Raw genomic sequence first — 72089 nt, forward strand, 5'->3', positions numbered from 1 at the left:
TTAAAATGTGGATCAAAATGCTCTTAACAGGTGGTCAGACTGTGAAATGGGAAAAAATAATTAAAATATCTGCTTAGACCTTTTAGTGGTAATCCGATTTTTTCTGCATTTCGCCTGAAATGATTAACATTAAATTACCAAGATATTATCAGAAAGTATTTGGCCTGATATGAATGTATTTATGAAAAAAAGACATGAATAATTTAAATAATGAAACCTTTTTTCAATAACAAGTTATTAAAGAAAAAAGGAAAGCATATTTCATGAAAACCTTTTCCTGAAAATACTTTTAAACTGCACCATATTATCGATGGAGAGGGTGTACTTAAGTCAGAGTCTTATTTGAAGTGTATGGGACTATATAAAAATGAAATATTAGTAATTAACTAATTTCAGACACTCCCATAGAATGGAAAGTTAGATTAAGAAACCATACTAGAATTGAAGATCTAAAAATTGAATTTATTTCAGACAAAAAAGTTTTCCAATTTGAATCGGTTTCTTCTAAACAATTGTCCAGGGGTGTATGAAAAAGATGACCGAGGTTCCAGTACCTTTTCATAATTTAGAAATAACATAAAAAAATGTCCGTATAGGAAATTTAAAAGACATTTTAGATATCATCCCAGAATTAGTACATTAGATAACAAAATTAAGAGAATTTCAATTTGAGTTACTACTAGTATATAACATTATTTACGTGAACCACCATTTATCCAGATTTCATTTTGGAACAAGTAATAAATGCTCACTCTGGTGTAAAAGATAAAGAAACCTATAAACCTATATTTTTCGAATGTGAAAAAGTGAAAATGTTGTGGAATCAAGGTAGTAATCTGTTTAATCTCCTAATTCTTGATAACTTAAGTTGGAAAGCAGATTATGTTGGTGTAGAGGAGATAACTGATGAAGAGCACTTATTGTTCTATCAATGAAATATTCTATATTCCATGCCAGAGGAAAATTTAAACTTCCAAATGCGTTGGAAATACAAGATAGTTTGCTGAAAAGTAACAAAGTTAAAAAGAAGATTGCGATCCAGCGAAATACAAATAAACACGGCATTAAAAAAAATGGGGATATCTTAAATTAGATGGGAGGGGCAAATGCGTCCTTTACCCCCAAATGTTCGGGGCCACTGACAGACCATAGTTTTTTTGTTAAAAATAGATAATTAAAAATATTATTATTATCATTTCATTTGTTATTTTATTAAGAATGGGGAAGGGAGGGTGGTGCCAGGTTTGCTGTTCCATGGACCTATAAGAAATGGACGATTAACGCGAGCATTCTTTTGATGCAATCATAGTCGCCGTATCCTGATTATGTGCATATTAATGAGAACATACAGGTGTTTTGACAATAGCGGCTACCGAGGCGAATCTGATCTTTACAAAGGAATCCTTTTCCTCTTCTGAGCGCTTGTTTGCTGATGTCCTGTAACAATTACCTTTCAATTATGATGGTTCAGTTTTGGAACAGCAAATTGAGAAGCAGACGATTTTTGTGATATCAAATATATTATCATCGATTTGCACACTTCTGCACACTCATAATGACCTTACTAACAATGAGAGGGAGACGACCCTACAAGAAACCCACCATGTTTCTCTGGAATGTCATGAGGAAATCTTTAAAATGTAATTATAAATTACAATTTCAATTTCATTTCAGCTTGTATCTCGAAATATTCATACATTTTCCCAAATAAAAAAACATGGAACTAAGATACTTATTTGTAAACCAGAACTGCACATTAATTTCAGAGAATTTGGGTAATTTATTACCTTCTGCGCATACAATTTGTCTAACGTTAAATGTCTAATCACCGAAAGCTTCTGTAACTCATGGTTTAATTGTCGGCGACCATGATGGTATCACAAGAGATAAAATATAAAGAGAATGTTATTCACATGACGATAACAATCAGATGTTAGTGAATTCATTAACTAACCGATGAATGTCTAGCTTTCATTGGTCCATGCTCGGATATATTTCATATGTATTATGAAATTTTAAAAAATGATTTTGTATTGATGTGTTGAATGAATTCAATTAATAAGAACTTAACACATAAATACAGCCACTCATTCATGTGTTACCATAATTACGATAAAAAAAGTATGAGAAGAGAGAGGGGGGCTAATTGAGAGAAAATTTAGATACCCTTTTGTCATGAAATCAGAGGTTAAAAAATGTTGGGATTAATTAGATATCTGACCATTAGACATAGCGCAAGGAGCAAATAATCCATGTGGATTTGGCGTTTTAGAAGTACCACGTTTTATTCATGTGATTATGATTATTAGTATTATTCGTTTAGTTACAGATTTTTCCTTCACCTTTTAAGCAAATATGAGACCTCTCGAGTACTTGTAGAAGATAAACTGTAAGCCTAATTGTTTTATGTATACTTTACATCGAATCAATGAATTCCCTTTCATATCTGTTCACTTTAAATATAAATTTCTCATCCGCCTTGTTCAATAACTTTATTTACTCTTATGATGCTTAATCATCAGATATTTTGCCACGCTTTGACCTATTTCCTAAACTCGATCCTTCTCGCTATTAAGCTGATGATATTTTGGTTTGTCTACCCAACAGCTGGCGTGTATGATAAAGTGAGAGCAGTCAGTTGTGATTAGATGCGTGGGGTGTTTTAATGACAGGATTTCATCGTGTTCGTCATTAAACTTTGGTATCATGCAGGTTCTTTGCATAGCCGAGTAGCTACAGGTTCAAAGGACATGTCACTCCTCCCAGATGATAATTGCTTTAAAGCAATTAGATTTTTCAACAAATGCACAAAAAAGGAATAAGATAGCGAGGAAAATTAAGGAATAAGTATTTCGTTGAAACACACACACATCAATGAGCCCTGTATGAGAAATATGGTTGCTCATTCCTTCACAGATGAATGTCATATGCCACCATAGTACACCATAATTTATTCCAAGTCAGACGAAATGGTTGAGGCCCCGTGATGATCCAAGCATACACATTCAAAATAAGAAAATAACAAATATTCAGAAGGGGATTTTTTATCCAAAATATTGTTTACCTTAAGAAACATTTTTAATACCTGTCTGCCTTTTTGCTATATGGAGAAAAAAATGCACAATACGTATGATACGTCTTATATGGAAAAGTTGGTATGAGATGCCGTTCAAGGATTATTGCTTGGCTAATAATATACATCATAAGCTAAAAAGAGACATAAGTCCATCATAACGCACTAAATTAAATTTAACAGTTTTTATATCACTCAGAAAAATAGGTTTCGCTTTCTCGTGACAATTATGAGAATCGTGAAAATGTTCAAATAAAATGCTATATTACAAACGATCGTCTCACGTATTCTATCAAGTGTTTTATCCAGAATTCTTGGTTCATCCATGTATATGTTTTGTTCTTTCGGAAAATCAAAAGCGGCGGCAATTTCATGAGATTTGGCCCATCTAGAGGGACGAGACCTTAATCAATTAGACACACATTAAAAAATTAGGGGGCACGCCCCCCCCCCCCCCCCCCGATTGCAAGCAATGCGATACAGTTATACTGTGCTTTTGTTAATCAAGGAATGTTTGTTTAATTGGGATCTATTGAACAGAAAGGGGCATTCAATTAGCCAGTTAATATCACATGGAATCCAGTCATAAGTATTGTTTGTTGCTATGTCTGGGAAATCCCAAGTTTGCTTTAGGTAGTTAAAGGAAACCTTTGTTCTGAAAATATTCACACAATGTGAATACGTTAGTGATGGTAATTGTTTGTGCATTCTAGCGTTACATCATTAAATGAAAAAATGGCTACATTCTTTTCAAGCAAAAAGTAAGGTAATGATTTCGTTTCACGTTAAATTGTCATCTTCACTTTGGAATCACTGTCCTTAGGATTACATACATAATCATTATCAACTTTGATAATTCTTCCATGAAATTTCTTTGAGGCTTTAAAGAATTTCGCTGACCTTTTCGCTTGACCTACTTCCACCCCATTCTTTTCCACTTGAGCGGAAAACCGGTTTCACCACACCTTGTAATTTGCGAAGTTGAAGCACGACAACCTTAGCAGTATCAGGGTGTGTCGCTATTGAATCCTTGGATAAGCCACATCTTCGTCCAAGTCGCATTTACCGGTTCAGCTTCCATTCATTATGGGCGTTGTGGAAGCCGTATTCATACCATGCTTGGCCGTCGTCGTCGTCTCCTTCGTTCACCTTTCATCTGCAGCCAGTCTTAAGAATTTAGATCAAAGCGATGCAACAACGGTAAGTAAATACGAACATGACGATTGTAAAAACGAGTAGATAACCTTCTTGCTAACCACGTTGCACTGGTGTTTGTAATGCCATTCACTTAAAGTTTTTTTTTTTGAAGTAATATTTATAAAAACATTCAGTTCAAAATTATACATACAATAGTATATTAACAAAACATTGTTCACAAAGTCAAATAAACAATTATTCATAATACAAAAAAGAATTGTACCAAAAAAAAATACAGAATATAACATTCGAGTCATCAGGAACAAAATAGTTATAACAAATTAATCTATAGTGACGCAATTGAACTGAATGAGTAAACAAAGTAAAGCCCTCCCATCCCAACTGCCCCCCCCCCCCACATCCCATCCAAGCCCAGGAAGCGCGACCTGCTTCCCTCCCCTCAACCCTACCCTCCATTTCAGTCTAACTGTATGCTTGAACTTTCTTAGCCTCAGCATCCCTAGAAAATAAACTTGTCCCAGTGTCTGAAATGGTTTGTTAATAGACCTCTCTGTTCAGCTAGTTTTCTTTCTTCAAGTCCATCTTCTTGTATTTTTTTCCTTAATATGGTTAAGGGTCGGTGGATCTTTTGTGTTTCTACTATTTTTTAAAATCATATACTTTATGAGGATTATTATGTAATTTAATAATTGAGCCTCTCCTTTAGTTGACCCTTCCACGCCTACGTGTACACCTTTTTTTTAAATCTATATTTGTAATGATAGGGAGTTGAAACATGTTCCCACATTCTTTCCATATAGTTTTTATTTTATCACATGAAAAGAATATATGATCATATGTTTCTTCTTCTTTACTGCAGAATGAACATAAATCATCTGTTGTAATTTTAAATAAATATAAATATTTTTTTGTGTATAGCATATTGTGTAATATTTTAAATTGAAATTCTCTGAGTCTGCTGTTCAGAGTCGATTTTCGTGGTCTTAGAAAAATATCAGATATATCTTTTTTTGTTATTTTATATTTTTCCTCAAGTTTTTAAATGCTTGGGGTATATCCGATATCATACTTACAAGAATATCATATATTCTTTTTGATGTGATGTCTTGAAAGTCAAAAGTCCTGCCTTTTAATTGAAAATCCAAAATTAACTCACTATCTATGGAACTTTGACCCCCTTTTTTCAGCGAGTCCTTCCAAAAGTATGGAATGTTATTAAAAATTTCGAGTATCTTTTCTATTTCAAAACGATCCAAACCCATTTTTTGAAAGGTCGAGATAGACTTAATCTTCCCATCTTTATCTACAATATGATGGAGTTTATAAATTTTCTTTAAAAACAGCTTTTCATTATAATAGGTTTGCCCTTTCAAACGGATGAACCTATTATTGAAAATGATCTCATTTCTTTTATTCTTCTCTTTAAGTAAAAACAATTCCTTATTGAACCATACATCTAACATTTCTGTATAAAATTCTGGCAGTTTGCTTACTCAAATACGATATCATATTAATATATTTGCAGCATCGATCGGCTCTCGGGTTGTGGTTACATAACAAATATTTATTGTATAGATATACCGTATATAGATGTGCACTTATGGTGATTTTTTTTCGTTAGCCAATGTGCGTGGATTCTTATGAAGGAATGTAAGCTTCACGCAGGTTTAACAAATGTCTCTCAATCTAATGATTTTTTTTCAATATGACATCGACGGATATATTGTAGAAAAGGTACAAAGTGGATTTCAATCAAGTCAGTACATCATCAGTTCATAATGATTTCACAATTTTCTAAATTCCTCTAAACAGATTATTGAAAAATTCAAGCGACAAATCAAACCAGATGTCATTTCGAAACTCCGTAAGTAAAATATGCAATCTACTCGTTGCTTTGCTTAAGATGGCGCTCTTGAAAAGTTTTTATATTATTTCATTGATCATACGCAATATATTTGCGACTCGAGTCTCCCATAACTACAAGTACTATATACACGGTCAAGGTCAATATTCAATATGGGTTATTCTCAATATCTAATTTTTTGGTAGTTAAATATAACAAAACTCTGAACGATTACCATTGATCACTCACACTAGTGCGAGTTTAGTATTAGTAAACTAACCTAGTACAAAGAACCGCGTTTGGCAGTGGATTTCTAACTGGTGGGTCGCATGTGCTGCGACGCCACTTCTGGCGTCCACAACACACGACTTCTATGACCTGATTTTTCTGTGAGCGGCGGCATTTAATGTACCCTTGAAAGACCATTGATTTATATTTCTTTAATTGCATGAGACACATCGGCAAAGGCATAGGTCCAGTTGAGTTTCTAACCGGGGATTGCACTTTTTGAAAATGCGGCGCCAAGAAAGGGGAAGGACCGCCAGTGATATTCTGCCACCTGTCCATTTTCAATTGTTTTTCATACGCACCATGGGTAGGACCTAATCGGTACATATTTCATTTGATTCTACCTTATGTGTTATTTTAATTTTTAACTGAAAATATGAGTTTCACTGCATAATTCAATACTGAAATGGATACTCTATGTATAAATAGGCTAGATTTTGTATTCATGAATACAGAAGAAAAAAGGGAACCTATCAAAATGTTGCATATGCCGGGTAAGGAAAAGACTATCTTGGTAGAATTGCACTAATTGATGATATTAATTTGTATTTGTATTTTGACTATATCCTTATTTTACTAGCTTTCTGCCAGCGATATGACGGGTCTCGGGGGTTCCGTTGCAGTGACGGTGGTTGTGTACGACTGAGAGAAGTCTGTGATGGTGAACCTGACTGTACAGATGATGCCCAAACAGCAGATGACGAGGATGCCATGTATTGCTCTGCAAACAACCTTGAAGAGGTATAGACCCGTTCGAAAAATACTACGTCTCACCTGATACAGAGAAAGCATAAAATATAGAAAGTTCCAGCGAGAATCCATTAAAAAGTATTGGGGGTGTCACATGGGAGCAGTTACCTGTATGTCATCTCATCAGAGGCGTCGATCCTGGGGCCACGGGGGCGATGAAAATATTAGGGGGGCAAACATATCGTTTTGCCCCCCCCCCCCCCAATAATTCCACATGTGCAAACAAGATTGTAATGTTACAAAGAAATCAGCAAGCGAGATTGAGATACACAACTCGTTCCTTATTCAAAACCGTGCTCAAAATGCCCGCTTTTCAGATTGGAATATAAAAAATTTTAGCTCGCGCTTCGCGCTCGCATCATTACTGTAGCAAAACCCACACTTTTCATGATTAAATGGGTGAATAGAATGTCCTGTTTTCAGTTCTAAGCCTCAGAAGATCTCCCGCTTCGATTTGCAATAATCTTTTGTTGGATATATATCTTCTTTATTAAAAACATCCTTTAAACTAGCTGTCAGGTCAAAATATCAAAAATTTCAGCTCGCGCTTCGCGCTCGCATCCAATGTTCTTTTGAATACCCATCTTAAACATTGGTACAAAAATGATTAGAATATCAAGCTTTCAGGTGAGAATATAAAGAAATTTTAGCTCGCTCTCGGCACTCGCATTATTTATGTATCCTCCTCACGACAGTCCTAAACAGGTACCTTTTTCATATTTTCATGTCAGTATAATAAAACAAATCAGCTTGAGCTTCGCGCTCGCATTAATGTTGGTGAGATATGTGTCTCTATCTCATATATATATATATAGAGAGAGAGAGAGAGAGACCTATGTGTGAGGGTGTGTATGTGTATGAGTTCTGTTTGTTTTGTGTGATCGAGCGCCCTTGGAACGTTGATTCATGATTTTGCCCCCCCCCCCAATCTAAAAATGGATCGACGCCCCTGATCTCATGATCTGTGAAAACGGGATTCAACATTTGCGAACTCATTACTACAATGAGTTGTGATTCATTGCGGCTTTTTTACGAAAACATAGAATCTAATCGAATTCTCTTAAAAGGGCATAATAAGCCGGTTCAAAGATACAACTTGAATATGAGTAGATAAAGGTAATTTTGAGGGATCAAAACACGAGCCTCAAACAAAAATAAGATCGTGTGAAAAGAACAGTTTGTCCTTGATTTGTGCAATTTCATGATATCTGACCTTTTTCATGAAAAAGATTACCTTTGCATCTATGTACGGTTTCTGTGACATCGGGACCCCGTCTTACAATTAGTTACGATTGATCCAATCAATCGTAACTCTATGGAAATCCATCAGTGTCCTAATTTTTTTCTACAGGAAATTTGCAAAATGTCCTTTGTAAACAAAGAAAAAGACCAAATTGTCAAAAAATTAATGACTTTATGGATATACATTCTATATCTGGATTTTTTTTAACAATCGTGCATGTCATTATGTTGACTTTGCTGGCTTTCCATAGTTACGATTAATCGGATCAAGCGCAACTCTTTGTAAGACGGGCCTCATATTCACACTTCATTCCTTGCTCTGTTTCAAGTGATATTTAAGCTCATTACAGAAGCAGGGTATAAGTATTGGTTTTACCCTTGTGTGTAAAGTATTTTTAATTTTAATTTTTAGTTTTCAATTATAGTTCTTACCAGCTCTCTCATCCGATAAAAAACAATTATACTTTTTTTCATTACGCTACATTGCTTTCTTAAAGGGAATACAAGAATGAATTCAATACAGAAATTATTTTGTATCTTGAACCCAGCCATGTAGCACCTATCAATGTTCAGGAGGGCAGTGTATCCCCTGGGATTCAACGTGTGATGGTGATCCAGTAGACTGTGAATATACTGGAGAGGATGAGACTGAGGCACTTTGTGGAGTTACATGTCCTGGTGACTTCCGAAGGTTCCACTGTAATAATTCGGTAAGTTTGATTAATGAAGAGAAAATAATATAAATAGGCATTAATAATAATAGCGGCATATTCACCCAGGGTAGCCACTTCAGTTCCGAAAACTGTTCTCCCAGCGGGCCCTGCTATTATTACCCCGGCTTTAGCACGGCTACCTTGATCGGGCGCTCGAGCATTCGAGGAATTTCTTCCTACCGAGTACCCATTCACCTCACCTGGGTCGAGTGCAGCACAATGTGGATAAATTTATTGCTGAATGAAATTGCGCCATGGCTGGGATTAAAAAAATAAACCGACGAAACAGTAAAGGGAGTGCGAAGAGAATGGAATTGAGAAAAAAAATGGTGAAAAGAGAAGCAAGCAAAGTTTGGTTGGGGAGCGAGATATTTTTTATTATTTAAGGACAAGTCTACCCCAACAAAAGTTGATTTAGATGAAAAAAAAATTGAACAATCCAACTAGCATAACCCTAAGAATTTCATCAAAATCGGATATAAATAAGAAAGTTAAAGACTTTTTTTCGTTTAGTTTCACAAAATAGTTATACGCACATCCCTTTAGTTATGCAAATGAGGGAACTGATGACATCACTAACTATTTAGTTTGTGTTTTTATATGAAATATTCTAATTTTCTCATTGTCCTCCCTGAACACTTGAATTACCATTGTCCAACATCTTATGGTTCAGTCAAGTGGGTTCTTATTGTCAAATTTGTAAACATTTCAATATTGTATAATTCAAATGATAAAAAACAAACTTAGTGAGAGAGGGGCATCATTGATTATCTCATATGCATGTGACTAAATTGTGCATGCAACTATTTTGTGAAAAATAAGCAAAATTTTAGAATGTCATATCTTGTTTATATCCAGTTTTGATGAAATATTCAGTATTATGCTGATCTGATTTTTCTCTATTGATTCAAATAAAAAGATATACGAGGTGTACTTGACCTTTATGTATGACAGTACAAGTTGTTTAGTGAAATAAGTTATACCAAAGTTCTACGTCATTTATTTAATGGACCCCTACGTAATACGTAATAATTATTGATAATGGTATACTTTGTGTCGATGGCCGACAAGGATGAAGAAATGAAACACTGAGGGTATCCAGACTTATAGTTGATATGTCCTGCCTGACATATCAACTGTTAGTGACAAGAGGTGGATTTTCCCTCAAATCAGGATAGTGGACAGGCAGTGCACGCGGGTGTGTATCGCGGCGCTTCACTCAACCAACTTCATATCCCTTAACGTAGAACATACTGTAATGGTGTGTTCCCGTAGCAGTCCACGAGGGAACGTGTAATTCTAAAAGACCCTGATCTTAGTTTAAGTAGTAATGATGAACACGGATATAGGAGGCCTAAGGTGTCGAATGTAGGATAATGGTCCATTATGACAAACACATTGTACCTCATAATCATCTATAGGTTTGCATCACACGATCCCTGATCTGCGACCTCCGTTGTGATTGTTACGAATGCGATGACGAAGTCGGTTGTGCAGAGCATACTTATCCATGTGATGACAATAAGCAGTTCAGATGTGATGATGGTACTTGTATTCTTGATGATCAATTGTGTGATGGAAAGAAGGTTAGTGTGACATATAGTAGGAGGTGGAGAAGGAGCAGAATAGGGTAGCAGTAGTAGAAGTAGTAGTGGTAGTAGTAGTAGTAGAAGTAGAAGTTGTAGTAGTAGAAGTAGTAGTAGTAGTAGTAGTAGTAGTAGTGGTGGTGGTGGTGGTGGTGGTGGTGGTGGTGGTGGTGGTGGTGGTGGTGGTGGTGGTAATAGTATAGTGGTGGCAGCAGTAGTAGTAGTAGTAGTAGTTGTAATAGTAATAGTATAACCAACCAGCGTAGCTTTATGGCGTAGTCCTTGCACTATCAATGTCAAGATAGTAGGTTCGAATCTCAATATAAACACGTACAAAATAGGATAAAAACTGGAAGGAAGCTCGTAGGAATATAAATTCGCGCTCCTGAATGTCGCTTGTCTAAGATGTTAGGTTAGGTCAGGGATTCGATGCCCTTGACCAAGCATTTTATGTTAATTCCTACTTTTATCATAGAAAGTGCTGTATACAAAATGAGAACCATTGCATGTTAATTTTAACTGGAAATCAAATTTTGCTCATGTTTGATTTGAACGTTAAGATTCAGCATCTTTATGGATTCATATTTTACCATTACAATTCGGTCAGAATTGCCCTTCGGGTGAAGATGAAGAAGGTTGTACAGATGATCATGGATGCCACATTCGACAAGAATTTTACTGCGAGGCAAACTATCGTTGCCTTCATCGCGACAGGCGGTGCGATGGTGCGCTAGACTGCCCCAATGGGAATGACGAGAAAGCATGCGGTTTCACCACTTGTTTCAGTGAAGAGTTCAGATGCGCTAGCGGTAGGTCCGATTTGTTTGTTAGGGTTCATTAGTCTTTCAACAAACAAAACTTAAATTTGTATTTGTTTACAATCCTAAAATATCACTGTGGTACACTTATATATATATATATATATGTATATATTAAAACAAATTCAGTTTTGTACATTTGACAAATAAAGTAATATTTTAAGATATGTCATATTTATCATGCTGTTGAAAAATCCACTAAATGTAATGTACAAAAATGTTCACATACACATGCACTCAATTCGATTATGAATCAGGCAGCTGATTATGTACACATATACTCTCATATTTGACGATATCATTAATAATCGGGAATCGTTCTTTCTGCTTTATGACATTCAGGAGCAGGTGATTTCTTTCTATTAAGCACAATTCGGTATTATATTATTATATAGGAAAGTGTATCGGAAGAGAAAAACGGTGTGACAGGGTGGTTGATTGTCCATTGCCCGGAGACGATGAAATCGGCTGTAATCGAGAATGCAATGAGGAGGAGTTTGAATGCCTTGATGGTGAGTGCATCCCTCTCTACCGGGCCTGCGATGGATTTGCATTCGACTGCAAATCCTACTACGGAGAGGATGAAGACGGGTGTGGTCAGAGAAGATGTCCGCAGCACTGGTATTCTTGCTTCAATGGTCGGTGCCTACCTGAAAACTGGAGGTGCGATCGAGAACCAGATTGCAGCTTTGGTGAGGACGAGACCAACTGCGGACAAACGGTAGGATCGACGTAATTTGACACGACATATATGCTTTCTTTTTTCATCTTGTAACACAAAATATTAAGATAATGCTTTCACGGGAGAAAAGAGAAACATGTGGAATGAATAGATAATTATTTGTGACAAAAAGGAAACCTAACCTAGTTGTTAGACACAGTGCAGGTTTAAATCTAAATTTCACTTTCTCGACCAAATATTTGATCCTCAGGATCTTAATTCTATGTTAGATAATGTTTGGTCAGACATCAAAAAAAAGTTCTTTACCAGGGTTGCCAATGACGTATTGAGCTCTGGGGAATGGGATACATAATCAGACAATGTCCGGAGACAAAATTGAAAAATCACAAATCCCTTTACGTTGTATTAAATCATTTTATCCACAAAGAATGAATCGCCACGAAATTCACATTTAGTAACCAGGGATGTCGGGTCTCTTTAAGATTCGGTTTCCTAGATGGAAAGCCATTGATATCATAACGCTGTCCAGCATTATCGACGCTCCATTGTTATGACTGATTTCAAGTAATTGCATGTATATGTTAGACATGGTTAAGGGACCCGCTTCATAGAGACTTACTATTATGGCAACTTTTCCATTATTTTGTATCTAAACTATTAAATCATGTTACCATGGTAGTTTGTCAGGATGGAAAAGTTACCATAGTTTTGGTTCCTAATAAATCAGGTACCATTTTACTACTGAGCAATGCTCTGAAACTACATGTACATTCGACCTTCCTGAAGCTTTGTTTTCTAGTTTCATTTGAAAGGATGAAATGTTCTAAACAAAAATGTATATCATGAATTGAGCAGTATGTGTAGTGAAGTCAGAGCTGAGGAAAATGGGGGAGTCGGTTTTGGTATCGAACGTACAAAAAATAAATATTTTTGTGTAATTTTCCTCAATTGACGAAAACCTGATGAGGGACCATTCTCATGAGAATGTATTCTGTCTCCCTCTCTTAGATCGTTTCGGCTTGTGTTCAGGGAGAGTTTAGCTGTGGTGACGGTCACTGCATCTCTGAAAGACATAAATGCAATGGCTACAATGACTGCAACAATGGACTGGATGAAGAAAGTTGTAACCTAGTTACATGTCCTGTAGGACAAGTCGACTGTGGTAACAACTATTGTGTTGTTGGTGGAAGATGTGATGGCACGTTTGACTGCAGCAACAGACAAGATGAAAGTGGTTGTCCATCTACAACAACTACATGTCCAGCTGGGCAGGTTGACTGTGGTAACAACTATTGTGTTGTTGGTGGAAGATGTGATGGCACGTTTGACTGCAGCAACAGACAAGATGAAAGTGGTTGTCCATCTACAACAACTACATGTCCAGCTGGGCAGGTTGACTGTGGTAACAACTATTGTGTTGTTGGTGGAAGATGTGATGGCACGTTTGACTGCAGCAACAGACAAGATGAAAGTGGTTGTCCATCTACAACAACTACATGTCCAGCTGGGCAGGTTGACTGTGGTAACAACTATTGTGTTGTTGGTGGAAGATGTGATGGCACGTTTGACTGCAGCAACAGACAAGATGAAAGTGGTTGTCCATCTACAACAACTACATGTCCAGCTGGGCAGGTTGACTGTGGCAACAACTATTGTGTTGTTGGTGGAAGATGCGATGGTACGTTTGACTGCAGCAACAGACAAGATGAAAGTGGTTGTCCATCTACAACAACTACATGTCCAGCCGGACAGGTTGACTGTGGCAACAACTATTGCGTCTATGGCACAAGATGCGATGGCAAGACCGACTGCAGCAATGGGAGTGATGAAGATGGCTGTATTCTTCCATTTATAGGTAAGTAAGGGAGGGTGTGGTTGGCAGGCCAAATCATAACAAAATCCTCATTAAAAGCTTTCCATTTCAGGAGTGAAACTTTCTTCCAAGATAATCATCATTGACCTTTTTTTTATTCGAATATCTTACAGAATAATTTGATACCACTAATTCATTGTCGGGATGATTTAACAAATATTGATTCATACTTACACTTTCATAATTATTATAAGTTTATCATCGTTCTGAGAATAATTGTTTACTCCCCTCGGTTTCTCTATTTTCTGCCCTTCCCCTTCTCTCTCTCTCTTTCTTTATCTCTTTCTCTCTCTCTCTCTCTCTCTTTCTCTCTTTCCCTTAATCTCTTTCTCATTATAATAGATCTTGAAGGGACTGTGAGATCTTTGGTTGAGGCTGTGGAATCTCTTGAGCAACGAGTGACAAATTTGGAGCAATTAGGTACGCAAGAAGTCAACTTCAAACATAAATAATGAATATAGAATCTACTCAACAATAAATTGACATATCAGTCGATAATCATGTATGCGATGAAAAAAATGCATATCTTAACAAATAGTCCTGACTAAAAATAAAAAATAGTATAATTTATCATAGGTTATAGGTAGGCTTCAAGATTCGTGATTGTTCTTTTCATTTTTTCCACAGACTTACAGAATACTTTGCTTTACCTTCAAGACCAGATCGATTATATCTTTGCTTCGCAGCAGTATTATGCACATTCAGATGAAGAAGAGGAGGATCTAATGACTACTCAACCTGCCACAGTGGGCACAGTGGAAGGAGGTATTCCTGATACGTCGAAGACGAATTTAGCATCAACAAAAACTTCAACTACATCATCGGCAGCCGATAATGTTGCGTCGACACCGATTTCATCAACTGCATTATCGGCAGCCGATAATGATGTTGCATCGACACCAACTTCATCATCTGCATCATCATCAGCCAATGCTGATGTTGCGTCGACACCTACTTCGTCAACTGCATCATCGGCAGCCAAAAATAATGTTGCGTCGACACCCACTTCGTCAACTGCATCATCGGCGACCAATAATGATGTTGCGTCGACACCCACTTCGTTAACTGCATCATCGGTGGCCAATAATTATGTTGCGTCAAAACCAACTTCAAATTCTTTACACTATGCACATTCGGATGAAGAAGAGGAGGATCTCGTGGCTACTCAACATGTGGGCGTAGTGGAAGGAGGTATTTACGATGCGTCGACATCCACTTCGTCAACTGCATCATCGACAGCCAATACTGATGTTGCGTCAATGTCCACTTCGTCAACTGCATCATCGACAGTCAATACTGATTTTGCGTCGACATCCACTTCGTCAACTGCATCATCGGCAGTCAATACTGATGGTGCGTCAACATCCACTTCGTCAACTGCATCATCGACAGTCAATACTGATGTTGCGTCGACAACCCCTTCACCCTCTGCATCATCATCTGTTACTGCCTCTACGCCATCGACGGTCAATGAATCTACATAGATTAAAACGACAAAGTAGGTTTCCCATAAAACAGCACAAGATGAATACGGAAATTCAAGCAATTAAATTTTATAGTATCCAATGCACAAGGATTATATTTTCTTGATCAACAGTAAGGGCATTCTTTTCTAGAAGGTTTCAGCTTTGGATTGGTTCTTCCAAGTACCATGTTTTGTATGGTACAAAATGGATTTTGAAATTTCAATTGAAAATATATTTGCTTGAGTCACAGCCTATGCAATATAAATTGAACCTCATCTGCACAATTTCTCAGCCATTGGTAAAAAAAAAGTTGGTGGTTCCTTTCATGACTTATTGATAAAACCGTTTTCTAAAGTACACATGTCATTTGTTATCAATGTTCGTTATTTTGTTTTAAATAATTTGACAAAAACGTCAAGCATGTTGTAATATTCTACAAAATTTTCTTAAAGGATGTTCACAATTCAGTATTATTCTAAATTATCTTATTCGTTCATTTGTAGTTTTCACTTTGATTGTGCATTTTACTTTTTTTAAAGATTTTTTTGTTATATTCTATTGTCAAATTCAAAAAATGTATCACGTTGAGTGATTACTTCCTAGATATCTTGTAAACCAATCATTAAAATTGGCCTTAGGCGAAGAATGTTTAAGATGTCATTGTGTTTCATGTTAGTATTACTGCATGTTAATAAATTATTAATCCATAATAGAACGGAGCGAATATACTTTCAATACTAGGAAAACAAAATAAAAGTAAACTCGAGGAGAAATTAAAGATTTTCAGGGGAAAATTGTACAAACTACTCGTTTCATATTTATGGTAAATACGGTGAAAGTAATGGTTCTGAAAAGTCGAAATTGCATAATGAAAAAAGAAGCCTCATGCAAACAAGAATTCCCCTGTCATGAACAAAGTCCCATATTATCGTTATATGATTAAAGTAAGCATTGGTATACTAGTATATGATGTACGATTTGTTTAAATGAAACTAGAATGCAATGAAAATTGAACCATTATCTCTTCCAATTTAAAGGCTGTGCACCGTAATATTGATCTGGATTAATAATTTAGGAGATAAAACAGACGGATAGTATTTAACGTTGTTACAAAGAAGGCAAGGTGCAAAGCAAATGTCACGAAATGACAATGAAAATGTTGCTAATGTAATTACACTGCTACTGTGGAACTGTTGTAGTACGCCTATACAAGAGAAGGGAGGGAGAGCGGAGGAGAGAGAGGGGGAGAGACGGGGTGGTATAAAAGAGGCAGAAAGGGCGAGGGAAACAAGAAAGAGTGAAAGATAAATGAAAGAGGGGAGGGAGGTGAAAACGATAAAGAGCGGATACAAAAAAGACAGTAGCGAAATATCAATAGGAAAAGTTTTTTTCCTATTTTCCCCTTGTTTTGGAAACACTCCAAAAGGAGAATTTATACAAAGCCAGTATAGGGGTGGATTCTGAAATAATAATATTCGCCAAGGGGCATAACCGTGAAGAGAGTATTACTGCTTGAGTCACATAGGCCCATAACTATTGATATTGGGATTAAAATACGCAAAGATACATCGAATTATAGCTTACCTATATCATTCAACCTCAAATTCAGTTCAGCAATGAAAAATAATTTAAAGGTAAGCGATATTCTGGCAAAACGGTTGATTGCATTGTCCTTATTAATATGTAATTGGTGGGATGATGATATACTGTCCCAATTATCCTTTGAGATAAACATGATCAAAACCATGATTATCTCAGATTTTCAGATATGGTTGTAAAAAACTCTCCAGTGTAACCAAATCAGTTTCAGCAATGAACAGAATTCAATCCTGCTTTGTCATTCTTGGAGAGAAAAAAATAGAAACAAAGTGTCATGAAATACGAAAGAACAAATGGGAGGATTATATCATTCCAAATTCTAATGTCATTTTTTATTAGTGTTTTTTGTTAGTATGATAGCTATCTCTTTTTATACCATATTATTTTCAGTATGGAGTCCCTTCAAATATCCGAACCTAATCAAAGGCAGTTAATTTAAAGTCAGTTAAAATCTATATACTCCAGATTTTTTTTCTCAGCCCACTAAAAAAATAAAATATTCATTACATGCTGGAGAAAGCATTCTTTGTTAACCATTCGACATGTAATAACACGATCTTTTGCATCATCAAAAGATGGCGCTATATTTATTCCTTCTACTCCAGATAAAATATTTGACAAAATCATAGCCTTCCGAATCTATTTTTTATAGTTAGCGTTATCGTTTCCATTTAGAGATGGATATGGAGGATACCGTGTCCGAGGGATCTAAGGCGCTCACTAGACATTTGAAAGTCCAGGGTTCGATCCCGGCCACGGTACTATGCCCATGAGCAAGGCATTTAAGCGATGGTGCTGTTTTATCCTGCATTAAAATAAATAGAAACGCTACATGCATTTCTGATAACTCTGTATGCATATGGACTTAATCTTTCTTTTTTAAGATGGCTCTGGCGTCATTTCGTAAACAGTTGTTTGGATGAAGATTGAAAAATGCCTTATCCCTTATGGTGAACTTTTATTCTTACTCGATCACGTAAAGATAATTCAACCAATCATTTAAAGTATAGATGGGAGGTTGGGGGCCAAGGCACCCAAAAAGTTTCGAGACAAAGAACAAAAAGGGAGAAAAGGGGAGAAAGAGAAAGAGAAAAAGAAAGAAAAGGAGATGTTATATCATTTTCCTGATTTTCTGAATACATTGCAAAAGATAACTTGTATGTATTCTATAAGATGTGTTTGGCGCTCTCGTCGCAATTCGGCTATGTGCCGCAATATTTTTTTTTTAAATCAATGAACCACTTACATCTATCTATCTATCTATCTAATCTGATATAATCTAATCTTACCCATCCATCCATCCGATGAATCTTCTGAGATTTTCTTCTCTCTCCCTACCCCCCCCCCCCCTCTAGCTTTCCCTCTCTCTAACATACTCTTTATCCGTTTTTGTTTCTGTTTATGATAACTACTGTAGGAACTCGGAAGGACAGTTTTTTTCTGGTAAACACCAAGCTGGTAGTCGTAGTGGCTGACCTTATAGACGACAGATTACTCTCGGGCCTTTTTCAAAGTGGAGACGACAGAGTGGGATTCGAACTAACAACCTCTAACCCCCTCCCCTCCATCTCTCTCTCTCTCTCTAGTCCTACATAATCTCTCTTATATTTCCTCTCTTCCACGCTCTCCATCTTCTTCTCTCTCACTTTTTTCCCGATTGTATACATCCTCGCTATGTATCATCCTAACTTAAAGAATGACGCCATATGGAACAGTTTGGACCAGCCCTCCGTTCTATATTTCAAGTAATACATCGAAAAAAATCAAGAGAGGAATGAAATAATGAAGATAGAAGAATATCATATCTAAAAGAGGTAGTAAAGGTCTCCAAAATATATAACTCTATAAAAAAACTCTGTAAAATCCCCTCCCCTATCAAAAAGCCTTGGGTAAATCATTAAATGGGAGCTGATCTGAAATGTTAAAGGGGAATCCAACCCAAATAAAAACTTGTTTTTGTCATGAAAAGAAATATCAGACAAGGTGATAGGTGAAAGTTTGAACAATATTGGATAAACAAAAAGAAAGTTATGAATTTTTTAAAGTTGTAAATATTGGTAATCACTATACCCATGGAGACTTCAAATTGGCCGCATGTGTGATGTCATAGTGATGTAAGGCAAGGACTACTCTTCCATGTACTCCAATACATATTATGGCTAAAATGTCATTTTTCCCAAAAGTAGTATTTCAAATTATATTTTTCTTTCATGAGGACATAAAACAATATACTACCTGGGTTATATTTAGATTACTGCCCCAGGGGAATTGGTACTTAGGAGAAAACCACAAATCCCTGATAATAAAGTACATGGCCTATGGGAAAGTTGTCCTTGCCCCTTGTCATAATTTACTCACCCAATTGCCAATTTGAAATCTACATGGTATTAGTGATCTCAATTTTAAAGCAGCTCTAACTTTCTTATTACTTGTCCGATTTCTTTCAAACTTTCACCATTCTGTTTAATTTATTTTTCTCCCTCCCAACACAATATTTTATGGCCAAGGCTGTATTCCCCTTTAAGAATTGCTACCTCGAATTCTATCAGGGGCGGATCCAGCCTTCGCCAGTAGGGGGGACGTGCGGAATTTTTTTGCCTCATATTTCCCGATCGGCCGCTCGAAGTTGATTTTCGTTTGTTTCTTTAAAGGGATAGATCTAATCGTCACTTTTAAGCTTTATTCTCATAAATCAGCATAAATATATAATACTCTCATAGCCCTTATTCAAATTATGCGATCGCAAAATGCGAGGTATTTTTTTGTGTCAATTATTTTTTCCTAAAATGTAAACATTCTTGGCAATATTTGTGATCCTAAATGAGATGTAGTATCCAACTAAACAATTACTGCGAGATACGTTTTGATCTGATCAAATGGAACCAATTAACGGCTGCATGCAGTTAGCCATGAAGACGTAACATATATCAACAATCAAATCATGTGAGCGCGAAGCGCGAGCAGTAAATTTGACATTTCTAGCTGAAGAATGGAAATTCTAAGCACTTCTTGTAATCGTGAAAAGGATGAGCAATTGGAAATCTTTCTACATTAATAATGCGGGCAGAATTTTTTGATATTGTGATCTGAAACTGGATAATGATTTAAATAAAGAACAAGCTGCGTATCTTAAATGTACATGCGCGTGTGTGTTTCAAATTTCGACCTAGAATCTGGAATTCTAAGTTCCTTTTGTATCTCGAAAATCAATAATGTGTGCGAAGCGCGAGGTTAAAATATTTGTTATTCCGATCTGAAAAAGGGTCTGTATTTCTAGCACTTTGTAGGATTTTTTAAAACTGTTATGTTTCATTATTATAACTTTGAGTTTTGACATAGTAGGACCAGGACATCCTAAGAGCATTATGCTATCACATGAAAATGATTATCTTTATATATCTCTTCCTAAAATTAAAAATGCTTTTCCAAAATATTGGTTCGATAAGCTAAACATTGCTCAGTTTGAAAATCACGGTGATCAACGAATGCAAAACGATAAATTTATTCAAATTAAAACCGGTGACTCAATTGACATTACAATATCAAAAACAACAATTATACACACATGTTGTAGATTAAAAAAAAATTACACCCAACCATGTTATATTCTTAGCAAGATAGGCTGTCACTTGCAGAAGAATATGATTGGAGCAATTTTTTTAAATTTAAGTTTGGTAAATTATTTAATAACAGAGTAAAGATATATAATTTGAAATTACTGCATCGGAATTGCCGTATAAAGAAAATTTAGTTAGATCGATGTAAGATCACATCAGACACGGCATGTAACCATTGTCAACTAATTGAAACTCGAGATCATGTTTTGTTACATTGTCCACAAGTGAAATTATTTTGGCAGAAACAAAGCTATTTCACTGAGATCTAGTTTAATTCAAACATTAAATTTAATGATAAACCATTATTGATTGGCCACGACTTTGAAAATGAATACTTGGCCTTTCTGAACGTAATTTTGGTTTTCGCACGATATACGATTTATAGAGTTTACATGCTGGTTCATTTTACCTAAAAGAAATTCAGTTATTTTTCTTTGTTTTCAGGAATTTAAAAGATAATTAGTCACTAATTTGTGATTTCTTGAAAAAAGTAATAAGATCAAAATAACAGAAAAACAATACAATGAAATCAAAGGCTTGTGAAATGTGAAACTAAATGTATATTGTATTTATTGTGCTTGTGTATTGATTTTAATGTAATAAATACCTCTGATGAGGACAAACAAGAATTTCCCTATTTTTCTCTTCCTAAGCGCGAGATGAAATTGTAGATATTTCATTCTGAAAAAAGCGACAATTTGATTATTAAATCAATATCTTATTAATCTAACAAGCCTAATGAGAGCGCGAAATCTGTTAATATTATGGCATGAAAACTTAAAAAAATTGATAAAAATGATAAATCCATAACTCATTGTTCGAAATAGACATGAAATGAAATACTCCGAAAATTTGCTTTGCCCAATTGATTGTGGGCCCGGCAGCCGCTGTGCAGCACCACGAGGCTCTATCCCTTTAATCGTTGAATGCCAAACAGGGTAGCAGCAACTCCCATCTTTTAACGTCTTTTGGTCTGACGCGGCAGGGGTTTGAACCCCGACCTCCCGGTTGTGAGATGAACGCTCTACCAACTGAGCCAACTCACCAGTTGGCATTTGAAGCGAGTTTTTAATTATGAATAAAATGAATGAGTTAATATATTTTCAACAATCAATGCGAGCGCAAATCCCGAGCCAGAATTGTTGATAAACTGTCATGAATTGGGGATTTTAAGTAGCTTGTTACATAATATATATTGAGATATACATAACTCATTCAATCAAAATACGAGCGTGCAGTGCTAGATGATACGTTTTGATAATCTGACCTGAATGTGGATATTTTTGAGAACTTTAAGCAATACAGGAAAATAATAGGTAGGAAAAGGCGGGAGTAAGTTGAGCATAGGGGCAAGTTGAGCCAACACCCCCAGGCCAATGAAGAATGAGTCAGACATTATGGTGGTGTCATGTATTGATGACCCATTACATAACCCTTAATCCCACCACATTGTTTTCAACTTTGAAACAAAAAGTACTTTTTCAGAGGGAAAATACATATTTCAGCAAAAAAAAGTCAAAAAGGGTGTGAAAAAGATCAGTGCTTTTTTACCCACACACGTCTTTAAATATAATAAAGAAATAAGAACAATATTATTAGTCCAGGTATGGATTCACATTCTTGTCATAGTCTTTTACATGATGAATGCATAAGAAATGTGTGGATGTGAAAATACTGCATGAAGCTCGGACTGGGGTAATTTGAGCCAGCCAACATGGGGCAAGTTGAGCCATGGTAATTCTGATGGTAATGTATAATAATAAAAAAAAAACTTTAAAAGCCATCGATATGCAGGCAGAAAGGAGCAAATTCACAAGACAGATCTTTTACTTTTAGAGGATGTGAGTATTTATAGAGAATTAGCAAGTGAAAGACTTTAAATAAAGAATTGACATGATGCTGGTTCTTCCCGCATACATTTTGTAAATAGTTTTTGTGGCTCAACTTACCCCAGGTGGCACAACTAACCCCACAGATGGGGCAAGTTGATCCATTTGACATCGTTTTTCCCAAAGGTCACGTTGACTTTCAGTGTGGGGGGGAGGGGTAGAAAGCTATATATAGGTGAAACTTATTCCCCAAGAATCAAATTTAAAGGCAAGGAATCTTCCTAGTAAAATATTATTAGTCATATCAATTCTAACATGCATAATGCAAAAAAAAGTGTACAACTTACACCGCCTTCGCCTACCTGACAAATCAAATTTTGCGAGCGAGCAGAAAATGCATTATTCAGACCATAAAACAATTTTTTTTACAGAGCACTTAAAAAAATGTAAATCAAACAAAATAATGAAAGTTCGATTTCCGAGCTGACATATGTTTTGTATATTGACTTCATATTTTAAGCTCCATATTGAGCAAGATTATGTAAATCACCAAAAAGGCAATGCGAGCGCGAAGCGCGAGCAAAAATTTATATAGTGACATTAAAAATGTTTTTTTTTAATTGTTTTCCAAGTCTTTCTCTCATCTTATTTTGTTCACTCGTCTTCTTCCTCTTATGTTTCCCTTTCTTTTTTCCCCCTCTTTTTTCCCTTTTTTCTTTCTTTCCCCTTGTTTTTTTTTTGGCTCCGCCAATGAGAGGGAGGGTGCCCTCGCCCTCTTGGATCCGCCTATGCTACGAATTGTTGGATTGTAATCGCAAAAGCCGGCAGTCCAATAACATTCAATAAATTTATCATGAAATGACATTTTCTCACAAATTTTGCTGGGAAAAGGGAACCCGATTTCCTTCACACACTCACACCTGAATTACGTACCCATGATATTTGTTTAAATGGTTGAAGAATGGTTCGCCACATTGCAAGCACGCATCCTATTGTTATACTGAGAAAGTGTCGATGATGCATGAATTACAAAATAAGGTCACCGATAGCCTCAGATTGGAACAGGCACCTGTAAGGTTCACAAAGGAATTAGGCGTGACCAAATCTGTTTGCAATCTTCATTGCATTTTCGGTGCAAAAAGTATCTTTTGTTTACACATTCCTGAACTAACAGAACAGGTCATTGGAAAGCCTTCATTATCATTCCTCAATTTATTCTTGCCAAATTAAGCACCTGACTATGCACCATGATAATAGGAGTTGCAAGTGAATTTAAATGAAGGTATTTCAAATGTCCATTACCAGATCACTCACATTTCGATGTCAGGGCATCCAGTCCTGCATTATACAGAATTGCTGCATTTCGGGTAATTTCACACATCATTTTGTGGGCCAGTGTGACTCCATATCAAGTGAAAAGTTGGGCGGAGAGATCTAGTTACCTCTAAGGCATTTTTTTTACGAGGCGTGATAATTTTGTCTATGTTCATGATGAAATATGTTGCACTGATTACGATCGTTTGCCTTCTTCCAGCAATAGTTGCAGTGTCTGTAGATAATAACAACGAGAACAAAAATGACTTACACCGGATCGTTGAAAAGGTAAGTTAAGAATCTATTTCGGGGTCGTCAAACTCAAAAAAAAACATGAATGTCTGTTTATCATACATCTTCAAAGAAAGGTTGGGATTCATTTACTCGTCGTAATGTGCTTAACTTGAAACATAAATAATTGACATCTTCTTTGATAATCATGTCCAAATTGTTTTCAATAGTTAACGTGACCGGTATCTTGTCTTCGATAAAAGAGTGATAGGCAAGAATTTTGCAATAATCACCATGTCGACACGGGTGTAGAAGCTTTTCTTGCATGAGCTTGGGTGTTGGACCTATATTTGCTAAGTTAAGAAGTGATAGTCACTAAGATTGTTTTGGGTTATTTTTTTCATTTCTCTTTAAAGTTCAAGTCAACCGCAGAAAAATGGTGTAAATCAATAGAGAAAATTTGAACAAGCATAACGCTGAAAATTTTTATCAAACTCGGATGTAAAATAAAACTTAGACTTCTGAATTTTCACTCATTTTTCACAGAACAGTTACATGCACAACTCCGTAACATTCAAATGAGAGAATAGATGATGCCCCTCACTCACTTTTTTGGGGGGGTTGAATCATTTTTTAACAGAATTCACTATAAAGACAAACTTGACAGAACCATAGATTGTTTTTCATAATAAAATACAAAAGAAATAGTGAGTGGATGACGTCATCACTACTCTCATTTGCACACCGACCAGGTTGTGCATATTGTTTTGTGAAATAAAGCCAAACTTTAAAATGTCATTACTCTCATATTTTAAATCAGATTTTTATGAAATACTCAGTGTTCTGCTTGCTGGATTTTGTCTTTATATTCAAATCAAGTTTTTGTTGGGGTGGACTTGCCCTTTAAGTTAAACTAAATACAAAATATGCTATTGTAAGCCTATGGAATGAATCTGAAATTAGATTAAATCATAACTTCCTTTAACCTTGTCACAATCACTTGTTCACTGCTACCATCTGGCCTGTGGAGAATCTACAGGTAGGACTATGGTAGGCAATGCTGTATTGAGCACACACTTTAAAAAATCCTTAAAATATCACTTTTGTGACCAAAATTACTCATTTCCATACAGTTTTAATTTATTTATCATTAGTAACGTGGGAATAATTTTTGTATTCACCAGAGCGCTCAAAAACTTGAATTTTGGGCATATTTTTGTGTACGCCCTCTATTGGTGGAAAGTAATATGGCAAGAAAATTTTCATTTTTTGATCTCTATTTTTAATTAAGAAAAAAATGATATAAAGAATCAAATTTAAATAAGAGCCATGTTGTATGAATAACAGGTCTAATGGAAGCTGTCAGTGTAAAAAAATCAAGCATTTGCCCCAAAGAAAAAGAGAAAATAAGCCAAACATTGCCACCCTTATTTTGCCACACATGGAGATATAACTGAGAACAAGGTTATATCATAACCTTGTTCATTGAATGAGTGGTCACAATGGTATTTTTTAATCATGAACTATTTATTTTCTCAATTATTACTAAATCCACTTGGCTGTTCATATAAAATGTACAAGTTTATGATATAAACCACTCATTCAATGAACAAGGTTATGATATAGTAATTATTCTAAGTTACTAATGAAAATTGAATTACAACTGTATAGAAATTAATAATTTTGGCCACAAAAATATTTTAATGATTTTTTAAAGTGTGTGCTCTATACAGCATTGGCATACCATAATCCTACCCGTAGAGGTACTACGAGCCTAATTACATCAGGAGGGCTCAAGATATTCGTTCGACCCAACCCATTCGAATTTTTCTCAATTTGATGTTGCTGATTGACAAAAATGTATGAATATGATTCAAAATCTAACACTGATTCTAGAAATGGTAACTACTGAACTTCCTTCGCCCAAATTGGGAAGATAAAAAAGTGACTTGGAACTATTTTTGACTGGCGGACTCATTAGGGCTATTTTACTGTTTCAGTCGATGAATTTGATCCATTCATAGTTATCTTCATAAATGGCGATTTATTTTTAGAATGAGCTGGCTACGGTACCCTTTCCTGGTCAGATATGGAATGCCAGATATATATCCTATCCAATGGTAGTAAACATTCCACCCTCTAATTTCACATTTATTTTTTATGAATTTTTCAAAAGTGCCAATTTAACACACAAATCTACGGGGAATGTTTTACGCGCGTGACACCTAGATTCCCCACGGCAGAATGTTCATGGTCATACCGCCCTAGCGTTGTTGGAGCGGTCGTGGAGCGGAAAGAAAAAAATATCACCGCTCGCTACCGTTCACCATTTTTTATTTCGATTGTTTTTCTTTCTTTTTTTCGATTTTTGTGTTTGATTTTTTCCCCCAATTTTGAGAGCGAATTCGACCCTCTTTCCCTACCGCTCCACAACCGCTTCAACAACGCTCGGGCGGTGTGACCAGGCCTTAAAGGCATGATCACACCGCCCGAGCGTTGTTGGAGCGGTCGTGGTGCGGAGAGAAAAAATCATCACCGCTCGCTACCGTTCACCATTTTCGATTTCGATTGTGTTTTTTTTTTCGTTTTCGATTTTTTCCAAAATTTTGTGAGCGAAATTCGACCTTCTCTCCTTACCGCTCCACGACCGCTCCAACAACGCTCGGGCGGTGTGACCAGGCCTTTAGCAGTGAACCAGTGATATAAACGTAACATTGTCCACTAAGTCTGCAACCATCCTGTCTGTGCTGAGTCAATGCAACATACAACACATTATTGAAAAAAAGATAATTAAAACTATTGTTTAGAAAAAAAATATTCAACTGCAATAATACATGATATCTTTGATGGTCCTATATCATTATAATCCTGGTGATTTTTTTTATTATTTAACTGGAGCGCTCAAAAACTATAATTTAGAGCTTATTCTCGTGAGGTGGTATTGGTGGTAATTCAAAATGCAGCCTACAGACGTGTTTTTTTTATTGGAAAAATATAATTGAAGTCAATTTAGTTTTGGGCCAAGGCCTATGATGGATGAAATTATAACAAATCGATTGTCTGATGAAATCATTATGCAGTTGACCATTAGATCAGAGACGTGAAGAAATGTGTGAAATGGAGGATGTTTATTTGAATTGAAAAAGCATGAGCCCCCAAAATTCAAAACATAATTCAGCACAAAGGGATTTAATTGCATGCCATGGTCCTAAACTGACTTAATATCTTTACATTACTTTTCACTAAAAAAAAAGGACTTATGAGCCTGACATGAATATAGGCCTACCTATTATGACCGATCTAGTAAAAAAAAGAAAGAAGATAATTATACAAGACAGTTCAACAAAGTAACGAAGTATTTTTTGTAACAATGTTAATTGTTTAAAGACTTATTTTTAGAATGTTTTATAATGCCTATCCAGGGGAGCGTTTCATGAAAGGATTTTATCCGACAAGTCTTGTTTTATCCGACAATTACCATAGTAACAGTACCTGTCAGCCAATCAGAATCAGGGAAAGTTGTCAGATCTGACAACTTGTCGGACAAAAATGTTAATGAAACGCCCCCTGAACGCAGACAAACGGTTCAGAAATTTTTTTTTCTTATATTACCTGTCTAATCGAGATGATTTTTAAGGAGAGTAGCTGTTGAATATCTTAAAGAAAATTGTTACTGATTCATTATGTTTATCATTTCACTTGACAGACCGTCCCGTCTTCTTACAAGAACGCTTACAACATTTTGATGAAAGCAAACGAAATAAAAACAAGGTCTGACAATACGAACGAAGGTAAGATATTGATCTAAAAATAAAGCACGCCTGAATTATTTTAGTAATGTAAAGACAAAATTACACTGGAATAGTTGGAAACGGGAGAGGGAGACAGATAACTATTGTATTAGAGCGTGATGTTTCTTTGGGTGGGGGGGGGTTACGTTCTTCAAATTTTCACATTCAGATTTTGAAATTCCAAAGACATTTGGATTACTCCAATTTGTAAAAGGGTGCTCAATATGAATATCATGTGGACCTTTGTGGCCCAGTGGATTAGTCTCCGGACTTTGAAGCAGAGGGTCGTCGCGACGCGTCGGTTCAAAATCCCTGCTATGGCGTAGTTTATTTCAGCAAGAAAATTATCCAAACTGTGCTGCACTCAACCCAGGTGAGGTGAATGGGTACCTGGCAGGAATTTATTCCATGAAATGCCGAGCGCAGGAAGCTAGCTGCTTGAGGTACAGCCGGGGTGATCGAGTCCTTTGGAAGCGCATAGACACGTTATTTATATTGTGTTATGCGCTTTATATTATCATTAATATTATTATTATCATCATTATTATTATCATTATTCATATTTATTGTTTATTAAAATTAATATCATTATGATTATTATTATGATTATGATTAGTATTATTATCATTATCATTGTTATTATTATCATTATTTATTTGTTATTTATTTCATATTTATTATTTATTAATATCATTATGATTATTATGATTATTATTATCATTGTCATTATCATTATTGTTATTACATCATGGATGGACGTTTTGAATTAATAACTTCATATAAACAAATTGATTGATATACGAATGATATACATGATGGTTGAATATGTATTTTTGGAAAACCAAAGAAATGCGATATAGTCCTAGAATTATTATTCCTGTTACTAGTGTTAGAACATAAATTCACAATATATTGTTTCCTTTTCACAATTTTTTTTTACATTATATTACTATCGTATATCTCAGTGACAAAGGCTATAGAGAAACAAAACCATATATATTAATATTCTGACAGAAGCTATGCTATTTTGTCTACTTGTGTTTTTGAAGAAATAAATCATTGATAGTTTTCTGAAATGTATTGTAATTCAATAATGCTACGATAATTCACTTTGATATTGAAATGAACGCGACACCAGGGGGCGTTTTATGAAAGGACTTGTCGGACGTTTTATCCGACAAGTCCCATTTTAACCGACAGTTACCATAGTAGCAGTACCTCTCAGCCAATCAACATCAGAGAAAGATGTCAGATCTGACAACTTGTCGGATGAAAATATTGATGAAACGCTCCCCTGTAGTCACTATAATCACCAAGATCAATTGTTTTAAAATGTTTTTTTTTTATTTCAGGTCAGGACTACCCTCAGATTCCTCCGATAGATCCACAGGTCAGGTTGGAAGTCTCTGAAAGTAAGTAATATTTTTTAAATGTATGCCGTTTTTATGGAAACGAGTGTACAATATAATTATGTAGATATACATGCGTTGACTAGAAATGTTTATTCAAAAACGTATGGAAAGTTATCGCAGGCAGGGGGTTCTCTATGCTTAGGACTGAACTGGGGGGTGTTTCATCAATATTGTCGCGCGACAACTGTCAGCGCTGACAAAAATTGCATTTCACGAAACTCTCGAGCTCCTCTGAATTTGTTGTAAAACTAGCAGAACAAAAAATTGGTGAATGTTTTAGGAAAATCCATTAAAGATTAAGGGGGTGTTGCAAGAAAATATTTGCGTTCAATTGCAAATATTCTCTAGCAATTTTACAACTGATAGATCAACGTTAGCTGTAGCAAATCAGATTGAACTTCTTGTTTCAAGGAGCAAATTAACAATCAATCATGCACTAATTTGCGATTAACTGCACGACATGATTGATTTAGGGACCAAAAATTGACTTGCAATTGATCACAAGTTCCTTGCAACACCCCATAAGAAAGTTATTAGAATTTCAGTCTTGTTTATTTGTGACGTCATAAATGAGCAGCTACCCCATATGTTACGTAATATAAAATGCATAAATTTCAGTTATAATATTTCGTGATGACTTGTTTTATTTTCTTTTTAGGAGTGGGTGGGATAGCATTTTTGCATTGATATACTAAAGGTACAATAAAACAGATTATCAATTTTCTGAGAAATTTACATTTCATTGATTTTTTTACCGTACGATATGTAAAAAAGCTGCTAGCATATGACGTCCAAAATCAAATAATTAAAATTCTAATAACTTTGTTATCCTTTGATAGATTTTCCTCTAACCTTCGCCAATATTTCTTTTTTTTTTCTTCAATTTTTGTCAGGGTGAACTTCCCCTTTAACACGCTTATGACCAGCTTGAATTTTAGTCGAAACTATATAAATGATTCTAAGATGTTTTTAACTTGTCAGCATCATGATGATCTCTCTTCAAAATATAGAATGCAATCAATGACCGTTTCGTTGATCTCGGCTTTTCCTCCCTTTTCTGCAATATACTTTCTTTATCCCCTTTCTTTAATTTCATACACTTTGTCTTTTCAGTGATCAGCTAAGTCTAATGTATATTACTTCTTTATTTCCTTTCCCTTGCCTTATTTGCATTTTTCTTCTCGTCTCTTCTGTCAGCTATTCATAATTTTGTTTCCCCCTTTCTTTATTTTCCTTTCTCCTTTGCTCCTTCCTTTATGCCTCTTAATTTAGTTTTAAGGTGAACATAATCCTTATGAATACACAATATGTGCTGAATTGTATCCCTTTCAACTATCCTTATTCACAAAATTATCAAATTGCAATTTGGATTTTTATCAGCTCCATGTAATCAAGCCTTTGGTCTGCCATGTGTAGTTTATAGGAATAAATACCTATAATATCGAATTTTATTATGTGTAAGATTTTTTTTCTTGATTTAATGTTGAAATTTCTGTATAATATTTTGCTCTGCAGTTCTGGCAAAAACCATCGAAGACATCAATGATCGCCTATATAGCTTAGCCGAAAATATCAAAGTGCTATCACAAAACCGTAAGAACTATTTTACAACAGTTTCTTTACTTTTAAATTAATTTGTCAGACTCTGTATTAACTGTTTAAAAAAGAAATCGCCTATGGCTCACGTATTTCATATCCAGTTCAAAATGATTTTTGGTAAAAAAAAAAATAGGTTTTCAAACCCCTGTACACCAAAATCCGGCCTAGTTTCAGGTAAAATAGGTCATAAATTATTTGGAGCAATGCACCAAAATGATTTTTAATGTTAAAATAGGTCTAAATTTGTTGAATCGGCAATTAGTCGAACTTCGTCTCTTGCGATCTACCACATCCTTCAAAGATTCATTCAGAGGATAATTATTAGATTTTCGAAATAGCTTTAGAAATATAGATGTAGTACGAAATATTTTTATTTGACATTATTATTTTTTCACCAGAGCTCTTGTTTAACGCGAGGTTATCTGCCATAGAGGATGCAAATGAAATTGCCATTGTTCCAGTAGTGGAAGGCATCCACAACCATCACCAACAAACAGACCAAGGCAATCAACATGGTGACGACAGAAACGGGAATGATATGGAGGGAAACCTTAGCCTCATTAATGAACTCGTTGATGTTGCAGTAGATAGAATTGAAGACGCTCAATATATTGTAGCAGAATCAGGGGAATCTCACGACGAGAGTCCACAAGCAACTTCAATGCCACCACATACAACAACAAGTGTCAACGGCGATCAACAGCAACTAACATCTACAATACAACCACATACATCAACAAGTGCCAACGGCGATCATCAGCAAGAGGCAAGTACAGTGCAACCACATACAACAACAAGTGCCAACAGCGATCATCAGCAAGAGGCAAGTACAGTGCAACCACATACAACAACAAGTGCCAACAGCGATCATGAGCAACAGGCAAGTACATCGCAACCACATACATCAACAAGTGTCAACGGCGATCATCAGCAAGAGGCAAGTACAGTGCAACCACATCCGGCAACAAATGTCAACGGCGATCATCAGCAAGAGGCAAGTACATTGCCACAACACAACACAAGTGTCAAAGGCGATCAAAAGCAAGATGCAACTGCAATGCCACCACATACACCAACAAATGCCAATAGTGATCAACAACAACACGTAACTACAATGCCATCGCATACATCAACAAATGTCAATGGCGATCAACAGCAACAACCAACTGCAATGCCACCACATGCCAACGTGGTCACAACCACAGCACAATCGCATGCTAACACAGAACAAGAAACCAGTGCATTGCCACCACAAAGCAATGGTGACTCGCAGCAGTCTACTACCATGACTATTAACCGCGCTAACGGAGTAGAAGTCCTCGATGAAAAACGGAACTACCTCGGTGACCATCGTCGGTATTCTTTTCGTGGCTATAATCCTTTTATTGGTGATCGTCGTAGTAGCGTTCTCAGCAGGCTTCGTAATGGTCTTCCTCTCAGACAAGTGTCCTACCAGGTACCGGTCAAACTCCGTAAAGGGGCAAGACTGGATCAAACATGGTACCCGAAGGAGTTTCAACACAGGAATTAACCCACCAACCTATTACTATTATGGATTTTAAACTCTTCTGCAACCATGAATCATTTCCCCAACAGCTCAATCAGCAGGCCTAATTTAGTTTATAAGTTATAATTATATAAAAATACAATTTTTTGAGGTGTTAACAATAAAATTGAAAAAGTCATTTAAAAATGATTTCAAAACGAGTGTTTAGCATCTAATGCAATACCTTAAAAAGATAATCATAATTATTTCTCTTTTATCATGTTTATGAAATATGATTATAATCAATGCATATAATGCACTGCGTATGCAAACTTTTGGTAAGATCAAAAAGATGCACTGTTTGATTTCTAGAAAGCATTTTATTAACAAAAAGTGACGATCATGCTCTTTAACTTCCATTTACCCCATCTACTTTATCAATGTCTCATATTCTTTATAAAAACTTTATTCTTGGTTTGTAAGCCTTATCCAAGTAAATTCATTGTATTTTTTTCTTGCATGTCGTGAAAGGAAGTGCACAATAAAAATAACTTACCTTAATGTAACTTTTCAGTTGCATATTGTGCGTATTGGTTAGGTTGAATGATTGATTGGTAGATCGGTCTGTTCTCGATGGATGGTTGAATTGGTTGGTTGGTTTGATGGTTGGTTGGTTGGTTGGTTGTTTGGTTGGCTGGCTGGTTGGCTGATGGATGGATGGTGGATTGATTGATTGATGGATTGATTGATTGAGTGATTGAGTGAGTGAGTGAGTGATTGAGCGACTGGTTGGTTGGTTGGTTGGTCGGTTGGTCGGTCGGTCGGTTGGTCGGTTGGTCGGTCGGTCGGTCGGTCGGTCGGTCGGTTGGTTGGTTGGTCGGTTGGTTGGTTGGTCGGTTGGTTGGTTGGTCGGTCGGTTGGTTGGTCGGTCGGCTGGTTGGCTGGCTGGTTGGCTGGCTGGCTTGATGGTGGATTGATTGATTGACTGACTGACTGACTGACTAACGGTTGGTTGGTTGGTGACTGACTCCCATTACATAACATCTATTTGGAAATGTGAAATTGTGAAGGATATGTGAAAGAATCTTTAAATAAACAAGTTCAGTTTTGGTCATGACAGGACGCAGCAGGGGCAGAGAGGCAGTTGCACACTAGAAAGTTTTAAAAACTATTGTCAGTCTGATGAATATTGCAGATTCTCACAAATATCTGCACAGAATGTGTAGTACGTAATATATAGGATTTTCATTTATAAGCAGCTCGGTATCTGTGCTTCCTCATCTTTAACATATCAATCTCCCCACTCCCATTCCTCATATATCATTAAAGAAGATGGCTCCTTTACATGTATATTATGCTTCAGATTGAGATACTGGGATCACTATCGTATCGGAAGTATAAAATTGAGAACTCGTGGGGATGATAATGATGACATGGTAATGACAATAATTTAAAAAAAACTGCAATACCCTTCATTATAATAGGACGATTAAACGAGGTGAACTGTTGATTAAAGATTGTGTTAAACTCACTATATTATAAAAAAACAGTTACTAAAAGCTGGGGAAAACATCCAAAGGCTTTGGTCTTTTGTTCATCTACGTTTAACGTTAATTTTACACATAATAGTAGTCATTCAACCAAATAATTCAAATTCTGGTCACAATAACACGATTGAAAAGCATCCATGCTAAACGCTTTACAAAGTAAACGAGCTTTATCGCTCAAGGGTTGATGTATGATGGTGGTAGATTTTATTTTAACTTAATAAAAGGCAAACTAAAGTGAAAGTCAGTTCAACTGTAGCTTTTATCACTGTGTTGTTGTTAAAAGTTATTTTTGTGAAGAGCGTGTGTATATCATCTATAGTCTGGGAGAAGGGTCATGAAAGACTGCGAGGGTGGCGAATGACCATCTTTGGCGCCTCTGGTATTTTCTTGCAGTGGTCAGTGTTGTCCACGCGGCTTTGTCTCTGGCCTCGACCACTTCTATTCTCAGCTTAGTCCCTTGCTACCAATCTTTTGTCACTGGGTTGTATAGTGGAGAGGGTTGGGTGACGCGATGAGGGTGGCCGACCAGTATTTCAAAGCCTCACGTTGGTTTGAAACCATTGCAAACGACGGCTACGAAGCCTCTCTCGTCTGAGAAACAAAAAACACATTTTCCGCCCGACGGACGTAAACTAACGCCATGACGTAACCAGCAGCATTTTGGACAAAAGCTATCGAAACATGACGAAGTGTAGCATTTCGAGAAACTTCATGTCTCTGAAAACCAGCGAATAATTTTATTCCATTAATATTTTCTTTACATAGATAAAAAACCGCATGACTTTTTTTCGATATTATAACTTGATTGGATGAATTAAGTGTTAAGCTCAACATTATTATTCTGATATCGGGGCCTTTTTCATTTCTTGCCCCGCTGTTACACTGACTCTAAATCGCTCCTTTATGAAAATGATTTATTTTTCATCAAATCTATTTTGATTTTTTTTTTACTTATTGCATATGAATCATCAATATTAATCTACCACACACAAGGTTTGGTCTTGAACTAGACTCAACAGCAGTTCGTTCGCACAGTTGATTACATCGGATTGTTTGGAAGAACAAGGATGAACAGTATGTGGAGACTTTTCTTCTAGAACTTCAAAAATCGCTGATAAATCTCCAATATTTCTTTGTCATGCTACGTTTGTTTTGATAACTTGGAATTTGAATGTATTTTCCCTGACAAAGCCAGTCGGTTGTTCTATCCTACATTGATGTATTCGTTTGACGTTGGAAAGATGAATTCTATGCTAGATGGATATGGCGACTACCAGCATATATCATCTCGGTCTGCCTTTACAGAGATCCAGCACCAGGCAGCAATGCCTTATCATCACGCTACCGGGACGGGGGCGCCGTCCCACTACCCCCGTCCAATGCCTTACGGTGCAGCGACAAGAAGACCCATGACGAACTCTAGCGCTGCCGATACTCACCCGTCTCTGAGCGGGATGGGTCCGATGGGTCAGACAAGGCATTACGGCTATCATTTCATGAACTCTCCTATCGCCGGACATCCTCCAATATACGATCATCCTGATCAAATCACATCATTATCATCAAAAGAAGGTGAGATATATATGTTACACTAGCTATCCCCACCTGTCTTGATCACGTCCTGTGTAAATGTCATCCTGTGAAATTAATTCATCTTTTTATGGATAACGATATAGCCTTTAAAATATCTTCTACAAAAATATTAACAGGCGATTCTATATATTCAGCTAGATAAGAGGTAATTTTAACTAATGTTAACTACCATCAATTTCTATTTTGCTCAAAATGTGTTCCTTTTTCTTCATGAATTAAACCCTATACTCATGAGTAAATTTACTACGAAGTTAGGACTTCATCCAACCGAATATCTCTCCATTAAGCATTAATTTCCCCTGTCTGAATAATACCCCTTTTCACATGAATATATTCCTATTAGTATTCAATTCCAATAAAACACCATCCTCTTTAATTTGAACGTCACTATCGTCTAGTGCTCAACATGAGAAAAATATATTCCAAAGCCTATGGCCCGTATTCTGAAGTCAGGTTTAACTTAAGACTCCGGTCTAACTCTGTGCTTAAATTTTGGGGAGCCGAAAACTAAAAAATTCTGGTTACATTGTATATTTCGTATGTTTGCTATTTTCATTTCCATTTGTTTAGTTACTTTAGTTATCATTCCCAGCATTTATTATTTTTTGAGTGTCATGTGAATTAATAAGTTGAAATTGTACTAATAGAGATTTGTGCAACAATTAGCTATCCATAGTTAAACCACAACTTTAAACAAGGGTTTAATTTAGACCCGGGTTCAGAATACGCGCATATGGGTTTAAGAAATTAAATTCTTAAGTAATATTTTACATCATTACACAGTTAAAATGTTTGGTAAAAAATTGTCTATTGTGTTTGGATAGTGTATGTTGGTAATATATATATATATATTTATATATATTTCTGGGCAAATATTATCCAGTTGAGCAAATCTACCCATTTATTATTTTTATTACCCAATTTGGACAGATTTTAACCAATAGTTACCAGTGATGGTTAAAAATTGTGCCTTTTTTGTCCAACTTTTTAAGAGTGTACCATTCTTTCTCTGTTTTTAACCTTTTTGTGAAGTAAAGGTCAAAACCATTGTAATGGTTGTGACAAATTGAATCATGCAATATCGGTCATTAATTGAGCTTACAACTACTCTTTATTAGATATTCTAATCATTTTGTCATGAAAAAATAGTTTTGATCATTCAATTGATGCAGTTTTGAAAATACTTTTACCTCTATGCCTTCAAAATAAGTATATTCCAAGAAATAATCCTTAATACATATCCATTGTATATACAACAACACGAATATTAGTGTCAAGTGTGCAAAAATCGAGTACCTGATCTTTTTACTTTTTATTGTATTGTTCTTTGAATATTACTCTAGACTTATCTTGTTTTCTAAAATGGTTAAATTTAATAAATGAAATGAAAATGAAATCTGATGATCTTTACACTTTGCGGAATATATTCTAAATATTAATTGTTTATTTTTTTGTTGCATTGCTTTGTCCGAACAAGTTGATGCAAAGTCTTGTCAAATTTCTGCCAAGAAATTTAATGAAATCATAATGATGATCAACAAAACACTGATAAGTTTATTTTGTTAAGAAAGAAAGTGGTCACAATAAATCGTTCCTTCAGTGGCAGCAGAAATAAATTGACTTGTAAATAAAAAAATATTATGAGTATCATAATTAGATGCGTTAATATAAATGGTGATTTTCATACTTTCGGTAATTTATTTATATTTTTGTATTTTGCTTCATTATCATAAGAATTGCTCTCTGTTGATCACCAAGCCTCCGAATCATCAGTTACTTTTATTCCTTCATTACATTTTTTAAAATTTATTTTCTTTAATTATCCATAATTTCCCATTGCATTTATTGTATTCTCATTTTCTTATTCATTTACATCTGCCTCTTTTGTAACAATGGAAAAAAACTAATGAACTATAAAATTCATACGTTTTATTAACAGAGAAAAAATATCAATAACATATTCTCCCTGTGATATATGTTGGTAAATTTGTATTTCATATCATTAAATTTTACGCAATTTGTACAGTTCAGTATGTTTTTCATCAAATATTTTGAAAACATACAATATTTATTGTTTGATTGCGGAAAAAAATGAACCGGCTGCCTGCAATCTAACAATTCAAGAATCAATATTTTATTGTAAATGTCCTATTTTTCCTAAGTGATACCAAAAAACGTAACGTGCGATAATATTTTGACAATAAATCCTTAAGATTTTACATCCATAACAAATTATTACCGAGAAAGGTAAAAATGGAAAAATTCAGATGTTGAGATGAATACCTTGTCGTGTTTGTCATGGTTTTACTGTCATGACCGGGTTTGATGAAATTTTACCTTTTAACTTCTTCGAAGATGTACTGTAGGAATGGATGACGAATCGGGGAACTTGAATAAAAAACAGAATCTGTAGTAGACTATAACAACTTCAACTGAAGTTTTATTCCCATGTTCACATTATGGTCGTGTTTTTAATGAATACATTCGTTACCTTATTATTGTCTATTTATGTAGTCAGTTTTAACAGTGTTAGGCTAATAATGCACTTTATTTTATGAAAAATAAAACATTTTCATTTCACCATACGTATTCACGGACCTAGGAAATAAAAGCTTTGTTTTAAATTTAGTTCCTACCACTATTGTTTTTCACAGAAACTTTTTTTTTTTACTTATTATACTTAGTTATTAAATACTTTTTTTCGAGACATGTTCACCTTTTCAACTTTATATGTAATTTAACTATTCTTTGTTTGTCATGAATGTATTATGAATGTTCATATATAATATTCACATTCACTCATATCATTTTTCAAGTTCATAGAAGTATAATCATTTCACATGTACCATGAAAATGTTTTCTAAATTTTACAAATTTAACAATCATTCTTTTTTCCTTTTCACAACGGTATATAAAGTTGCACCGTTGTATCGAAATGTAACGTAAGTGTATAGAAACTAAAATAATGACACGCAATTAAGAAAGTTCTTAATATTAATCGTCGCTATTTCATCGTAGATCTACATCTGGTACCATAAAACTGACTTAACGACATCATGAAATCTAAACTGAAAATTATCACACTGAATAACTACAACACAAATAAGCATAGGTGGGGCATGGGGTAGCATCATCCTTTCAATGAATATGACTTCATTGGCCAGTGCACCCGGCAAATATGCAATTTCACGATTTATACCAGAATCATAATTATCCATATACGTACAAAGAATGGCGTTAATTTGATAGGATTCGGTTCGAACTTTTTGAGCTCGTTAACTGACATTTTGTTTCAAACATGTTTTTTTTTCCAGTGTCGACCTCAGTTTTATTCCTCCATCGATGGAACCCCTCTCCCACCCTCAACTTGTTTTTTGCTGATCAAACCTATTCCCTCTCCCCCCCCCCCCCCTCTCCCCCCGTCTCTCTCTCTCTCCCTCTACCACCCCCACCTTCTCTCTATATATCTGACTGTCTCGTGTAACCGTTAATCAATTGATTACTCGTAAGAATACCTTTATTTACCATTCGAGGACGTGTGTTCATTAGCTCAAATATCCGCATGATATATTTCCAACTCCCAGGTTATAATTAGTACTGTACGCATCGTAATCAACAGCTTAATTTTTTTATGAATGACACGGGGAAAAATATTGTCATTAGTTCCACAGCATTTCCAATTTTTGCCTCCAGAACAATATGCCTCATTAACCATGTTAACAGAATACTAATGCGCACATAGAATAAAATTAAACAGACAAAACAAATGAATTGCATTATAAGAAATGACGTAAATAGTTGGTATCATTTTTAGAATCGATCCTAATAAATTTGTCAAGTTGCTGAAACATACGTTTTCCCAGAAAACATGCGTTACATAATATTATATATTGATTCTAACTTTGCGCTTATATCCCTAGAAATCGAACCACAAAATTTCGGGGATGAAATGGTAAGAGAAGGAAGGAAAGAAGAAGATAATAACACTGATGGTGATGACGACAATAATAATAGTAATATTATTGATATCAATAAAATTATGATTATAATCTAAATGATAATAATATTAATAATAATAATAATAAGTAGAAGAAGATGATGATGATGATGATGATGAGAAAGGGAAAGATGAGAAATTCGAAATAAAAGAGAGGGAAACAAAAATTTAATATCATCATGCTACCATTGATCATGTTCATGATATAGTCTGCAACAGAATGCGAGAAACTCAAATTATGACCTCAATTGACGACTATAATATATCTATATCTGAAAGAGATTGAAGTTGTATTTGATTATATTTTATCTATTTTTGACAATTAAGTCTAAAAAAGAATGAAATCAATGTTTATGATAGAGTATGGGTAATTCAATTCACAGATAAAAAAACAAGAAGTTTCGAGATTCTTGTAAACTAAATATACAATGGATCTATTCTATGGTGTTTATGTTATCTCAATGGAGAGCTATAAGCAATATAATGGAATAGAGATAAATTGAATTACATTAGCAATTCACTTTACGTATGCCGTGGTGATCGGTAAAAAGGGAAGAGGCGACCGCATGAAAAAGTATCGACAAAACCAGATTAGCGTCATTGATCTCCTTCGAGCGCAACTTGGTCTTTGAAATTGAACAAACAGAGAGATCTGGCAAATAGAGGGTTAAATAGGCTTGCTAATAGCTTAGGTATACATCTACAATCATTGATCCTCTTCTAACGAGATTACTGTCTCCCACCTTTCTTTTCCGTCTTTATGAAGATATCGAGTCCCTCGACCAACTTTACCAGTTGTCATCTATTCAAAAGAAACTTTCTCTTCCATCCGGCAGACGTCAGCCAAGACAAAGCCCGTGATCAGTTTTCTCTGTTTTATGTTGGAGACGCGCAGCCTTATCGAACCTGCAATCGGGTTTTTTTTGTAAGGAGCCAAGATCCCAGGTCGTTGCACCAGTGTCTACAGCATAATTGCATTGATTCAATAGTAATTATGATTCTATTTGTAACCCGATACCCTTTTCATGCTATTTCATTCCAATTATTACCCTGTCTGGATACTCAACCCATCGTCTGTCCTCTGTTCGATTCACTAAGAATCTAGCTCGATGGTATCTCTCAGTTAAGTATTTCAATAACCCTAACACGCTTTACAGATGACGATCAAAAGTGCATACCACCTACAACAACCCTGATAAGAAACTATATCGATTGTTCATCAAATCAAACATGAAAATGCTGTAAAAAGTGAGAAAGTAAAATGTTACTTATAATATGGTTTTAATATTGCTATTGACCCTGTGTGTCATGCTATATAGCATCAAGTCACACAGCTGATAAGATCGAAAAGAACCGAAAAACGAGCTGTGGTAGACAATAAATGGCACTCGCTTATCAATTACTTCCCCACTTATCTCCTCTTCAATACAAATTAGTCTGTTTTCCGAGCGAAGATCTCTCTCACTCCCCCTCTCTCTAAGACAATCATTTTCAATCTCTAATTTCCCGTATCTTTTATTTTTATTTTTTTGCTTTTATGTCAGCAATTTCGTCTCGTTTGCCGCAACGTTCTGCTGCCATAATTATAATGATGCTACGCTGTTGTTCTTGATTCAATATTTCTAACACGGTCACTTTTCACAAAACAAACCAATATCTTATCGATCAGGATCTTTGAGATATTGTTCGACTTTAGAAAATAGTGATGCTAACGGGTTTTTGTATATTTTTTAATGATTCGAAATAGAATCGAATCGAAATGAATCGAAATAGAAGAATGCTTGCCTTGAATGTGTCGATTTTACTGTGAATTTGATTTCTAACTTTACCGATGATTTAGAATATGGACATTAGTTCTTAGATATACAATCAAATACAGAATATTTGTCTGTGGTAAATAGTATGATATGATTTTCATAATTGTTTCGTTCATTTCTTTTATTATACCAATGGTCGAATATATTTAAAGTTAAAATGTTTGCCGTCACATTGAAACAAAAATCATATATCGAACCAGTGATTTTTTTTTCTTCTATCTTTTTTTATTCATAATAGTATTCAAGAAGTACTATACAGTAAAATGCTAATTTTGAAGAAAATCAACATAAAGTATGAAATTTACATTCATTACATAACTAGATATTGATTTTTTAGTGCACATCATACCGTTGTGAGTCAGATTTATTGAGATTAAATCAAAAGGTGGAAAATAGTAACAGGGATATTGTTGGTCATACCGGTATACACATTCACCTACGCATACGGTACCCAAAACAATTTTTGGCAGGGGGGCTTGTCTACGGGACACAAGGAACATGATCCCCTCCCCCATGCCTTTCTTCTCAGATATGCCCACATTTTAGAATAGATTATCTCTTATCATGATTTCTTTCTGCTTATTTTATCTTGTAGAATATTCAGAGAAATTGGCACACTTTTTGTGCTCCCTATAAAATCATAGATCCATATTTGACGACTAGAAATGGATTTTTGTAAACATGAAGTTGTCAACATCAAGGTTTTTTCGTACTTTTTATTTTATTCCAGGTTTATTAGATCATAAGAATGAGAGTGAAACGTCGATTGAGACCAAACTGAGTTTAAGGGGAAAGAAACTAAGAAAACCTCGAACGATCTATACCAGCTTACAACTGCAACAGCTCAATCAAAGGTTCCACCAGACTCAGTACTTAGCCTTACCGGAGCGAGCCGAGCTAGCTGCATCGCTTGGTCTCACTCAAACTCAAGTAAGTTTTAAAAAACATTATGTTTATGTTTTATCATAATTATTTACAGCAAGGTACAGTATATAATATTCTGAAGTAAATCATGTTGTATTACCACTTGAGTTTTAACTCCACTGTATATCTGCTATGGTATGAGGAGAGATGTTTCTGCTGCTCCTCTGCACCACTTCATCGCAATTTTTTGTTACCAAATTCAATATTGAATTGAACTAAATTGAATTGAATGGTAATTATCCATTCATTAAACGACATATAGCCACGATGATATACCGCTAACACGGCTATAGCAAGCTGATGCAAAGCACACGTTTTTAAGCTATCAAATATAAGTAGAATTCCATTCCAATACATAATTATGGCAACGGATAGTTCTGACCATAGATTCTTCAGGAAATAAAACGTGAAAGATAAAACTATTCCAGAAATCGATTCATCTCAAGAAAATTCTACAGATCGGAATCATATCACTCAGGGAAAGCAAGTATAATAATCATATACAAATTTATTAATATTTGAATTAAATGGATATGGAAAATGTTGATATTGCGAATTATAAACTTCATTTTTTATAATCATTTAAAATCGTTTCAAGAAATTGAAAACTAGAATGAGACCATTTATGCATTGCGCTCTCTACCTAAAAATATATTCTCGTACTAACAGATTTACAGCTTTTCATAATTATCATATACGTTGTTTATAGATAAAGCGCACAAATAACGGTGGTATGGCAAGCCGTTTTATCATTTAATCCTATTTTTGATATCAAGAAATTAATTTTTTATATCAAGAATTCATTTCTTGATATCAAGAAATGGGATTAAAATGATAAAACGGCTTGCCATACGGTGGGTTACGCTGGTCATACAACGTGTCCATGTATAATTATGAATCTAGCCTTCAATACATTGTGATACATTTTGAAAATCCTATTTGAACACCTGATGCGTCTATGTATTACCATATACATACAATGCCGTAAAATAATTCCCACACAGTTTCCCTTATATATTTTTACCGTTCACCTGTTTTATCTATAGCTAAATAGTGGATGTCCATACATGAAATATCCGATAAAATATTCTCAGTTATCTTTGCGTGTGACCATAAAGCATCCAAACAAGTGGATATAACGACCTGGTTTGATTGGGTAAATGAAAACACAAAAATTGGCGAAACCTTACACCGTGAAAAAAGAATCATCTTAACGCATTATTTAGCTTGTTAGATACCAAATGAATAGTTAATTAGCCAACGTAAAACTTGCTTCCTTTTCAATGAATGACACGTTAAGTTATTGCTCTTGACTCGTGTCGACATCTAAAAGTCTCCTCGTTTGACTTTGACCCTTCGAGATTAAGATCTGGTCTCATTTGTAATTGATTTCCTTATGTGTCTTTAGAGCGGAAGTTTTAGATTCAAGTTGCACGGACAATACCTACATACAAGCCTGCTATGATAATGGCGGAGTATGATTAGTGATACTACATAACAATAAAAAAAGAAGGGAGAAATTCATCGATTTGACATTGAATGCATGTGGGTGGGGAGGTTGTTTGGGATGGCAGGAGACATGATGTCCCGGTGAAGATAATACCAGTTTACTAAGTCCATGTCACCAGTTCGGTATTAATTACAATACCCTTGATCCTTGATGGCTATTTCAAGCAAGGAGAATAGCAAGTTTATTAAGAGGGAGTTTATATCAGTTCTGCTTGAAAGGAACTTAAGCGTGGTAGTGGTCTGTGATGTTCGCCAACCTTAACGTTTTATACTGACTCACCTGCTTAAGCGAGGCAGCTTATCGACCGATTTTGTTTTCTCCTTTGATGGAATTAACATAGTTCACACATGAATTTCAAGACGCCACCTAAATTGCGCCGAATTTCTAAAAGGCCCATTAAAAATTATTTACTTCATAGTTAACGATTTAATTTTCAAAAGATTCTACAAAAGGATAGTATTTTTGTGTCAAGCCGCACATTGAACGATTTCTAGAAGTTGATCCATGACTTGTGTGAGTTTCTAAAATGGAGAAAGGATCATTATCAATGTTTAACTAATTAGATGGGTAAATATACTAACAACCCCTAAAAAATACGTCCTTAGCCCTTATTTGCCTTTTCATTATTTCGACACCTTACAAGATTTTGACGCCATTATGATTCCCCTCTTATTTTGAGGGAGGAAACCATGTTATTACTGATCTTGTTTTCAAAGGGAATGAATTGTACCTTTTATTCATTCCTGTAAATCTGATATATTTGCAGATGGATTAATTAAACGAGGATTTGCTCGAAGAATCTGCAACGATTATCCTCCGTTGCCGAAGAAAGGAGCCTAGCGAACCCAAAGATTGCCATGAATAGCGAAGGTGTCTGAGTCGAAACTGCAATAGATATGAATAGGCACGGAAAAAAACTTTAAAAACATTTACTTTTTTATCCTTTTCTATTTTATTCTCACCTGTATTCTTATTTGGTTAAGTGAATGGTTTCTTCCAAATGGCAACACGAATATAAAAGAAATCAGTTTTTGTGTGTTGAAAACAGCAAATGAAATTCTTATCAAATTGTTAGACCTTCTCCTTTGTGATGCGAATTACTACAGGCAATTTGCAAACTGAAAAGAGGCTGATACATTATTACCAGTTAGTTTTTACAACGGAAAAGGCATTATCACTTCATATTGTAGCTTGCCCAAAACTAAAACATGGAACTTGTATTCGATTTGGATTGCCACGCAAGACTTTCCCAATTTGACGCTGGTAAACCAATGCCTCGTGGCTACAGCATTGACAAATGCAGTCATTTTGCTTCAACGATGGTTTCTTTACCTTCAAGAGAAACAACCATAGACCTGTTTGCGCAGAGCTTGCTTTTGGCAATCGCTCTTTGGAACAACATTGGTTTTGGGTTATTATGTGGGCAACAATGCAGCCTGACCTTGCACCAAATTGTCCCATAGTTGTTCCTCATGACCCGCATCCAAACCTCATCCATCCGTGTATAAATACAAGGAAGCTAATAAAACCAATCCTCATTACAATTTGACAATCACTTGCCGACCAATTAATCGTATTTAACGCGGGCTTATGAGTTGTTGGGCCCTGAGGGAATATATTCTTGTGCTGCTAATTTACTCATTTTTTCGACAACGAACGGGGTAACAAACTGATGACCTCTGTAAAGTGATGACACCAGCCTCACGCTGCGACGAATCAAGGTTTCTTTGGTGACGGTAGAAAAATATGCACCCATTTATAGCAAGGTGCACTTGATAGATGAGTTACACCAATATAGAATGATAAATGGCCTTATGCCCCCTCCCCTATAAGAGTTGGGAATAATCCACAAACCGACGTTCCTTTCATTTCTTAATGCATTCCAGCAATCCAGAATTAGAATTTGCCACACATACAAGTTTCTTTACAAATTTGGATTATCAATTGATAGCTTGGTTACAGTTTTGAAAATAATTGCCATGGTGATATTTTGTCATTACTTAATCGTCGAAAGAAATTAGCCTCCAATTAAAAAGTTGCATATTCCGAATCGTTATCATCAAGAAGTTAGTCCTTTATTTGTCGACATATTGACTTCTGTTTGCGCTTCCAACTCTGAAAGCAAACACGCCCCAGGCTAAGGTAATTGATAGAACAAGAATTAGAATAGTATAATGCAATGTATCAGTCATAGATAATGATTGTAAGAGATTGTGAATGAAAAAGGGGTTACACTTCGTATTTCCGAAGGTTCGTAATTCCGAAACACGTAAATTGCCCGTACCTCGATGTTCGTTAATCCGAAAACGTAAAAGGGTTCGTTAATCCGAACATTCGTGGCGTTATTCAGAAGGTTCGATATTCCGAAAATGAAATAAGGTTCGTTGTTCCGAAGGTTCGTTAATCCAAAACGAAATGAGGTTCGTTGTTCCGAAGGTTCGTTTGTCCGAAAACAAAATAAGGTTCGCTAATCATTACGTTTTCGGACTAACGAACCTTCGGAATTACGAACCTCACTTTGTTTTCGGACTAACGAACCTTCGGAATTACGAACCTCATTTCGTTTTCAGACTTACGAACCTTCGGAATAACCAACCTTCGGAATATCCGAACCTTCGGAATAACGAAGCTTCGGAATTACGAATGTATGCAGGGTGATAGAGGGTACTGACTCCCATATTATACCCATTGTTAAAGTTCTGTTAATAAAGCAATTAACATGTATTACAGAGCAGTTAAGATTAAATCATCACAATTTAAACTCCTTAGGCTCCTTTCCCTTTACTACAAGAATAATGGTTTGCTTTATCATACTATAAATATTCCTGATAATCAGCACCTAACAAAAATATTTACAAAACATAAAAACAATACTCAAAACCAAAATAGGCGATTTTTTTTCTATGAAAACAAAGTATGTATATTTTCTTTGATTAGATACCACCAGGGATTTTATTCAATATTTGGAGCACATCAAACATCTTAGTGTTTGTTTGTTGTTGTTGTTTTTTGTCTTGTCCCAATGATTCGTCAAATTCTATGTAACCTCATATCATTTTAACTCGAAACGCTTTTGATCGATAGATTTTCAAATAAAAATTACAATTAAATACGCAAGTTTAACTTGTTACTGCTATGTATTTATTTTGGCTTTTTAGAGAAGATTGAAATAACTATAGTTTGATAGTTGCTATGCAACATTAAGTTCATTTGAATAGCGCATTACCACTAAGGTGTACTCATTCGGCGAAACTATTATCATTGTTTTCATAATGGGCAAGAAAAACAAGATTTCAAAACATTTTATCTCGTAACTCCAAGTTACGGGATTATATGAGATACGAGCTGCGCATGCGCACATCAGTGAGCCTTGTGCATGTTCGACTGACCACGGGCAGTCATTTTTTCGTCAGTTATTTTTTGGAAGAATTTTGCGCTTTTCGCACTCTACAGGAGGAAAGCGTTAGAGTGCTTATTTGTATACTAATTTTACAAGTTCTGAGCCCGGTTCTAGAACTGTAATTTGTGAATTTAGCCTGTTATGGCTAAATTTGCAAGTGAAGAAAACCAAATGGAAACCGCCACTGACACTGTATTCTCACCGGAGGCCGTCCGCACGGCGGTACGGGCCTCCAATGCAGAGGTGAGTGCCCGGAGAAACGGGACGGCTGGAGGTGATGGAGTGGTCTTCGCAGGCACGGCTAGCGATGATCAGATAAGTGAAACCTTTGTAATACCTAAGATAACTAATACTAAGTCAGGCAAAAGTAAAATTGCTACTGCTAAGAGTGCTAGAGAAAAGGTTATGGAGTCTCATTTGCAGTCTCAAATGTCAGTTCCTAAACAAAGTATTTGTAAGCCAAAGGCTAATACTACTAGTACTAGCAAGGGGAAGACAAGACAAAAAGCAGGACAAGTATTGTCTGATTTAATTCCTAATCAAGGGAAAGAAAGGTCCTTTGGAAGCGGAACCCAAAATTATAATGCTAGTTCCAGCAGCAGCCAGTCAGAGTCATCCTCTGCTGTATCTGAACAAAGATTCCAGACCTTAGAAAAAGCAATAGAAAAGCAAAACCTCATGTTCGAAAAGCTCTGTGAAAAGTTATCAGTCGATGAAGCTGGTAAGAAACAATACACAGCTCATACTAGGCCAAAACCTAACCCTACCCATCAAAGGGCACAACATTATCACAATTACATGGGAAGTTTTGCCCTTGGAGAAAATGAAGAAGGGGACTTTGAACCGGATTATGAATATCCTTATGAATATGAGGAGGATGAGAATTCTTTCTCCCTCCAATCTGCTCAGGTACAGGTAGACCGTCCTGATGAAGAAGAAGAAAATGAAGTAGAACAAGTTTTGGTTCCACCAGGGAATACTGAAGACACAGTCAGCCCTGTAGTTGCAAGAGGTTTTGCGGCACGTTTTCAGGCGCAAGCCCCCTCGGGACCTGACGTGAGCGATGAACTGGCAGACAGCCTAAAAATCATGCTATCAGAGCGTTTGGGAATGGAGAATATGGCCACCCTCATGGACAAAATTGTCCCACCAAAAAATGTCCCTAACCTAGTGGTACCTAAGGTCAACCCCCTGATCTGGGAAAACATCCCCTCCAAAACAAAATCGAGAGATTTGCGTCTGCAAAAGCTCCAAAAACCTTTGATCAAAGGCCTGACAGCAGTAGCAAATTTGATGACAGAGAATTCATCTCCACAGCATGAAGAAATTCTGGCTCTGTTAGCCCATGCAAATTATGAAATAAATATGTACAGAAGAGAGAGTATCAGACCGGAACTAAACCCCAAATACCAGCCACTCTGTCGGCCAGAGGTGAAAGTCACACAACACCTGTTCGGCGAAGATCTCGGCAAACTAGTAAAAGACATGACTGAACAACAGAAAGCGGTGGCGGTGACAAAAATGGGCACTATGAAGTTTAAAGAGCTACGTTATGCTCCGTACCCAGGAAGCCAAGCCAAACCAACCTATGCTGGTAGGGGCCGGGGAAACCCGATTCCTTCGTCAGAAGCTCTCCCTTTTTTAGTCAATGTGCCGACCAGAGGGCGAGGACACTTCCCGAGAGGCAGAGGGAGAGGACTGATGTTCATGAGGGGTCAGAAGAAGATGAGAGGTGTCAAGGCACCATCCACCCACTCCAGGCCTGCCTACTAGAAAACCACCTTGACAAGACAGACGATCAGGTGAGAAATGTTTGTCCTAAGAGTAGCACTCTGAAATGTATCCCTTTCCAAGGAGGCCAAATAAACTTGCATTTAGATCAATGGGAAGACCTCACTTCAGATAGGAATATTTTGAATATTGTAAAGGGATACGAATTGGAATTCATAGGACTCCCCCCCATGCAAAAATTCATACCTCACCCTTATAAGCTCACGCTTGATGAAACAGTAGCTGTAGATGCAGAGATTAATAGCCTTTTGCAAAAAGAGGTCATTGAACCTTGTGAACACATACCTGGTGAATTTATTTCTAATATCTTCACAAGGGAGAAGAAAGATGGAAAACTTAGAATGATACTTAACTTATCCAAGCTAAATGAATACTTGGACTTCCACCATTTCAAAATGGACACATTTGAAACAGCTATCCAATTGTTGACCAAAGAATGTTACATGGCATCACTTGACTTGAAGGATGCATATTACAGTATCCCTATAGATCACAAATGCAGGAAATTCTTACGTTTCCTCTGGAAAGGGAAATTGTTTCAGTTCAGAGCGCTACCCAATGGGTTATCATCAGGGCCGAGAATTTTCACTAAAGTGCTCAAAGTGCCTTTAACCATACTCAGGAGCAGGGGGCATGTTATCATTTCCTACATTGACGACACTCTGATAATAGGAGACTCTAAAGAACGTGTAGTCCAGGCGGTCTGTGACACAAAAGAGATACTCTCAAGGTTAGGGTTTGTCATTCACCCTGAAAAATCCAGATTTGAGCCAAGCCAACAACTTACTTTCTTGGGCTTTGATATAAAGTCGGACACAATGACTGTCAGACCAACAGAGAGAAAAGTCACTGAAATTAGGGAGTTTGCTTTGAAACTGCTCAGAAAGAGTATAGTGACAATCAGACAACTGGCCTGTTTCATTGGGAAAGTTGTAGCTACCCTTCCTGCCTGTGAGCATGGGAAAATGCACTACAGAGCACTTGAGAGAGATAAAATCTGCAATCTGAGGACACATAGGGGCAATTATGATGCTAGTGTTACACTAACAGTTGCTGCAAAAGAAAATTTGGTCTGGTGGAAAGAGAACATACAGTCTGCAATCAGACACCTGAACAGGAGGAAACCAGACATTGAGTTGAGTAGTGATGCTAGTGGTTCAGGCTGGGGAGGAACAGATAATAAGGCCCAATGTGGTGGTCGATGGAAGCAATCAGAATCCCTTGCCAACGGGAACAATATCAACTATCTCGAGTTACTTGCAGCTTTCTTTACGCTGAAAGCCTTTTGTAAGGACAAGAGAAGCATACATGTTCTCATGAGAATAGATAATACCACAGCTGTTAGCTACATCAATGAAATGGGCGGAATAAAGTCTAAAGAATGTGATGAACTAGCTCAGATATTATGGAATTGGTGTATAGAGCATGATATATGGGTCACAGCAGCTCACCTTCCCGGTGTAGAGAATGTAATTGCTGATAGGAGGTCTAGGCTTTTCAGAGATGAAACAGAATGGATGTTAAATCCTAAGTTATTTAGAGAACTATGTAACTCTATGGGTACACCAAACATTGACCTCTTTGCTTCTAGGCTGAATAACCAGTTACCAATTTATGTGTCATGGCAACCGGACCCTGGGGCTCTTGCTATAAATGCATTCACATTAGATTGGGGTGAATTCGAGTTTTATGCCTTTCCTCCATTCTGTATCATAAATAGATGTCTTCAGAAAGTTGTGGAGGACAAGGCAGAGGGGATAATGATTGTTCCGAAATGGGCCACACAATCATGGTTTCCCCGGTTGTTACAATTACTAATTGAAGTACCTATTGTTCTACCACAAAATGAACAGACATTAATCCAACCAGAAACGGGAAGAATTCACCCATTATGCAAAAAACTGTTTTTGCTTGCTTGCAGATTATCATGGAATCCCTCCAGGCAAAAGGAATTCCGGAATCGGCTCGACCTATCATTCTGGCCTCATGGCGGACATCAACCAGGAAGCAGTACATCTCTTTCATCAGGAGATGGATTCACTTTTGTCATGGACGGTCGACAAATCCACTGCAAACACATGTTGGGCAGGTTTTAGATTTTCTGACAAGCCTTGTAGAAAAAGGATTAGGATATAGTGCCATTAATACGGCAAAATGTGCTGTAGGGAACTACGCTGTCTTAGAAGGAGGACATTCTTTAAAGGAAAGTCAGATGGTGACTAGATTCATGAAAGGAGTCTTCAATTTGAAACCACCGAGGCCTCGGTATTCTGACATTTGGGATGTCAGTCAAGTGTTGAACTATGTTCGATCCCTACCAGTAAACTCCAGTATTTCACTACGACAATTGACTTTGAAACTTTGCATTCTCATACTTCTTGTGTCAGCACAGCGGGTACAGACACTCCATCTATTGAACATAGATAACCTGAATTTTCATGCAGATAGCGCAGTGTTTGCAGTTACAGACATGTTGAAGCAGACTCGGCCAGGACACTGTGGCACAAAGATTTGCTTGAAGGAGTACCCACATGATGAGCGTTTGTGTGTGGTACACACTCTTCGTCTTTATTTGGACAAGACACAAGCACTACGTGGGGAAGAGAAACGTCTGTTCGTAAGCTACAAGAAACCACATTCCGCAGTATCCAAGGACACTATAGCTCGTTGGGCAAAGGAGGCTTTGTCAAATTCAGGGATAGACATTGCTAAATACAAACCTCATTCTACAAGGGCAGCCTCAACGTCTGCTGCTGAAGCGAGAGATGTGCCCATTAATGACATTATGTTGACGGCAGGCTGGTCGTCTGAGAACACCTTTCGTACATACTACAATAAGCCTTTGAGAGACACTCATGTGGATGTTTTCCAAAGGGCAGTGTTGGAAGCTTGACTGTTATTTATGTATACATTACAATGCACGTTTTGAATGCAACTCAAGTTATGCCTTGCATACAAGTGGTTATGCAACTTTGAAAATATGTTATGTTTGGGTATTTTGATAAATCCCTATGTTTTTAGTTTGTTGAAGCACATGTATTGAAAAAAGTATTAAAAGCTGATACATGTACTTTTCTTTTTCATGTGTAATTATAGTGAGTCCAGAGTGGCTTTCAATATCTCATATAATCCCGTAACTTGGAGTTACGAGATAAAATGTATAGATTAAACGAGAACTTACCTAAGTTTGAAGTTTGATCTTCATTTTATGAAGTAACGGAGAGTCTAGGGATTATGTGCCCGGCCCTCCCTCCCAATGTGTTTTTTAAAGGTTTAGCCTAAATGTAATGCATGTAATATATTACGGAAAGGTACAATGTTTTTTCCGTTTAATCTCTCCATTTACTCTGGCATCACTATTTCCTTTCAAAACTGATGTGCGCATGCGCAGCTCGTATCTCACATAATCCCTAGACTCTCCGTTACTTCATAAAATGAAGATCAAACTTCAAACTTAGGTAAGTTCTCGTTTAATCTATACATTGTGCTCGATCAACCATTGCTGTCTTATATCCTCTCCGACCATTACGAGGAATGGAGTTACGCTTTATATATGCACTCTTCATGCGTATTATTAATAAAAAAACTGGTTTATTTGATAAATTGTTAACACTTTGTTAAAAGTCTTACCATTATTCAAATCTTGTAAAGAAGCGTTCCAAAAATATTCCCTTGAACAATATATTCCCGTAGTAAGAAAACATCATGTTGCATGTGCGTCTACTTCAGCCAGATAACTAATCGCAGAATAGAATGAGTTTGTACTTAATTTGGACCTTCTTATAAATAACATTCTAGTCTCTGTCTTACTGCCATTACATACTTACCAACGATCCTACACAAATACAATATTGATTTGATCATATCAGGCTTTGATCAAGCCCATCAAAGTCTCGGATGATTTGTTCATGTAATGAGGTTATAATGTGGCCTACAACTATGGGATTCATCAGAAGGTTGCAGACCAAAGTACATTTACCGGACTTCGTTCCTAATCGTTGCAGTCTTATAATTAACTTCTAGAGAAAACCCAAGAAAGTCAAACTTCTTTTGAAATGTTCAAATGACAATAGATCTATTCAAGTGTTAATGATAGGAAGCATTCTTTTGTTTTGTGATGAGGCTAATTTTCGTATTAATCATGCACGGGTGCTTGCATGATGTTGTGTTTAAAGTATACGTCATGCTCTTTTCTTTCTGAGGTCTTTGACATCAGGGTTCAGTATATTAAAGGTATTATTTCATGATATCGTTTAAGTCAAGATATAAATTTAAGATATTTAAACAGAATATCATTTATCTTTATTTATCTTAAACGACTTCATAATATGCTGCTAGAAATACGTAGGTTAAAAAAAATCACGATGCAAATCATGCATGAGAGAGCGCCAACTTATGGACTACACGTACTTTGTGCACCTATTTATCATGTTTATTATTCTACTCATGTTACTTTGATTCGACGAAAGCGTGACAAAAATAACAAGTTTATAATTCCCATTGAGTTCCCATAATGTTTTGGGAGTATTGATTTAAAGTAATGCTAATATTGGACATTTTTTTAGTTTGGTTAATGGTTGGTTACGTGTATCTTTAAACTGCAGTTAAGCGTTCACAAAGAGACATAAAACCAGATATCTTAACCGAAAATGTTTGATAGGGATTCAGGAGGCTCATTCTATTTGTTTCCTCTGTTTAACATCAAAGAAAGTATTAGACGTCGGATTTCTCTGCAAAATGGTTGCCTTTTGAGATCTGTAAAGCTTAATCATCGTTTCCCGCAGATTTGCTCATTTCACCCAAATTCTTCCAACTTAATCCTTCTTGTTTGCTCCACCCTTGCTAATGAAGATTGAAAGTAACAGGGACCGTTTTCACAAAATCTGAATTCTGTAACACGATACAATAATCGTCGAAGGTTGGTGTTATCTTTACCTTTGATTGTTTGTGAGTAGATTTTGTTTTAAATCTGAAATATCTGATGTTGGTACAAATTTTAGTAAAACGGTGAGTGGATCAATCTTTCCCGGCATGCAGACTCATCGTTAATAATCTAAAACTGTTCAAAATAAACACATACTCTGGTAGTATAAGGATATTCATGCTCAGTTCGGCTTGAGCTTCCGTAATCCAGCACTTTCATAATATATACATAAAGGACCTATTTGGCAATATTAATTTTTTGGAGGGGAGGTATTTAATCAAATTCAATTGAATCTAAAAATTAACAACTGCAGAGTATATGTATAGGCCTATCAATCAAGCATGCGACCGATGGCGAAAATTAGTTCAATGGTTACCACGGATACAACTTTTTTCACACCATCAGAAATGTTGCAAATAGTCACATGGCCATTGTGTAAATTTCCTATACATGTAATACCGTATACGTGCATTGTTTCAGTTCACAAAATAAATTATGTCATGTAGTGGTCATTTTGCTGTTATTTGTTTTCTGATTAAATGTATTAAAAAAAATCATGTCATGCATTATATACATATATATATGTATACACACGTTATTTTATATATAATTTTCTTTAGATATTGGTTATGGGTCATGCAAATTAATCTTCAGCAGTTGTTTGGTCTAACTAATGCCTAAAATTGTATTTTTATACTACGAATGGTCTTACAGCATAGTCCATATAACCTTTTTTAACGGCATGAACATTATGACATCGTTTAACAACATTTTTTTTAGTGTTTTCTATCAATGAAGTGATATGCTGACATATTGAGTTACCATGATGTTATATGGGAATGTTAATCAATTTTATTCAAGATAATATTCTTGTTTACATACCACTGTATTTTTAATATATTTGTTTAGCAATAGGTCACTACTTTTAATTGGAAAATTAATTTCGACTCATCACGAGTTTTGAATATCAATTCTGATGTTAATTTTAAACTTTGTTCGAATTTCCGATAAAGGGTGTTTTGGGAAGTTCGGTATAGTTTGTATTAACTTAACTATATTTTAATTAGTAGACCTGTATACAAATCGTTAAGAAATGACTTACAACTACCTAGATTTTTACCGTTTGGATGAGATGCACAGTTTGTATCATTAAACAATTATATTTGTTTCACAGTAGATTTCAATTAATGAAAATTTGTACCAGTGAAAAAATTTCTTAAAACTATATTATCTCGTAATGTTCATAAAATACTATAATTAATTTTGTTAGGGTATTTCAAATGAGTGCCTAATCATATTATCAACGATAGGATGACAGGCTAAACTTTCTTAACAATTTTCCTGAATTATTTTGAAATGATTGTAAATGAAGTTTATTAATAATCTTTATTATCTTTCTTTCTTTTTTACCTGTATGACTCGATTCAATTCTCGTTCTTATTTTAGGCAGTCACTTTCCACATAATAAGGCCAATATGGTATTTTCGATTTCATAATTCAATATATTTTCCGTTCGTACCTTTTCTTTTTTTTTTTATTTCAGGTGAAGATATGGTTTCAAAATCGACGCTCGAAATATAAAAAGATATTGAAACAGCAAAACCAATCCAACAACAACAATAATACGTCGCACCCCGAGATGAGCCAACAGGTTCCTCAAAGCCAGCCACAACACGATATCCAGACACCACCTACTACCCCACATACTAGACAACAACAATTACCACCTCAGCCACCTCAACAGACTCAAGATGCGCCACCACACCAGCATCAACCGTCCACACCCATGGGGCATGTTGACATGCATAAAGCCTCCCCGCCGCTCGCCCAAGCGGCACAGCATGCTACGCACCATCTCAATCAACAGCATCACATGACCATGAATCATCCACTCAGTCCCCCCGGTGTGTCGGCGAGCATGCCTTCAGCGGTCCGGTGGGAGGCCGCAGACTCGGGTCGCAGCAGCGGAGGTAGCATCGCGGGAAATGCCATTAGCGTCGGAAATAGTGGTCATCCGGGAATGGACATGTCTGTCCATTCGAGAGATAATTATTATCCGTCACATGCATCGCAACATTCGTCTACACCCCACCCTTATTCACATCATCATCACCACCACCACCATCCCCACCCCCAATACCCTAGCTGGTATGGTCAAGACGTGGATCCACGTTCGCAATACCAGGGCGTGGCACCTATGGCGCCGCATATATAACGCCATTTTCTCTACATAATACAACCATCAGGGAAATATGTGGTTTCAGACATTCTTTTTCACAGTTATGATAAGCATTTGGAATCGAGTTTAAATCTAAAGCTGTGCAATTTATGCGGTATTGACACTGAGAATGGACATTTGGATATACTAAGAGACGCACGATCACCTAAGTATTGTACAGAGGCTATCTCACATCGTGACAGACAACAAATTAATTTGTGTTTGAAACGATATGCACGCACATGTCATGATTGAAAACCTGGTTTTAATGTTGCAAAATATTGCTGATAACGGATGTGTGAACATAATTTGAATAAAAACAAAATATCGTTATTATATTATAGCGATAAACATACATTGTTTTATTGTGTACTGAATATTTTAGAAATGGCTGAAAGTATTGTACTTTTTTAATTATTGTTATGATTTATAGAACTGTTCTCAAAGAGAAATATCTCTGATGTTCCTGTATGTATAACTGTATGCTTATGTTTTAATGTTATTTCGTTACTTAACAAATAAAAAGGTGCTTCATTATGTTTATGATCAAGATTTCATTACAGACTTGTGTATAATAATGATTACATTTCACGCTAAAAATATTGTTGTAAATGTGTTCAAATATCTTATTTTACCCGTTCATTGATTTATTGCAATTCATCCAGAGTAGATGTCAATATGCAACTTTAGTCATTTTATTTTTGTCACAAGAAATAATATCCAGTAAAGTCCCAGAATAACTTACAATCTGTTAAACAGAACATACATCAAAATTAAAAATATATATAATTTTATATTCAATAAATAGCGAAATAAAGTTACAATTATCTCAGATTCTCTGACATATCTCCGGTTATTGACACAAAGTTCTGCAGAAAATGGGCTTATATTTTACAGTCTTGAAGTTTTAGTATGGCATTGCCTTATTTCAGGTGATAAGAAGTACAAAAATAGCCACATTTCATAAGACATCAATCTTTAATATTGATGATAATTCAATCGAGTAGAAGTTTAATTACACGCATTTTCATACCAAGGATCTTTCAATATTCACCGCAAAAGGATATTTTTTTCAGAATGGTTTAATCATTTATGACGAACTACCGACTAAGACAACCAAAAAGGGTTCGAAGACCTCTTGCTTTGTTATTGAAGATCATGAAAACAATAAGAGTTTAGAAAAGACTCACGTGGTAGTTAGTGCCAGGCGGTGTTATTGCGATATCTTCAATTCTCAACGATCAACATCATAAGGATGTTAACCAAAGTAGTCAATGAAAGTACATGTTAATTAGAGGTACCTACGTAATTTCACCAATGTCTTAAGATACATTTACCCGAAAATAAGATTAAGACAGACTTATATGTCGAAGATGCGACACATAGGAAACAAACATGATTTCAAATCATTAATGTTCACAAAACTAATGGAAATAATATTGTTCAACTATTTAAATGATGATGTAGAATGTAAAAATATCAGATTCATTCAAACCGATATTTTAAATGACATTGTCAAAAGGACATACTTACATCAATGTGAACATTCTAATAAAAGAGTAGATCATAATATCAAGAGAAAATTCAGAGAGAAAATTTGATTACCAAACTAGAATTATTTTTTATTCATTTCTTTTAAAAAGAACCAATATAAAATACGAAAACAAATCTAGATAAGTTTGATTCATTAGTGTGTTTTACTATTCATTGCATTACTCACTTTTGTATTCGAAAGGTTATTGGATACTTTTTTTTATTTTATCGGATATACTTTTTCAATTCTTATTTCACAAGTATTACGAACACCGATGACCACCCTACGCAATCTTTGATTGAGATTTGATATTGTAAAAGTGCAGGATGCAATACATATGGCAAACTCAGCTCTGTCGTTGTAGGTGTTATCACCATTTATCCTCTGTCTAAAATGTTTCTAAAAATTATGAAGATTTAACAAAATATGTCATATATAAAATATGATGTTTAACACTCTATAAGTAAATACTTAACTCAATTTATTACCTATATCATTTTATCGATTGTTTGTTCATTCATTTCGATATTTTTTTTTAACATTTGGTTTTACTCATTTGTTTTTCATTGATTTATTAAGTTCTTAATACACTCTAGAAAATATTGGGTAAAAGTGCTCCAAGATGGTTTTTATACATGTCCAACCAACATTGGGCATTTCTTTTGGGCATTTTCATTCATCCATTGTGATGAAAATTTTGCCCATTCTAAAGTAATTACTGCTTATTCTTTAACCTTATACTGGACAATGTGCTTCCAGCATCGGGTAAAATACTGCCCAAAATTGTTTGGGCACATATTGCCCTCGTGGTGGTAAAAAAATGCCAAATATTTTCTACAGTGTGAGATATATTAAACATGTTGTTTATTCATTCATTCATTTTTTTTATTCATTATTCTTTATTCATTTGTTGAAAAGCATGTCAATTATCTAAATATACTGACTGCCTTATTTTGAGTTCTGCCCGATGTTATAATGTGAGAAGCATGTGGAACTTGTGCACCCCTCACAAACTCGAGTGTACACTATGGGAAAAAAATATTTGTTACATTATTGTAACTATTATTTGTTTTGTTTGTTTTGTGTAAGCTTAAATGACAAGAATGTGCCACTTGGTATGACGAGCACAATAAAATTGGACGATATATGAATATCACCTTTCTAGCATTGCCTTATTTGTTTCATTGCATCTTGGATATTCCTAAATTCACTCTAAAATGCTTAGATTAGAAGAGGTCGGAAAGAGAATATAGGGAGCGATGAAAGTAGATTTGTTTTCCCCTAAACGATATTGAATGTTATTGTCATCAATTAAAGAGACATCAATTCAATCATCTTTTCGTAACAAACAAGTCTTTTGGAATGAATTCCCTGTCTATAATTGTAGATTAATAATGAAATTTGAATAATGTTTTTTCATTGTTTCATTTTTATGAGATGATTATATCTGTCTACAGTCAACTGTCGACTATCCACGTATAAATTAATTTGTGGCTGAATTTCTATTTTCTTAAGCGCTTAGAGAAATTTTGGGGAGGGTATAAATATTATCATTCATGACTGTAATTGGTATTAAATTTATTCAAACTAACTGCAGAATAAATGAATTCCAAGTGCTAACTATTTTGATACAGATTATTCTCCCCCCCCCCCCCCCCCTCTCTTTGGTGACTGTAATAAATTTTCGCACTCCCAATCAAAGCAAGAGTATAAGCACAACAAATATTCGTCGGTATAAATAATAAGTATAAAAGTATTTAATATGAAATATCCAAAAGTTACTGATAATCAGTCTTTAAAAAGAAAAATAAAGTTTTCTTCTTCGTCATGTGCATGGAGTCATATTCATTTTCGTTCAGATAATACCGAAAAATCCATAACGAACCAAGAATCCGCCACACCGTTGTTGCCTTTTCTTGTTGATGTTTCTTAAATTCTAAAACGTCGTAATAGTTTGAACATAATTGCCTCAGTCTACCAAATAAAACGTCCCTTTACAATACATCTTTTTAGTTTATACGTTTTGCAAAATAAAATGTTCCTCTATTATGAAAGTAAAGGGACTTGGTTTAATCGAATAATCACGATTTATTGCCTTTTTGATGAAACGTTTTCCGATTCCCAAACATTTATTTCTGAACACCAGACAGAATTTCAATTCAGAACATGCCTCGTCCAAAATATATAGGTCTACTCATAATAGGGGTGTGCTTAAAGTGAAAACGTTTTGTGAAGAAAGTAAATCGGTGGATACGGTGCTTTTAATGTCTGGGTGAATTATTTTGTGAGATGTTTGTGAGGTAGATTGAAGATGGTGACGCCATTTGATGGAACGATTGGTGGATGGAAGTGAAAGGTTGAATTATTGGAGAGAGAGAGAGTCAGGGACACCTATACTGCGGGTCGAACGGCAGGATTGGGCTCGGTATCATAATGTAAGAGATATCATATAAATGGCGGTCGACAGGTCCTAGACAGCAAGGCGCTTCTTCAACCCTCTTCATTCTTTACATGCTAAGTAAAGAAACTTTTCTCATAACAATCATATTGTTTGGAGAACCGACCAATCACACCCCCTCTTACCCCTTTTTGCTGTTGTTGTTGATATTCTACTCCTAGTTTTATTTTCATGCTTCGTTCTTTTTTTTCTTATTCATGGCGTCTATCATGTCTATGGTGCGTTCAAAAGGAGGTTATTGAATCTATGAATTCGTCATTGGATGGTCTATACTCTGAACTGTAAAAAGGCAGTGTTTCGCGTGCTTTGTAACGGGGCGCGCTGGGGCTATTACTACATTGATTAGCTGGACTCTTGCCATTGTTAACCTGCCCAATAGTACTTGTGTGGCGCTTTTGAAGTGACTCTGGCCCCATTCTTGATCGAATCAAAAGCCGCATTGGAAAGAAACTCTTCAATGATGGGTATAGTCTTCACCAATCGCTAAAACACGCTCAGGATTAGTGAAGCTGTACAATCGACGGTATTCGAATAATAAGATTATAACCACAGCTCAAAGTGTGTAATGAAGTGAAGGCGCTCTTGCCAAACTGGTACAATAGCGTGAAATGACGATCTATTGAAACATTAACGATATTTATTGTTGTTCTCTCCATGCAATGCTATGAAACGGTTTAGGCGATGATCACTCCATGGTAGGACGAGAAGTAGTGCCATATTTCACACCCCTGCATTAGTTTGTTGGTTTTTCACCGTTTATCATTTTCGATTCAGTCAAGGTTTCGATCCATAGCCAATAAAGACATTAAATGAGGTGCTAAAAATCTATATCATCAAAAAGGGTGTATAAATCATCGATGATGTTTAGTGAAAGTTTTCATTAAGGGGAATGCGAAAGCTATATTGATTACAAATCGGATCATTAATGCCAAAAGATGCAAATGTGAGCTTTAAAGACAAAATTGGTTAAATGTATTATAACATAGTTATTACAGTGTGATCAACTCGCTCAAATATTAAGATAATTTACTTAAAACAGAAAATTAAATATATATTGTGTAATGAAAATAATAAGCGCAGTTTTTGTTCTTTGTTCTTAAATGATGATATTAAATAAAAAAAAATCATGGCACGATTACTTGAATAAGATCTCGCATGTATCATGAGACTGAAGGAAAGGCGTCAGTCCGAGAATCGAAATCCATCACTGGGAACATATACATATATATATATATATATATATATATATATATTGATGAGGTTAAAATATTTTATGACCTTTGTGATTTTCAATTTTAATGACAGGTTTCTTGGAAAATTTTGTCTTGGGAATATCTCGTGAAAAGGTTAGAGTGACTTTGTGACTTATAGAAAAAAAATCTATATTTTTCAGACCAATAAACATATATCGGTTATTCAATACATTGTTAACGAAATAAAGTCCTTCCTTTCAGAACTAGCTCATTATCTCGCCCGCTTATCTTGCAGGCATGCCGCCGTCAAACGTGTCGCCGGCTCGCAGGCCTAGGACAGTTAGCGACGACGCATTTACCGGGTTTCCGAGATTGATCGCCAAAGCGCCACTTGTTACCCCGTAACCCCCGGGCAATGCCCATACTCATTCGCCACTCACTCTTTAATTGATAGTTTGGGGAATAATTAATAGACTCGATGCATGTAAGATCATGTCAGTGATAAAATTAATTCTTTCATGGGTTGTTTCACTTTATTCGCATATTTTTAGACTTCATATATTACAGTGGGGGTTACAAATAAGAATTCACTTGTCATCGGAGGTATAGTTGATGAATGATCGGTCGAAATTTATATCTTTCATATAGAAAACAAATATTTATCATTGTGGTCTTAGTCCATTCATTGGAAGGAGTTTGACCTGAGTAATATGACGTGACGGTGCATGACATAATGAAAATACTATAAAGCAATGGCTTCATAACTCCTTAACTTAAATTGTATTTACGATTTTTTAATTCAACTCCATTAGTCAATGTATAATAACATTGACATTCTCTTCGTTTAAAGACCAAAGTGATGAACAAAATGTGCAAAACACAAAAATATATATAGATAATGAGCACATTATTCATAACAAACTTAAGATAATGATAACATTGTCACTGAACTGTTACTATTTCATTTACTGTTCAGCTCTACTCCTTTGCACAGACGCTCTTGTGGACAGGTTCCCCTTAAAAATGGATTTCTTTAAAAAACGATGATAATTATAATAAAACAGACAAATAGAAATCGAATAAAGGTTTATATACTTTCAACATGATAAATAATAAGATGTATATCCGGCGTATTCTCCCCCTTTTTTTGCTAAACCGAATCAGAACCAATTTACATGTGACCTATTTGCTCGCTCTTTTCTCCCGGTGTCAAATCTTCAGAAATAGTGCAAATCGCAGTATTATCATTTTTGACCCATCGTTAATATTAATTAAGTTAATATAATAAATGATAAGTATTGTCCCAATGGAACGGCACATACCATACCCGTTTCTTAAGCACATTGACTTTAACATTTGCAACTATACGGGGAAAGTGTGGGTTTCGGGGGGGGGGTGTCCGCCATCGGGTATCATGTTAATTCGAACTTTTAGATTTCACTTAAAGTGTTTTATCATTTGCAACTACATTATAAAGGGAAAGTGTGGGTTTCGGGGGGGGGGTCCGTTCACTTGAAGTGTTTATTCTTGAGCACATTAAACTGTTTTGTATACAAAACTGAGCCATAGATTTGGATCACTTTTCACTTCGCACACCTCTTTTTGAACATCAGTAACCTTGATTTCGAAAGAATAAAGTAGATAAATATCATGAATATCATGAGTATAATGTACATATAATGTACATCTCTTCATTACCATTTCCTGTTCCAAATTTTAAAAGTATGGTAAACATTTTTTTTAACAATATTGGATATAGCTCCTTTTGGAATTAAACTATTCTCCTTAAGGTCCGCTTAACCATGTTAACACTCCAAAGGGATATTGATTGTCAAGGGCGTATTATCCGTATAGAGAGAGGATTACAACAGAATGGACCTAAAATAGAGGTAAATGAAGCTTGAGATGCCGCTCTATTAACCAGTAAACCCAAAGAGAAAGAATAATTGATGGAATGCAAGAATAACCCCTACACACAGTCCACAATCTGCATGATAAACATGTTGGGACTGTTTTGGTTTTGACAATTAACAGAGCGAAACCGTTTGGAATTCGGCATCATGACGTCCGATGGCATTGACTCCTCTCAGGAGGACCTGGCTCATCAAAGGTCTTATCATACATTTTGGACAATATTTCATTATTATTGTGACATGATTAACCGAAAAGGACTCATTTGATCATTACAAATGAGAAATGAGAAACTGTCGTATCTTCATTAGATCTTGACATATACTTCTGTATTATGTGGCACCATGACGTGAGAGCTCTTAAAATTTAAAGTGGGAACAACGTTGATAATGATATTGATTGATTGGTGTTATAGCGATCTATGGGAGGGAGTGAGTTGGGTTATGCCTATAATAGATTAATTTAGCGCAGCCAGTCATTGTCTGCATATTTCAACCTATAGTACTATGATTGGTCTGTGTATATTATTCGTTTCCCGTGCCACCACGCCCTGAAGCAAGACATACACTATGCAGATGAGTACAAATCGTGGTATTAATTTTTGTTAATTTTTATTCAAGAAACTAAAATCTATTAAGAAATTTTCTTCAGATATGATATTCCAATATTAAGGAAATCCTCTTGAATCAATAAAAGCTTATATGAAACCAATTTTTATATTTACTTTTTTATTAAAAAAATCGCTTTGGGTCAAATGTGTTTATTCGAATCACGTGACAAATTGTTTAAAATGTTCCCACCCGAGGTGGTCCTAACTTAAGTCCCTGTCCATTCAAAATCAGATCATGTCGTCTACAAATCAAATTAAAAAACTCTCGTATAAATAGGGAGCTGTTCAAAGCAAGAGAGATAAAAAAAAATCTTTGTCCTTCAAAAATGTGAAAGGAAAGCGCAAAATCTGATTCGGAACGATGTGTGAGCGCATCGTTTTGTCTCCATAAAGCAGAGATGTGATTTATTGCTTTCAATGTACCCGTATGGCATTCTTGGTTTAATCATTCGCTGCGGACACAATACTTTACAATCGGCTATCTCCGAGCTCAATGACCATTACAATAGTTATATCAATGCGAAAGAATGATTAATGAAGACAGTTAGTCGCCGGCGTGGACGGATAAAAACATACCTTAGACCGTACATCTTTTATTCCCTCTCTTTTCCCCATTATTTTTATCCATTTTACACTACCTTTTCAACAACAACTGTAAAACTAGAGAAAGACAACATGCTAGATTTATTTCTTAAAAGATGGACAAACAAAATGCGGCCTAACTTCATTGAGTGCACTTTAAATATTTAATGGACGTTATGTTTATCTGCCCAAATAATCCTTGTGTTCTGTCAGCATTGATCACATTTAGTTATCGCATGTATATACTTCTTCTTTTTTTTTTACTGAAATCTAATTGATTATACGGGGATTTTATTTTTTTCTTCATCTAAATCTGGTGAATATAAAATCTACTTTTGGTTATGGAATTCGAAGGCACAAAACTCATTTTGTTTCTGTTTTGTCTATTCATTTTCGTTTTGCTGTCTCTTTTTGTTTGTTATTGGACTTTTGGGAAAATTCCAATATTGCATACCTAATTACTAACAAAAATGTTTTATGACCCTAAAACACTATTCTCATTTCTTATACTCAAACAAAAGGCATCGAAAGTGGGCTGGAATTTTGTATTGTTGCTGTTCATCGTTGATGTCGATTTGTTCCATTTATTTGTATCTCTTTCTTTTAATTCTATCATCTTATTTAGGGAATGCCTGAAAAGAAAAGAGACACTCCCAACTATCCATTTGCTAATTCTTCGACCCACCCCTGAGATGAGAGTAAGAAATGACATGTGATTCATCCGACCTTCAAATTGCATTCAATCAGATGAAAATCTATCTAGAATGGTGTCCCGTCAGGTTCCCACAAAGCATAGATCAAACTAGGGGGATTAAAAGATTTCTGAAATCACATCATTTGTGTTCATTAAAGATAGCCCAAAATGACATTTTATTGCAAACAGTCTGTTTCTATCACCGATTGGTATCCTAATGCTTTTGGGGGTTTTCCGCACGAATGAGGCCAATACAATCAATATTCAGAGCGGGTTATGCTCTATCCCCAATTATGGGACTATGTTTTGTAAGACCTAAATCAACATATTTGCTTTTAAGCTGATCTCAAACGGAGCCGGCATCTTATTTTTCCGTTTTCATTTCATGCATTTACAAGGTCCATTTCACTTAATTAATTATGGCATTATCCATTGTAGGGAGGTGTGACAATGTAAATTCTTTGATTGAGGAGTAACTGAGAGGGCATATTTTAAGTTCATTCACTTCTGATCTCATCCTTTACAAAATACAAGTTTCAAAGTATCAACCCAATTCTGCTTTGAACATTTATCATGTTTATCCCAGAATGGCATATCATTTGCATAGTGTGGAAGGTTAATGGCAGTCCAGTCTTAATTATAAAACTATTAACTCATGGTCCGTTGAAACATTTATCACATTGTCGCCCCATTAACATGATCAACATAGGCATTTATTTGTCGCTTGACCATGTCGGCTGTAGATATTTTAACAGGGGCAGCGGAACGGTTTTCAAAGTGGGGGGGGGGCGACCATGCTAAAAATCACAATCCTAAAATTATGGTCAATTTTATGTTTTTTTACACGTTTTTGGAACAAAGTGGAGGGGGGCTTGAGCCCCCCCCCCCCCGGTTCCGCGGCCCCTGTTTTGAGATTTGAGGTTGACCTGAAACTGTTTATGTATTGCGCTAAGCTCTAAACAGCTAAATTGCAGAATATTGGGATGGATGTAAAACATACGTATAATACTTCCATTCATCCGTGTGGATTTTGCAAAATCGAAAGAAAATAAAACTGCTTGTTTTTTTTTCAATGCTGTCTTGTTTGGCTTTGCAACCTTTTACGACACAAAACGGCAAAAGACTCCTACATACTGGTTGAAAGTGGTTAAAATTTCAAAAAGATTAAATTTCAATTCTCTCGGGTGTGCGCTTGTTGCTTTAAACCCCTTTTCCACTAGGGCCAGGACAGCGTCAGGACAAGGCGCGGAATGTAATAATTACAATCCGCGACCCTTCCGCAACCTGTCCGGACATTCCTAGGAGTGTCCGCACGCTGTCCTAAACCCTTCCTGGTGTTCGGGAAATCAAAATTTGTCCGCATCCAAATTTTGGTCTCGACCAAAATTTGGACGCGGATAATGAATTCCTGACACCTTCGGGACCCTGTCCTGACGATGTCCTGATGTTGTCCTGCCCTTCCTAAACCCTTCCGCGTCTTCCGGAAACCATCCGCAATCAGGTCAGCTTCAAGAAGGAAAGAAGAAGCCATGCGGATTTTATCAGGAACATGCGGATTGGAATAGGAAGGCAAGCGGACAGTTTCAGGAACGTGCGGACAGGAATAAGAAGGCAAGCGGACTGTTTCAGGAACGTTCGGACTGGAATAGGAAGGCAAGCGGAGTGATTCAGGAATGTGTGGATCCAATGCTAATATGTATGGAACGAGTACACAAGTATCAAAAACCATTTGCAAAAGCACTAGATGGGGCAACGGGATAATACAAGACAAGAAAATTACAAAAAGTAAAGAAATACGGGGTCAAGGGGCCTAATTAGTATTTACTAAACAAACCTGAGAACCTAGTATTTCAAGCAGTGTTTTAAACATAATTACGCGAGCGCAAAGCACGAGTTGATTTGGGGGGGGGGGGGGTTACACTTTGAAGAAGGAATATTTCAAGCATTTTCTACTGATCTGAAAACTGGACTTTTAAAATATTTCTTGCAATAGTTAAACTGGCAATGATCATGATGATGTGAGCAGATTATTTTATTCTGTACTGAACATAAAAAGATGTTTCATGCAACGTTTGATTATGAACTAGATTATTTTAATGTACTCGACTGAAAAAGGGACCTTATAGGCAGCGCTTGACTTTACAAATAGGACAAATATCATAACAAAATTAATAATACAGGTGTAGATTCCAAACTGAAATTCAAGTTTATATTCTTATTACATTTTAAGCACTTTGTTTGATCATGAATGAGGTGTCATTAATAAGAAATAATAATAAATGGTAGCAAGTTTATAAATATCGCTTTTATCAGAACGGCTCAAAACGATTTACAGCAGGGGCAAAACGATTTACCCCAGGATTCATTTCAATCCCGCATGAAAAGTGCACAATTTCCACACCCTGGGAAGCATTCCTTGCATTTATCCCGGTCTAAATATTGCGCTGGCAAATTCAGGCATACAATAATTTTCGCTTCCAACCGGGTACCCATTTAGCACCTGGGTGGAGAGTGGCAAGGTATGCAATACGTCTTGCCAAAGGACGGTTTAGACCGCGGTGAGAATCGAACACACGACTCTCCGTTTACAAGGCGGGAGTCAGAACCACTACACCACGACTCTTTACAAAAAAATAGGCCTTCCTGAAAAAAGTCGTGCACAGAGCATGTTTCTCATAAACATAAAATATGAGCGCGAAGCGCGAACTCACTTCTTTCAAACATCAAGGACGAAAAAGAAAAGACCTAAGTATTTTTCGTAAAAAATGAACAGCGTGCACAATCTTCTTATGATTAAACTATTGAAAGTATGAAGCGTGAAATGGACCATTATTTTCTACAAATTGAACTAGCTGAAATGCAGATATTCTCCCCGTCTGCAGGTCTGTCAATTTCTTCACTCTTCTTCCTTTTTCCCCCTCTTCTTTGGTTACTTCATTTTTCCTATTTTTACGCAGTCAATAGGGCGTAGCGTTCGCATTCGGCCTCCTGGAATTGCCCATTTACATTTTCTTACTTAGTCTATTTCAAATTGGTACAAGAGGAGGCAAAGGCGATTAGACACTGGATTCTGTTTGTATATCTATTTAATACTGGGAGGGGTAAGCCAGCAGCAGGGAGAGGAGGGCCGCATCAGCACGGCACCCCTTTTTCTTTTCCACCATATCATTTTTTTTAAGTTTCCCTTTCCATTTCACTTATTTTTCTTCTGTTTGTATTTTTTTAAAGGGGGAGCAAGACCACCTCACCCCTTGATCCGCATGTGCCTGTCGAATGCAATTTGCATCCTAACTTCCTGTATTCTTCCTCTGTTGTAATATATGATTATGTATTAAATTGTAGAAAAATTATAAGAAAGTAATGTTATAAAGAGAGCCCCGACTTTGCTATGAACATATGCAGTCTTTTTAAAGTTACCTTAGGTGAAAAAAATTAAGATCCGAGATAATTTATTGTTATGTATAAAATTGCACAAAATCTGCTTTCAAAAAGTGAATACTACATTACACCGCTAACACACTTTCCTTTATCCTCCATATTTGAACTATCAAATAATGCGAGCGCGAAGCGCGAGCTGAACATTTTTTACATTCCTACCTAAATACTGGGCATTCTAAGCACCTTTTAAAAACATGAACAGGAAAGGAGTATGACTATACACTTGATGTGAGCGCGAAGCGCGAGCCGAAACGAAATTCGACATATCACGTTTTGTAAATCAGAAAAAGGATGGATAATTGGATAGATGGATAATATTCCTACATTAATAATATTTGGTAATCTAATCTGAAACTGGCACAAGATTCGTATCTAAATAAACATGCGTGCGTGTGTTTAGATCCGGACCTAGAATCTGGAACTTCCAATTACATTCTTTATTATAATATCAATAATAAGAGCGCGAAGATGGAGCTAAATATATTTGATTTTCAGATCTAAAAAAAAAGTACTTAAGCGCAGTTACGAATTGGATATTGATCTCGCTTAATAAATGATGCGAGTGCGAAGCTCAAGTTTATATTTTTATCATTACATATATTTTGAGTAGCAACCGGGACATTTTAAGGTCATTTTTTGTCTTCAAATGACTATGATGACTATCTTCCTAAGCGAGATATGAAACTTGTCGATATTCCATTCTGAAAAAAAAAACGGACAATGATTATTAGGAAATCATGAAAATATTGTTACATGACTTATTAATCAAATGAGGGCTCGAAATTGATATTAAGGTCAGATAACTGGACATTTTGTAATCATGAATAGGATACATGGGTTGATATATTTTTAACAAAAATAATGCGAGCGCAAACTGTGAGCCGAAAATTTTAATAAACTGTCATAAAAGAGGAATTTAACATAATTTTTTACAATTGATACAGGTATACATAACTCCCCAATCAAAATGCAAGCTAGCAGCTTTAGCTGATACTATTCACAATCAGACCATCCTAAAAAGGGATATTTTAAAAAAAATATGGAATACACGAAGAGAATAGTTTTTTGACAAATCAAATAATGCTAGCGCGCAGCGCGAGCGGAAAATGTTCATATTCAGACCATAAAATATAGTCATCTTATAGAAAACTATAAAATCTATTTGTAAATCAAACAAATTGAAAACTTAATTTCCGAGAAATGTTTTGTATATTTACTTCAAAACTTGATATTTTTAAGCTCAATATAAGTCTATTGAGCAAGTTATACATCTCATAGATTAGGCAATGCGGGCACAAAGCGTGAGCGAAAATTTAACATAGTGACATGAAATCCCCCCCCCCCATCTTATATAATTCACTCGTCTTTCTCCTCTTGTTTTTCCTCTTCGTTTTCTCTTCTCTTTTCCCTTCTGGTTCTTTTCCCTCTCTTTCCATTTTTTATTTTTTTCTCGTTCCAAATATTGGGGAGGGGCATTTGATATCAAATGCCCCCCTTCCAAAAAGTGAGGGGACGCGTCGCCCCTGTCCCCCTGGGATGTCCACCAATGTATGCAATTTGATTTGAAATAAAAGAAAATCCTATATAGTCTTTGTAGTCGAAGAAAACCAAAATAACACCCCTAAATTCATAAAAAAAAATACATGGATGATAATTTTCATGGAGTATTCGCAAGTTGTCCGATTGTCCTAGTCCTTGAATTTACCACTCGTGACGTTGTCCTAAATGTCTCCGGTTCTGTCCTAATACGATCTGCATGCTGTCCGCACCGAACGCCGACAAATTTATTTAGATAATCTTGTCCTAGGACAGTCCCAGGAGTGACCTACGACAATACGCAGACAGTCCTGGTTGTGTCCTAGGACAAGATCATTTGCATAATCTTTTACGGAATTTGGTTGCGGACAGCATGCCGAAATGACAAAAGTAGCTTCCGCAACCCTTCCTGGTCTTGTCCGCGCCCTAGTGGAAAACCGCCTTTAAGTGCACTCATTGGCGATGCAAGCCTATTAAAATTATTTAATTGCGTACTACGGATACGATAGTGCACAGGACAACGCACTTTTACGTCATACCCCCTTTCACCAACGCTACGTCCATTCAGTTTTCGCTACGTCAATGAATATGGCCATGGCGCAGTAGGAACTGCTACAGCGTACCTTGGGCATAGCGAGAACTGTTATTGACGTGGTATAGTCTGCATGATCTCCTGAGATCCATTTTCCGATACGTGGACTTTGAATTGTCCAAAGTCACCGTAGGAGGAGCATTGGCGGCGGAAGGCAAAAATTTTAGGAGGGGACAACCAAAAATTTTTGACAAGCAAAAAAAAAAAAAAAAGGTTCTCAGCCCAAAACTTTTAGGGGGGTCGTAGGAAAATAAATTGACAAGCAAAAAAAAAAAAAAAAAAAAAAAAAAGGTCATCAACAACAAATTTAGGGGGGACCGTCCCCCCCTCCTCAAATTTAGGGGGGACACGTCCCCCCCGCTTCCGCCGCCTATGAGGAGGAGCGCCGTCTGAACAGTGCGTATTAATGACGCAGTAAGGACCTCATTGGGACCTCCTTCTAGTAACAGCTCCATCATGTCCATCGACGTAGCATAGACGTGGCGGAACGGAAAGAACGAGCAATAACTCTATGTCTACTCCGCGGCGCGGCCGCCACGCATATTCAGTTGTTGCTACGTCCTAAACCCCAGATGAAGTTCCCGCTACGTTGTTGAAATTCAGAAGAAAACCTAGGACGAGGTGCTAACTTCATTTGTTTTTCCCAGCCCCCCCCCCAACAAAAAAGGTGAAATTATCAAGTGCATGCTTCGTCGGCGCCAAGTCCTTGTGAAATCCTCACGAAGTTTATCTTGCTCTTGCGCGCATAATCGGTCCATGCTGCGTCGAAACGGTTCGCGCTACGTTCTGACTATATCGAGCACTTGCCCAACTTGTTTATATCTTCGTCCATTTTGGGGCGGAGCGCCAACTGGGTTTGCTGTCATCCTCTACTTGTTTTTGCTATTTTTTCATAATTTGATAAGGTTATACGAATACTTAAGTTAATTATAGGCCTATTTAATTTTTTTACAGTCAATAGTAAGGTGATCAATAATGTTTCCATATTTTTATTACATTGATATTTTTATATGTCCTACCCTGTTTTTTTTATATTTACCTTATTATTATGATTATTATTTTACTATGTATTTATAAACCAGGACCAAGATGCAAAACAGTAACTTATCTCTGATCTTGTGAACCTGTTTATGTTTAAATAGATTGATAAATAAATTAAATCAATAGATGTGATCCGGAGATCATGCAGACTACGCCCCAGTTCTCGCTACTCTCTCCCTTCGCTGAAGCAGTTCCCAAATGTCACTGTGATTTTTCTGTGACGCAGCAAGACCTGCATGTAAGTAACGTTAGTATAATGGGGTATCAGTTGACGCTAAGTCCAAATAGACGAGGAACAACAAGTCGCGTAATATGCTGGATGTAGTCAGAACGTAGCGGGAACCGCTCGGACACAGCATGGGCCGCTTCTGCGCGCAAAATGAACTTAGTGGGAACACCGCACACG

At 36.0% G+C, this 72089-nt stretch overlaps 3 protein-coding genes across 6 annotated transcripts; all 3 read left to right on the plus strand.

The window, feature by feature from the left end:
• The first annotated feature begins 3906 nt into the window (after positions 1 to 3906).
• Positions 3907 to 15549, plus strand: LOC446203 (soft fertilization envelope protein 1). Of its 2 annotated transcripts, XM_041603236.1 has the most exons (11): positions 3907 to 4273; positions 6044 to 6095; positions 6943 to 7103; positions 8903 to 9064; positions 10489 to 10653; positions 11261 to 11462; positions 11867 to 12192; positions 13162 to 14008; positions 14369 to 14446; positions 14654 to 15005; positions 15057 to 15549. In XM_041603236.1, the coding sequence occupies exons 1-11, from the start codon at positions 4160 to 4162 to the stop codon at positions 15508 to 15510; spliced, it is 2913 nt and encodes a 970-aa protein (XP_041459170.1). In that variant the 5' UTR covers positions 3907 to 4159; the 3' UTR covers positions 15511 to 15549. The 2 variants fall into 2 exon arrangements, with proteins under 2 accessions (XP_041459170.1, XP_041459169.1); XM_041603235.1 differs by having other exon boundaries at positions 14654 to 15549.
• An 8288-nt stretch (positions 15550 to 23837) lies between these two features.
• Positions 23838 to 32536, plus strand: LOC121410882. Of its 3 annotated transcripts, none has more exons than XM_041603238.1 (6): positions 23838 to 24139; positions 27789 to 27873; positions 29226 to 29285; positions 30801 to 30878; positions 31283 to 31612; positions 31727 to 32536. In XM_041603238.1, exons 1-6 carry the CDS (start codon positions 24020 to 24022, stop codon positions 32413 to 32415), a joined length of 1362 nt encoding a protein of 453 aa, XP_041459172.1. In that variant the 5' UTR covers positions 23838 to 24019; the 3' UTR covers positions 32416 to 32536. The 3 variants fall into 3 exon arrangements, with proteins under 3 accessions (XP_041459172.1, XP_041459173.1, XP_041459171.1); XM_041603239.1 differs by having other exon boundaries at positions 31784 to 32536; XM_041603237.1 differs by having other exon boundaries at positions 31283 to 32536.
• A 1281-nt stretch (positions 32537 to 33817) lies between these two features.
• LOC121410883 (homeobox protein DLL homolog) lies at positions 33818 to 56394 on the plus strand. Its single transcript, XM_041603240.1, has 3 exons — positions 33818 to 35492; positions 42058 to 42257; positions 55420 to 56394. Exons 1-3 carry the CDS (start codon positions 35138 to 35140, stop codon positions 56089 to 56091), a joined length of 1227 nt encoding a protein of 408 aa, XP_041459174.1. The 5' UTR covers positions 33818 to 35137; the 3' UTR covers positions 56092 to 56394.
• The last annotated feature ends 15695 nt before the right edge of the window (positions 56395 to 72089 follow it).

The sequence above is a fragment of the Lytechinus variegatus genome, chromosome 3, assembly GCF_018143015.1.
Source record: "Lytechinus variegatus isolate NC3 chromosome 3, Lvar_3.0, whole genome shotgun sequence".
NCBI classification, from domain to species: Eukaryota; Metazoa; Echinodermata; class Echinoidea; order Temnopleuroida; family Toxopneustidae; genus Lytechinus; species Lytechinus variegatus.

Bases quoted from the DNA above. Each gene is read 5' to 3' on its own strand.
- LOC446203 (XM_041603235.1), top strand. From the start codon at position 4,160: ATGGGCGTTGTGGAAGCCGTATTCATACCATGCTTGGCCGTCGTCGTC. The intron at 10,654-11,260 runs GTTAGTGTGACA...CAATTCGGTCAG, and splicing joins AATTGTGTGATGGAAAGAAG to AATTGCCCTTCGGGTGAAGA. The intron at 11,463-11,866 runs GTAGGTCCGATT...ATTATTATATAG, and splicing joins AGAGTTCAGATGCGCTAGCG to GAAAGTGTATCGGAAGAGAA.
- LOC121410882 (XM_041603237.1), top strand. From the start codon at position 24,020: ATGTTCATGATGAAATATGTTGCACTGATTACGATCGTTTGCCTTCTT. The intron at 27,874-29,225 runs GTAAGATATTGA...TTTTTATTTCAG, and splicing joins GTCTGACAATACGAACGAAG to GTCAGGACTACCCTCAGATT. The intron at 29,286-30,800 runs GTAAGTAATATT...TTTGCTCTGCAG, and splicing joins CAGGTTGGAAGTCTCTGAAA to TTCTGGCAAAAACCATCGAA.
- LOC121410883 (XM_041603240.1), top strand. From the start codon at position 35,138: ATGTATTCGTTTGACGTTGGAAAGATGAATTCTATGCTAGATGGATAT. The intron at 35,493-42,057 runs GTGAGATATATA...ATTTTATTCCAG, and splicing joins ATCATTATCATCAAAAGAAG to GTTTATTAGATCATAAGAAT. The intron at 42,258-55,419 runs GTAAGTTTTAAA...TTTTTATTTCAG, and splicing joins TTGGTCTCACTCAAACTCAA to GTGAAGATATGGTTTCAAAA.